At 43.8% G+C, this 72,089-nt stretch overlaps 2 long non-coding RNA genes across 3 annotated transcripts; one reads left to right on the plus strand and one right to left on the minus strand.

Annotated features, from left to right (window-relative positions):
- Positions 1-32,136: 32,136 nt before the first annotated feature.
- LOC118017892 lies at positions 32,137-37,218 on the minus strand. 2 transcript variants are annotated; one of them, XR_004681264.1, is made up of 4 exons: positions 36,134-37,218; positions 34,116-34,246; positions 33,829-33,885; positions 32,137-33,669 (listed from the first exon to the last, which is right to left on the minus strand). It is a non-coding gene; the product is annotated as an uncharacterized LOC118017892 (long non-coding RNA). The 2 variants fall into 2 exon arrangements; XR_004681263.1 differs by lacking the exon at positions 36,134-37,218 and having other exon boundaries at positions 34,116-34,991.
- Positions 37,219-43,384: 6,166 nt separating this feature from the next.
- Positions 43,385-59,568, plus strand: LOC118017894. Its single transcript, XR_004681265.1, has 3 exons — positions 43,385-49,833; positions 49,993-50,129; positions 59,429-59,568. It is a non-coding gene; the product is annotated as an uncharacterized LOC118017894 (long non-coding RNA).
- Positions 59,569-72,089: the final 12,521 nt, after the last annotated feature.

The following is a 72,089-nucleotide window of genomic DNA, read 5'->3' on the forward strand; positions in this document are numbered from 1 at the left end:
TTGTTGCCTGAGGACAACTAGCTTTAGCCTGGGGGTGATGTGGAAACCCCTCCCTGCAGATTCCAAGGGTAGAGTCTAGGAGTAAAGGAGATTTTACCCCTTATCTCTGTTCCCTATTTACTGTCTATCCTCGTCCTTGTCAGGAAGCTCTTTTTTTTTTTTAATTTGTAAATGAATTCCCTCTTGAAGCAATTTGAATCCTTCTCCTCTTGTTCTGCCCCAGGGGAGAGGAACCTGGTTTGTCACCAAACCTTCCCTTTCTGTTTCACCCAGGCTAGAACATAGTTGCGAAGTGTCTGGGTTTTAGCTTTCCTATTGACTGTGTCCTTGCCTTGAATAATTCACTAGAGGAAGCCCTCTCTTTTTTTAGCTTTTGAAAATCACAGTAGTTCATATGAAAGACATCTTTTTTTTTTTTTTAAAGATTTTATTTATTTATTTGAGACAGAGAGAATGAGAGACAGAGAGCATGAGAGGGAGGAGGGTCAGAGGGAGAAGCAGACTCCCTGCCGAGCAGAGAGCCCGATGCGGGACTCGATCCCGGGACTCCAGGATCATGACCTGAGCCGAAGGCAGTCGCTTAACCAACTGAGCCACCCAGGCGCCCTGAAAGACATCTTTTTGAAAAAAGAAACAAAAAAGTTATTAATTGCCACCCGGGTTCAGGTCGGAAGACCTTCCAGTTAGTGACAGAGGATAGAGGTAGGAGAGGATGCAAGGACCCAGAAACAGGACTGTAGGTCCTCTGCCTCCCAAAGCAAGGTCTTGGGCAAGGCTATGTGGTTGTGTCTCTGCCAGTGTGGAAGGTGAACTTGGACCTGGCTGAGTGCGCCTGTCTCAGGCCCCCATGGGGGGCTCGCTCCCTCTCCCTCCTCCTCCGCTAGGACTGTTCCTAAAGGGAGGTCCCCCAGCAACTCCTGATTTGGAATTTTCTCCCCTCCCTACATGTAATAATTTATGGCAAGCCCCAAAATAAGCTCCTTAAAATATCCAAACGTTGTTGTTGTTGGGTTTTTTCTTTTCGCCCCCCTCCCTAAGCGTTTTATATCCAGGCCTCCATCAGGCAAATTTCGGATAAAAGGTGATTAGTGTTTTGGCAGCATTTTCATGAGGCTTTCTCTTGTATTCCTGCCAAAGAGCTTGCCAGGCCCAGATTTGATTAAAATGGCAGTGGGCTCTGCTACTTGAATGTAATTAGAACCATTCATTAAAGCTTTTGCTGACAGTTTGGCAACCTGTGCATTTTTCAGAGTATGGCCAGCAGCCCATGGAAACGGCTCCTGGTAGGAGCGAGGGCCCAACAGCCCAGGCCGAGCTCGAGGAACGGGACATCCTCCACGGCCAGGAGCTCTCTGCCGGGCCAGACTGGCACTCACAGTGACGACAGCTCCTTTCATTGGATTAAGGGGGATGGGAGTACTGCTTTCTTACTGAAACCAAGGCTGGGCAGGAGGTTGTGCGGTGCCTTTTATAGAGAATACAGGGTGCTTACGTTCTAATGACATGCACTCTTGAACAAACCCATCTCACAAGCACATAGCAACACGGCGACGCCAGTGTCCTGTGCTTCCTACCTCTGGTGCCTAATATAGCGTCTGAACACTTAGTAGGTACTCAATAAATGCTAATGAATAAAGAACAGTCAGATGAGAACTAGAAAAAGAAAATCTTGCTTATTTTGACATCAGTTTTCAGAGGTGTGGGCTCCCTGCCTCCGATCCATTTGCCGTGATGATCTTCCTAAAATGCCAATCTGGTTGTCTTTCTGCTGAAAACATTTCAACAGCTCCCATCGTCTTTAGGATGAGGTCCATACTCCTTAGCACGGTGAGTAAGGTCCTGATGGCACTTGATTACCTCTCTGGTTTTAGATCTCACCACCTTTCCTGCCTCCCCACTTGCTCTGTCTGCTTTGGCCACTCTGAATTCCAAGCGACTCCTGACACAGTTTAAAAAGCTCTCACTCTTGCACAGGCTGTCCCCTCTAGCTAAGCTCCTTCATGCCACTCTATCTTCATTTGATTCATTTCTGCATATTTGGCATTCTTTGTTTGAATGCTATTTGTCTCTCCCATGAAGTCTTCCATGTGCTACTTAAAAGTACTCTAGAACAATTTTTCCAGCCCCGATCTTTGTGACCAACACAATCTACTGAAATAATCTGTGTATGTGTGTCTTAGTCCCACCAAAATGTCACCTCCCAGAGGGCAGGCACTATGTCTTACTCACCTCTGAATCCTCAGAGCCTGGCATAGGACTTAACTATGATAAGTGCTCAATAAGTATTTTTAAATGAATGAACCAATGTGGTTGTATCATATAATAAATATATGTATACCCCATGATTTGATTTCTAGGTGTTAGCCATTCTGAAAAGTAACTCTGATGTCATGGTTTGGCTCACAGATGATTAGCTGAACCCTTAGCAGGAGGTAGATGGTACTTTTAAGACAGTCCACAGAATAATCAGGGAGGTGGGCTTGGCTCCACAAAGGGGCCTCATGCCAGGAATCACAACTCAGAGGGGTGATTTTACTGGCTGTGCAAATCCCCCCGTGCCCGTTCTCTACCTCATCACTGCATTGATGTTGACTCCTATGCTTGACTTTTGCTCTTGGCATTGTCCATCCTGACTCCAGAAAACTGCTTTGGCTTGACTCTGCTACCCACCCTGATCTGGCTTCTTAGAATGCTATTTGTCCATTGTTAGTCTGGAACTGGAACCCCAAATTCTAGTCCCACTGTACCACACATTGAGTCCCATTTCCTAGGTTGCATAGCCAAATAACAGAGAGGTTGGATGACAGCATTGAGAAAGTCAGCCATACAGCCAAGCCTTTGGACATAGTGGGTATATTATGTCTACCATGTCAACAAAGAGAGAGGTGGAGGTTACACCCAGTCATCCTGAGGTGGAAAGAACAGAAACCTGAAAGATTTTAAAGAATGAGTCACAATAAAATTGCAGTGAACTACATGGTGTTTGAAGTCACCTGCCTTTGACAATCGTTTCAATTACCGTTTGCACCCCGGTGCTATTCCTGTTGGCAGTGGTTGGGTTGATATCCCTGCTTTGAAAGTATAATCCTATCCAGTTTCAGGAGGAAGATGGGAGTGTTGGTAGGACAATGTGACATGCACTGTTCACACGTATTCATAGGAGCACAACAGATCTATTGTTCTTGTGAAAACAAATTACCTAAATAGAGATTTGTATATTTGTATGTATATATACATATATCTATTGAATTATATAAATAGATGTATTTGTGTATTTAGACATATGTCCAGATAGATGTTAAATAGATATTTTAAAAGCTTGGAAAAAATGAAGCTTGGGGGACTCACATGGAGGGGATACTTTCACTTATTTTTATACTTCATTAAGAAGAGAATTTCAAATAATTTTTTTACTCTTTTATGTTATTCTACCTTTGTTTAGCAAGTTTACTTCTGGAGTCTATTCTAAGATGATAACTGGACAACGTATATAAATCGGGCACATGTATAAAGATGTTCATTGGAAATAATATTCCAATCTTATTTCCTTAGAATGAAATTCATTGGGCCACTAAAAATACTGTTGTAGAAAATAAATAATATTTATTGACATGAGAAGTGACGCATGATATATTGCTGAGCGGAAAAAAATGACAAAACGATTTACACATTGTGACATTACTTTTGTTTACTAAGTGGATACACAGAGAGAGACTAAGTTTGGAGTGGATACAACAAAATGTTATCTGTGATTTGTGTTTGAGAGATTCATTGAGAAGTATTTTAATTTTCTTTTTGTTATATGTATTTTCCAATTTTTCTACAATGGAAAGAAATCACATTTATAATAATTTTAAAAGTTATAAATCAGAATCGTGCCGCCTGGAGTGTAGCACAAACATGGGGCTCCAACTGGGGCTTTGCCATTGCCAAGGAAAGCGGAGAAACCAACTGTTTGGTTTCACACACGATGCTGGCGCAACTACAGCCAAGGGCAGCATTTGTGTATGAGCGTGACCATCGAGACCAATGCCGGGGACTTGATCATCACTCACGCCCACGTCCTTTCCATATTGTTCCCAGTCTGGTTAAGATGCTGCTTCGAAGATGCATATTTCACTCGGAGAGAGAAGTCTGCATCCAATTGGGTCCTTTGCTAGCTACACCATGCATTTGCACCAATATTTATCCCATCTGTTCTGAGAGTCTGCTCCCCATTACTTACCAAAACTGTCAGTGGCTCCCCATTATTTACAAATTCTTTGGCCTGGCAGGCTGGGTTTCATGAGGTCTGCCCCCAGCCTCCTTCCCCAGCCATCTTTCCCTCGAGTTACATTCAGGTACCTTCTGCTCTAACCAATTGGGGTGCTCACCATTCTTTAATGACCCAGATGCTTTCAGCCGCCATAATCAGAACCCCAAGCTGACTTCTAGAGAAAGGCAATGTGCTCTCCCACGTAACAGAGATTCTAGAGGTTGGGTGGGCAGCAGGGATGATTGACTCAGCAGCTCGGTGTTATAATCAAGGACCCCACCCCTCTGCTCTGCCATTCTCAAGCTCAGGCCAGAGGTTCCAAGAATCGGTTCCAAGCATCAGGTCAACATGGCAACATCTTGAAGAGAAAGGTGTGCTGTTTTATCGTGTGGTTTTTCTCCTGGGGCAAGAAGACTATTCCAAGAAGCCCTCCTAGGAAACCGCTCCTCCTATTTCATTGGTCAAAAATAGAACACACGCTGCTCCCAAACTGATCGCTGACATCACGAATGGCTTTACTCTTCCACCAGTCAGGGCTATGCTTAGAAAGAAGAGTCAGCCTTCATGCGAGTGGCTGCAGGAGGGGCGGGCGGATATCTAAACGAAATTTAGGGTTCCGTTAGGAAGAAGGAGATTGTTGGGTGGCAGTACCAACAAACCGACCCATTCTTTCCCACGACCTGTATTGCTCACACTGGTTCCCCTCCCTGGAATGCCTTTCTTTCTAATTCTTCTTGTTCAGACTTTACCATTTTGTTCATCTTTCGTAGCCTGACTCAAGCTATGTCTTCTCTGAAGCCGGCTCTGGTCTCCCCAGCTAGTTGTAATGTCTTTTCCTTTGGAATTAAAATTGCAGCATGTTATATTTTTTCCTAACCACCTTTCATATAGTCTGCCATATACCGTGGTTATTTGTGAGTGTGTCTGTTTTTTAAACATGACCAGGAATTACAAGATGAGTCAATGCATTTGTTAGAACGATTAATCGTCAAAGTCAGTGTGACCAATGTGTAGTTTCTGATGTAAGGCATGGCATATGTGCCTCTGTTCTCTTCTCCATGTGTGTGACAGACAGAAATGATCGTTGCACTCTTCCGAACAAAGCCTGCGCTCAGCCTCAGGATCGTTCTCAGATGGTGCTCCAGGAAGCCATCTTTAAGTGATTAGGACTGATGCTGCTAATGAAACCTATTTGCCATTTTTTGGCCTGGTGTGTGTAAGATACAGGTTCATCTTTAGGGGCTGAAGTTAGAGTCAGGGTGAAATAGACACAGAGATGAGCAGTACTTGGTTCCCTGGATTTGGGAACCTGGAGCCCAAGGGACAAACATACCCGTACACAAATCCTTCGACAGCGAGGCATGAGGGGATGTGGTCCATTGAGAGGTCGTCACAGAGCTGTGTGAGTATGGGGTGTGAGGGAAGGCTTCTTGGACAAGGGATCTCTCCAATTATTGTGTATTCAGTATAGACACTTAACCAGTCCCCTGTTGCCGAACATTTAGATTATTTCTGATTGTTCAATATGATTAATAATACTAGAATGAATACCCATGTTGTCAATTTTAATATATTTAAAATTATTCGCATGGGATAAATTCCTAGAAATAGAATGGCTAAGCAAAGAGTATGTGCATCTTAGGGATATACATATATATTACTAGCGATATATAGATGTATTTTTATACACACGCACATATATACATATATACATACACTGTATACACTACATACATATATGTATATGTTTGTTTATATGTACAGTGTATACAGTGTACGTATATATACATATATATACTTATATATATATTCATTCCTTTTTGGGTCTCAATTATGTAAATGTGTCATATAGTCCATCCAATCAATTATTGGCAAAGTAATATAAGAAATTATACTGCAATGAGTGGCCCTGTACATATATCTTCTATTTTTGCCAGTGTGTCTCTTTGGGTTAGATTCCTAGAATTGGGGTGGCTGGGTCAGAGGGTAAACACATATTCAATTTTTGTACATATTGACAAATTCTCCTCTATAGAGATACCATTTTACAAATCCTACCAGCAATGTATGACAATGTCTGTTTCCTAAATCTTGCCAATAGTCGAACTTCTGGAATAGTATCTCAATGTCCTTTTTATTTATTTTCCCCTTATTGAGAGTTATGTTGAGCATTTTTCATATGATAAGAGCCATTTGCATTTCATTTTCCATGCCAGTCATGCTCATATTTTTGTAGGTCATTGCTCTTTTTAGTCTCTGTTTTTAGTTTTTTATATATTAAGATATTAACCTGCTGTATGTGATATAAGTTAATATTTTCCAGCTTGTCGTTCGTCTTTTACTATCATTTGATGTGTTTTCACTGTGGAAAAGTTTATTTTTAAAATTTTTATATAGGCAAATCTATCAATCTTTTTCTTATGGTCTCTAAATTTTGAAACAATAGGTTAAACATTTTTCCCATTCCTATGTTATAGAATTGACCTGTGCTTTATTCTAGTACCTATGATTTCTCTTTCTTTCTTTTTCTTTCTTTCTTTCTTTCTGTCTTTCTTTCTTTCTTTCTTTCTTTCTTTCTTTCTTTCTTTCTTTCTTTCTTTCTTTCTTTCTTTCTTTCTGTCTTTCTGTCTTTCTTTCTGTCTTTCTTTCTGTCTTCCTTCCAACATTTAAATCTCTGATCCAATTAGAATGTATCCTGATTTATGATGTAAGGAATGGATCACATTTTATCTTTTCCCATCTGGATATCCACTTATCCCGAATCATCTTTTCTCTATAAATTTACTTCATCATACTTTAAATTTTCTTTCACATTAAGTCTATTTCTGGATTTTCTATTCTATTCTACTGTCCTATCTCTACTCCAATACCACACATTTAATTATAGAACCTTTAAACTATGCCTAATACCTGGTAGGGCTAAAACCACCCCCCAGTTTCTCTTATTTTCCAGAAATTTCCTAATTATTTTTCCTGCTTGGTTCTGAAATGAACTTTATAATCAAATTCTCAAGGTCCAGGGTGGTGGTGGGGGAGACCCCTAATGATATTTTTGTTAGGATCACAATACATTTGTAGTTTAACTTAGGGAGAACTGACTTTTCTAAATTGGGGTCTTTCTAATCAAGAAGATCTTTCTGTTTATTAAAATAATTTTGTGTCTTTAGGGAGTGTTTTTTTCTTTCATTTTTCTCATAAGGTTTTAGATATTTCTTATTAGGTCTATGCTGGGTATTTGTGTGAACAGGTTTTGTCTTCCATTTTATCTTCTAACTAGTTTATGGTTGTAAATATGAGGGTTCTTATTTTTTATATAACTGTTTAACTGTGATATAATTTCAGACTTACAGAAGAATTGAAAGAATAGTACAAGGAACTTCCATATACCCTTTCCCCAGATTGCCTCATTGTTTACATTCTGAAATATATATATTTCATTTGTTTGTTTTGTTTTTTGTTTTTGCTTTCCCCAGATTGCTTTGAGAGTAAGTTGGAGATATGATTCTCTTTTACCCCTAAATATTCAGTTTGTATTTCCTAAGAACAAGGACATTATCTTTCATAACTACAGTATGGTTACCAAGTTCAAAAAATGTAACATCATAATATGACTATTTAATCAACAACTGATATCTAACTTTGTAACCAATTGAAACAGTAAGTCCTTTTATATTTTCTGCCCCTCACTCTCCACCCTCTCCCTGCTCCAGGATCACACATGTATCCAATTGTTTTGTTTCTTTAATCTCTTTATTATGGAACAGTTTCTTGGCTTTTGTGTTTGTTTGTTTTATCTTTTTTTTTTTAAGATTTTATTTATTTGTTTATTTGAGAGAGAGAGAGTGTGTGCACATGAATGCAAGCCGGAGGAGGGTTAGAGGGAGAGGGAGAGAGGCTCAAGCAGACTCCGCACTGAGTATGGAGCTCATTGGGGGGGCTCGATCGCACGACCCTGAGATCATGACCTGAGCCGAAATCAAGAGTTGGACGCTTAACCGACTATGCCACCCATGTGCCCCTGTTTTGCCTTTCTTCACCTTGACATCTTTGAAGAGTACAAGCCAGTTATTTTATAACATGCTCCTCAATTTGGATTGATATGCAGTTTATACATAATTCGATTCAGGGAAAGCTATTGATTTTCATATGTTGATTTTTATTATGTGCTATTGCACTACATTGTCCTATTGTTTGAGGTAGTTTTGTTCTGAAATCCCTTGGATTTTCCAGACATAGAACCAGACCAGCTGCATATAGAGACAGTTTTACCCCTTCCTTTCCAGTTCTCGTGCCTCTGCTGTCAGAGACCCAGAGGGCATTTGGACATTGTCTCCTGTACAATGCTTACATCTTTTCTGACTGCCTCTGCTTGGCTGCAGATTCACTACTTGAGAAGGATTGAATATGTCCGAGAGGAATTTGCTTTTCCCAAAGTGTGTCTATGTGGGTAGGTAGTGGTGGTCGCTGATGGAATGGTGAATGCCATGCTCATCACATCCCCAAATAAAACACTGTTCAAATAGGGAAGAGAAGTATTATTTGCTACTGAGTACAGAGATGCATTCGTTGATTATGAAAACAGTTAGTGAGAACTTGTGCTAGGTGACAGGGATATAAAGAAGATTAACAGTTGGGAAAAGAATTCACTTAGACTCTATTTCATATCAGAGGCAAGTTATTTCAGGTGTAATAAATGGTCAAATATAAAAGAAAAACCAAATACAAACAAAAAACATAAGACCTCCAGAATTTAGGGGAAAGCAAGGAAGATTACAAATGTTTGAAGAAGTTGTAGGGAGCAAAGATGGGCAGTCTTGACTACATAATAATTAAAAACCCTTAAGCATGACCAAAATTACAGGGCAAACTATCGGATAGGATAGAAAGTTAACATTTACTTGGGAAACATATATGGATTAAAACAAAAAACATGAAGAATGATTTCAGTTCCTAAATGAACAAAGAGATGCAAATTAGAACCATAATGAGGTTTTTTGCTTATTAAAGTTAAGTGTATGTTTGTGAGTGTGTGTGTGTATGAGTTATGGTAGAGAAAAATATTACCATTATAGAGATGGTGGGTGAAATCTCATAAGTGGGAAAGTCATCTTTGTTGGAAAAATAAATCACTTGGGTAGGAAGGGAAGCCCCCAGGGCCTGGCCTGAACGGGCCGAGGTGGGAGAAAGAGAGGAACCGCTTGGCATAGCAAAGTGGGAAGGACTTTCAGTTTAGGGGTGCATGTATGCTGTGGTGACATCTGAAGAATGAGGGTCACTGGGGCAGGACAGGGAAGCCATTTGGCCTCTGTGGGAGGGGCTTATGAAATCTGGGAACAGGGATGTGGTGTCTTCTGTTAAATTTTAAGCTCTCTGCTGAGCCATTCTAGACTCCTCAGTAAACAACTATTCCACACAGCTACCTCATGGGGTGGGGGTTTTGGTGCTCTGAGGCAATCCAGGAAAAGGGGCTATTCCCCATTTGGGCTGAGACAGAACTAAAAGAAGGAAACAGCACCCAGAAATGCTCCACACAAAAAAAGATAACAGGTAAAATCAATTGTAAATTTAAAAAGACATGGCTATACTGAAAACCAAAAGAAAAGCTCTCGGGAGTAGGAAAGAGTGGTCAGGAAGGGGTGAAATCATTTGGCCATGGAGAGGAAGCTGGGATGTCAAAGCACACAGGGAGGCAAGAGTTAAATCTACCTCAGGCCTGGCGAGGACGTGCTCACTGTCAGAGCACGTCAGCACAACGTTCAAACTAGTGGTTCTCAAAGTGTGCTCCTCGAGCCAGCGGCATCTGCCTCCTCCTGGGAATGTGTCATGAATGCCAATTCTTGGGTCCCATCCCAGACCTACAGAATCAGAAAGTCTGGGGATGAGGCCCAAAATCTGTATCTTAACAAGGTGATTCTGTTGCATGCTAGAGTTTGAGAACTGCTGGTTTAAACTATAGCTCAGAGAGAAGATTCCAGTAGTTACGATTCCTTCGTTCATCAGTTTACTCAACAGGTATTTATCGAATGCCTGCTGTGTTCTGGACATTGGTCTAGACTCTAGGAATACAGAGAATAGGAAGGATAGAGTCATAATTCTGGTACTATCCTATAAGGATTTTAGCATTTGCTTTCAGTAATTCTCATGTGTCCCATATTATGTTAATTTTTTAAAAGATTTTATTTATTTATTTATTTATTTTAGAGAGTGTGTGTATGAGTGGGAGGAGAAGCAGAGGGAGAGAGAGAGTCTTTTTTTTTTTTTTAAAGATTTGATTTATTTATTTGAGAAAGAGAGAATGAGAGACAGAGAGCATGAGAGGGAGGAGGGTCAGAGGGAGAAGCAGACTCCCTGCCGAGCAGGGAGCCCGATGCGGGACTCGATCCCGGGACTCCAGGATCATGACCTGAGCCGAAGGCAGTCGCCCAACCAATTGAGCCACCCAGGTGCCCCTGAGAGAGAGAGTCTTAAGCAGACTCCCCACTGAGCTCAGAACCTGACGTGGGGCTTCATCTCAGGACCCTGAGATCACAACCTGAGCTGAAATCAATCAAGAGTCGGACGCTTAACCGACTAGCCACCCAGGTGCCCCCCATATCATGTTAATTATTAACTATCCTTCCAGTTGGTCAAGGATGAAATCTTTAGCATTATCCTTTTCTTTGCACACTGCACCTCAGGAAATAGTGTTGACTTTACCTTCAAAATATATATAGACTTTGGCCTCTTGTTCTTGCTTCCACTGCCCTTACTTTGGCTCATGCCACTGTTATCTGTGATAATTGAGGTGCTGGAGATTTGAGCCAGGGGAGAAGAGAAGGGCAATGAGCAAGCATTACCCTCAATACAGTTAGTGGAGTGATCTACTTAAGGTTCAAGTCACATCATGACACTCTTCTGCTAAGTATGAAAAGACTTCACATTTCACTCAGAGTAAAAGCCTGTGTTCTTAAAGTGGTAGACAAGGGTCTTCAAGGCTCTGCGTGATTATCCCCCATGTCCACTTCAGTGTTAATTCAAACAGCTGGGTAGGTCGCCTTGCCATGCTATTTCCTTAACCCAACAGAGAGGCCACCTCCTGGCCTTTGCACTGGCTGATTTCCCTGCCTTGAAAACTCTTCTCTCAAATATTTGCATGGCTAAGACCTTCTTCAGGTCTTACTCAGATGTTACCGTCTCAGTGGCCTTGACTATCTTATTTAAAAGTGTAACCCCATGCTCACTATCTGTAGTCCTGATTCCCTTGACCCTGCTCACTGGTGTTCCCATAGCACTTAGCTTCAAAGGCATGATACAACTTCTTTATGCTTTGTCGTCTCCTCCATGAGAACAAAAGATCCCTAAGGGCAGGGTCTTTGTCTATTTGTTCTCTGCTGTAACCCACGTGCCCAGAACACTGTTTGGTAATAAACATTTGTTTTAGTTAATAAATAAAATGTTTAATGTGGTGCATTGCTATCATAAGTCAACTTTCTTTTTTATGATAGTTTCTATTATCTCAGGTTTTCAGGACTTAGTTATTATGTATCTACTTGGTTTCTGCCACTTTGTTTATTTTATTTAGACTTTGGGTTGATTCCCTTGGATTTTTGAGAAGGTGGTATTTCTCTCTTTTCCTTTTCTATGTGAATCCCCTTTCATAAGCATCTCTAATTCTAGAACATCTCTAATCTATGGTAAAAGCTATAATAAAAAAAAACTATAATATCCTGTTCTTTCAGAGGGCATGCCTTTCTGTGGTTTCTCCATTGAGACTAATATTGACTTGCTTCTGTATGTATTTTATCTGTGTATATGTGTGTGTACCCATTCCCCTTCTTCAGAAATGCACAAAGATTTTTTACCAAGCACATGCCTCGTGTGTCTCTTGAGGAGTGCTGTGGTCTACTAGAAATACCTGAGCTTGGCGTGCCACTTCTCTCTCACTGGATGTTTGAGCAATTTCCCACCTCCACGCCAGATTTCCCTCTTCTGTAAAAGGTGAACCTGGACAAGCTTATCCAAAGAGAGGCATTTCTTACTGCCCTAATGTAGCCACAAAACCTAATTTTTGCTGCTTTATTTATTGAAATGATGGATTAGGATAATAATTTTCCTTGTGTTGAACCAATTTTGCACATTTGATGGAATCATTCCTTACTAGGTTTCTGGCACATAGCGTTCCATGAATGTGTGTCAAAGGAGGGAGGAAGAAAGAAATGACAAAAGATCATGAGATTTTTGAAGAGAAAGAAACTGGGTTGAAATCTAATTTCTCCCAGTAATATGCTGTGAGATTTAGAATCACAAATGTCAGCTTTTGAAAAAGAAGATACTTATTTAAAATATTTATTGTGACAGTTAAATGAGATTATAGATGTGAAAGAACTTTGCAAACTATAAGATGCCATGAAAATATTATTGTTATTATCATTATTATTATTACTATTGTAACAAAAATATGAGGGCTTGCTAATGTCAGCCTATTCTATCAGTATTACTAATTGGAAGAGAACACCAGATTTTTCTGCTCTTAGCCTATGATGTATAATTTGAATATATCTGGATTCCAAGGAATGCCCCCCTCCTCAGTATCCACTGTGAAATCTAGTTTACCCATTATTATCGCTATGCTTCTCAGGTTGCCACACTTCAGATCTCCTGATGACCCCATCACGAGAACCAAGGGCTTGCACATTTTGGCAGTTGTCCTGACATAATAGATGCACCTAATACTAATTAACCAGCGATGGACTGTTTGACATGGGTATTGGCATTTCTTGGGCCTTGGGTGAGGAGTTGACAAAATCACACCCACTGTAGTTATAAATCTTTTTTGTACAAGTTGGCCTGTGTATTTTCATCAAAGGTGGTGATGGAGCTCTTAGAGTCTAAGATACTGAGCGTAACAGGTGGGAATGCCTTCAAGATAAGTAGCTGTAATGGAAATACCTTTGACCAGATGGTGAGGAAACCTGAGTGTCCTCATTCCAGTTCCACCACTGGCTGTGAGATGCTGACAGGTGTCTTAACACCTTGGTCTCAGTTCCCTCACCTCTACGAGAAGAGATTTAGGAAAGATCTCCAGGGCCTTCCCAGCTCAGAACATCTATGATTCTAGGTAATGGAATGACATCTCAACACTAAGAAAACTCTTCAAACCACCCAAATAAAAGTCAAAAAAATTTTAAAAAACAAAATGGTAATATCACTCTAAGGCAGATTAAAGCAAAGAAAAGGAGTCTTAACACATTTAAAAAGTAATTTGTTGAAAAAAGACACCGCAGGCAAAAGGAAGACCCACCCTCAACCTGAGAGGCATGAAATCAATGAAAGTTGTTGACTTTCAATGAAAATTGTTGACTTACAAAGCCATAAAAGACTGAAAAGAAAAAAAAAGTAATTATATTCTTAGTTTTTTTAAACCCAGTAAACGAATTCAGTGAACCACATTTTAAACAGTACACAGACATTCGAATCATCTAGTGCAGCCCAGAGACTGCAGGCTGCCAGAGCTAACCCTGCCCTCGGACTCCCACAGGGCATCTTGGAGGACAGGGCACTGGGGTCCACGTGAGGCTGGGAACCGGGCGCTGCTTGGCGGAAGTGCCCAGGCTGAGTGTCTTCCACAGAAACTCCCCAGGTTAGCTGGAGCCCAGAGCTCCCACAGACTCCGGCTCGTCAGAGGAGAGGGGTGTCAGACGGCACAACTTCTCTGCAGCTGATGGAATCGGACATGTTGACAGCCCCACATACCTGTGGGGTGTGGAACTCACAGCTGCTCAGTGCCTGGCAGTTGATAAAAGCCTGAAGCAAATATGTCTGAGAAGAGCTTAGGCAAAGTGTGAAAACCCTTGATCTAAGCCCTCTGACAGGCTGGAGAATGCTGCGAATGCCTCACATGGCTTGTGATTGAGGAATCCGCTGGCCTTCCGTTTTGCATTTCGGTTTACTAAGTGCTTACCTACGAACAGGAAGTATGAAAACAGAGTGGGGCGAGTTGACAGAACAATTTGAATCAATGCCCTGATTTGTCTTGAGAAACTGTTCCCTCTTCCACCCCTACAAAACCTCCTAGCCTCTGAATTACCTTTTATTTGGATGTAGAGGAACAACGTGTTGGGAAGGGACTTAAACCTCAAAGATACACCAGTCATTCCTTTCTTCAGCTTTATGCTACAGATTCCAGAACACCCATTTTCATTACATACCTTCATTATACTAGACTTGCTCTAGAGTGAATATCTGTAACAGAAACACACAATACTTCATAATTAATTCACAATGAACAACAACAACAAAAGAAACAGACTCATAAATATAGAGAACAAACTGGTGGTTGACAAAGGGGAGGGAGATGGGGAGTGGGCGAAATGGGTGAAGGGGATTGAGAGGCACAAACTTCCAGTTATAAAATTGATAAGCCACAGAGATGAAAAGCCCAGCATAGGGAATAGGGTCAATAATATTTTTTAATTCACGATCACAGGGGGAAAAAGGAGGAAGACCAAGAAACAGACTCTTAACTATAGAGAACAAACTGATAGTCACCAGAGGGGAGGGGGTGGGGGGATGGGTGAAATAGGTGATGGGGATTAAGGAATGCACTTGTCGTGATAAGCCCTGGGTGTTCTAAGTGTTGAATCACCAAATTGTACACCTGAACCTAATATTACACTGTATGTAACTAGCTGGAATTTAAATAAAAACTGTAAAAAGATAATGTATTTTGGGGGCACCTGGGTGGCTCAGTCGGTTAAGTGCTAGACTCTTGATTTCGGCTCAGGTCATGAGCTCAAGGTTGTGAGATCAAGCCCCGTGTAGGACTCCACACTGGGTGTGGAGCCTGCTTAAGATTCTCTCTCTCCCTCTCTGCCCCTCCCCCCTAAAAAATGTTTTTTAATTCAAGTATAGTTAACACACAGTGTTATATTAGTTTCAGGTGTGCAATATAATGATTCGACAGTTTTATAGATTATACAGTGCTCATCATGATAAATGTACTCTTAATCCCTCTTATCTATTTAACCTATTCCCCCCACCTCCACCTCCCCTCTAGCAACCACCAGTGTGTTCCCTATATTTATGAGTCTGTTTTGGGGCACCTGGGTGGCTCAGTCGGTTAAGCTTCTGACTTTGGCTCAGATCCTGATCTCAGGGTACTGGAATTGAGCCTCACATCTGGCTCTGTGCTCAGCAGGGAGTCTGTTTGTCCCTCTCCCTCTCCTTCTGCCCCTCCCCCTTCTCATTCTCTCTCTCGCAAATAATTTTTTTAAAAAAAAAGAGTCTGTTTTTGTGTTTATCTTTTTCCTTTGCTTGTTTTATTCCTTAAATTCCACACATGAGTGAAATCAAAAACAAGAAATAACAAGCGTTGGTGAGGATGTGGAGAAAAAGGAACACTTGTGCTCTGTTGGTGGAATGCAAACTGGTGCAGCCATTGGGGAAAATAGTATGGAAGTTCCACAAAACATTAAAAATAGAATTATGGTATGATTCAGTAATTCCATTACTGGGTATTTACCCAAAAAAATGAAAACACTAATTCGAAAGGATCTATGCACCCCTATGTTTATTGCAGCATTATTTACAATAGCCATTATATGAAAGCAACCCAAGTGTCCATCCATAGATGAATGAATAAAGAAGACATGAGGTGTGTGTGTGCACACACACTGGAATATTGCTCAGCCATAAAAAGAATGAAATCTTGCCATTTGCAACATCATGAATGGATCTAGAGTGTATAATGCTAAGTGAAATATGTCAGAGAAAGACAAATAATATTTTAATACACTTAAATGGTAAGCATTTTGTAATGTATATAATTGTTGAATCACTATGTTCTATGCCTCAAGCTAACTTAATATTATATGTCAAATATACTTCAATTAAAAATAAAAAAGTAGTGGGCGCCTGGGTGGCTCAGTTGGTTAAGCGACTGCCTTCGGCTCAGATCATGATCCTGGAGTCCCGGGATCGAGTCCCTGGATCGAGTCCCGCATCGGGCTCCCTGCTCGGCAGGGAGCCTGCTTCTCCCTCTGACCCTCCCCCCTCTCATGTGCTCTCTGTCTCTCTCATTCTCTCTGTCTCAGATAAATAAATAAAATCTTTAAAAAAAAATAAAAATAAAAATAAAAAAATAAAAAAGTAGTTTTAAGAACCAAAACCAAAATCAATTCACAATGTTTTTACTTTCCTACTAACGTCCAGTCTAGATTAGAGAATATTCACTTGAAAACTGCAGTTTAAAATTTGAATTCATTATTTACTCTCCAAACCACATAACAACCATGAAGAGAAGTCAAGATATCACTGTGGGAGCTGCTAACCAGGTGTGAAGGGACATTTGACATAGCAAGTGCAGACTCATGGTATGACTATAAACTTAGTGATCAGAGAAAGCATCCTTGGACAGGTGGTGTTTACGCTGAGCCCTGAATGTAAGGAGTTGGACAAGCAAGGGGATTGGGGGAGGGAGAGCATTCCAGGTAGAGGGAACAAAAGTCATAAGAGTTCGAAGGGAGAGAGCAAACAACATCATATGAAGCAGAAGAGTGAAGGACAAAAATGTGCTGGAGCTGGGCCACAGATCACAGCAGGGCAGCAGAATGAGGAAACGTCATCAGATTTTCATTTTAAAAAGTCTACATTGGACTTCTGGTGACAAGCTGGTTAATTGTAGTCCCCAGTTTGTAACCTATTAAAATAATCCAAAGAACATACATAGGGAAGAAAGCTGCAACTCCAACAAATATAGTTAAAGCTACAACTGCCAACCCATAGGGCAAAGAGAATGTCTGCCAAATCCGTGAATTTGGGATAGATTTGGAGAAGGATGCTGAGAGATGATATATAACCCTCCAGACCTCAGCATGGTCCAGATTTTGCTAAGAGTAAATGAGATGGACATCAGTTGGGAGTCAGGGATTTACTGTGAGCCAGACCTACCTCCTGTCCGGGTGATCTGCTCAGCTGATATGGGCAAACAATGAAAATTAAGAAAAAAATCTCTCTGAATATCTTCAGAAACCATGTGTCGGGACCAAAGCTGTAAGCTGCTCCAGATCATTTCTCTGCCTTAACCACACACAGCATTCTTGAGCAAATAGCTGACTCTAGTAGAATGGCCCCCTTCTTACAAGGGAGGTGAATAAAAAAAGACCCACCCCCTTGGTCCTATGTATAGATACTAACCAAAGGAAAAGAATGAGATGAGTTAAGAAGTGGAAACCAGATGAAGAATTCACGTCTGGAATGATTCCAAGCTTGCAGAGAAAATACTCCAGAGTATAGAAAACAAGTCCAGATAAATACTTTTTCAACCCTCAGAGAAGTTAAGAAGAACATGGCTCCTTTGAAAAGGAAGCACAACAGAGAGATAAAGAAGGGGAAGAGATTCTAAGATAGTCAAAGGAGAAAAAACAAGCTGTCGATGTTTAGGAAAGAAACAGAACATAATAATAACTCTAGTACAGAAAGAGGAGTCACCTTAGAAGCTGCAACAACCAGAATCCGGAGCATTAAGGAAAATGGAAAGAAGATGTGTATAGATCGTTAGGATGACAAGGGATGGACATAGCAGATAAAGGCCAACTAACACAAGCACATCAGCGTTTCTGGGAAGAAGAACAGATACATGAGATATAAATGCATTGCAAGATATCATGGGAAAAACTTTCCTGTAACAAACCCAGAGCTGAACCTGCAGGTCAACAGAGCACTCCTTCCAGAAAGAATTAAAAAAAGACTGAGAACAACAACAACAACAAAAAATCTTGAGGCATATCTTGAGTTACTGAACTGCAAGGAGAGCGTTGTAGCTGTAATTTTTATTCTATGTAATGTATTTCATATAAAAAAAATATCAAGCTGGCCTCTGATTTCTCCATTGCAACATTCAATGTCAGAAGACTGAAGCTCTGTGCGCAGAATTACGGGGAAAGTTTTATGCGAGTATTTCATATCCATCAAATTATAATTTATTTATGCATAATTTGTGTGTGAAGCCACGTATCCTTAAAAAATGGATTCAGGGAATTTAGCAGCTCTGAGTTCTTCTTGGGAAAAATATTTATTTATAGACAAAATCCAGCCGAAAGTCCTGGGACATAGACGACAGTCAATGGTACTGGCTTTTTCTGCCTGTGTCCCTGTGTTCAATTATCCAACAATAATAATGGAAATAGTAGCAGTAGCAGTAGTAAGAGCAACTACTGTTTATCTGATGCTTTGTAAATGCTGGGCACTTTACAATCACTATCTCACTCAATCCTTTTAGTGCCCTGTAGACTAGTATTCCTATCAGCCCATTTTATACTTAGAGAAACACCTATAACTCAGGAGAAACAGAGTTTTAGAGCAATAAGCAGCAGACCTACATGTGGACTCTTCATTTTCTGACTCTTCCATTTATGTCCCTTTTATCACTTTCATGTCTTTTTCATGTCTTTTTCCTCTGCATCACGAGAGACTGCCTCCAGTTTTTATCCTCCACATTACGGATCTGATTTTCTGCAGTGAGTTCTGTCACTGACTGCCTTTTACAGTTACTGGATTATTCTGTAGCATTGTCTTTATATATATCCCTTAATGAACTACCTCATTACATAGGAATATATTATCTTACCATCTCGTCTTTTATCTCTTGCTTCTTCGAATCTTTGCTCTTATTTCCTCCAGGATGTAAAGCAGACTCTGAAATTTATTTGTATGGTCTGAATGAAACATATATTTTAAGAATGTCTTTGTCTATCTCTCAATGCTACATTTATCTTGTATGTTGTAGAAAGTTTTTTAATAGCCCCTCTGTAGTGTAAGTGTGTGTGTGTGTGTGTGTCTGAATATTTGATCCTGTATTTGTCCAAAATTTAGGTGGGTGAATTCTTCTTAGGTCTTACTTGAATAGACTTACAATCTTTAAGTCTTCAGCTGAAGGGCTGGTTGACCATGTCATCCTAGTTCAGGGACACAGAGGTCTATCAGAAGAGGTCTTATATCAGGGGAAATTTATGTTAACAAAAGTTTCTGCACCCAAATCATTGTTTGGCTTAGCCTCCATTCTGCAACTGACAGCCTTCCTGTACTTCTGTCTTGCCCATCAGGGAAAGCCCGGCCATATCACAGAAGAGTAAAGCCACTTCAGAGAGACTCCTGCTCAGAGAGAACCCCTGCTCTCTTGGGCTTCCTGTTGAATGTGGCAGGTTTCCCCTGGGCTGCCCGCACAGCTGATTCTCAAAGATTTTTCTATGGTAACAAATGCATTTTCAAGTGAAGAGTTCCCTGCTTCCTCATGGCCCAGTCTGGCCTCCAGGCTGTACGCCGCAGGAATTGGGGGTGTCCCTTGCCTTGGATATTTCCTTCAACTGGATGCCCAATCGTTCCACTGATCAGAAACTCCTCAAAATTTGTGATGCATGTTGAGATCATTCTCTAGTATCACAAGTGATGTTATCTGTTCCTCATTTAAAATTTCCATTAAATAATTTCAGTTTGTTTCTTATGGGAGACTCATGTCTATAGGCACAGCACATCTTTCCATCCAAACCCCTCCCAACGTTTTAGCTTTTGGCATCTGCTCCTGGTCTCTCAGTTGGGGCAATCTCATCAGATGATCCTCTCTGGCTTATTGGCTTCAAATCCACACATGACTCCTGGCTCCAGTCCAGCATGCTGCACTTGAGGGCAGAGTCCTCTACAAGCCACAGTTCAGGGGCACCTCCTAACCGGATATTTCTGTCCTTGCTTCCGTTCAGGGTTGGAAAGTTTGGACAGATCTCAGTTATTTATTGGGATTTTAATCTCTCTTACATTTTTGAGTAAGGTCTTTATTTGATGTACATCTTCATGCTTTGTCGTATTTGCCTCAATAATTTCTCCTTCATGTTTTTTTCCCTTCTTTCTTTTCTTTTAAATGAAAATGTTCAGATCAGTTTTAAGTTGCTTTGTGACCTAAAAGGGACCAGGGTCTGGAGGGAATCAAAGTTAATTTAGAAGCTGAAGGCCCATGTCTATATTTCCTTGGCAGAATTGAAAGTGACTAGAAGATTCTGTCAGTGGGCTACAACCCAGCTGTTTCGTGAAGCCCCAGGCAGGCGTAAGGATGGCAGAGGATACCCAGAAATGGCAGGCCTCATCGATCATGGCTGCAACGCATCAAGGCCACAGTCAATTGAACAACCTGTTCTACTTATGCCTTCTTGTGCTAGGGTCGAGACATGCCGTGGATAAGGAGAGAAGAATTTTCTCGGTAAATAATCAGGGGGAAACAACCTCCACCAGAGGAAGAGCCGATTCCCAAGAAGGGGAAAAAATAGGCTCTGATTTTATGAAAAGGCAAAACTGGAATTTGCTGGGCCCTCTGTAGCTGCTTCTCTGTTAGAACTGCTCCAGACTTACTCTTGGATTCCAAGGAAGTGCGATTCGGACCATTCTGGTAGCTTTAGGGCTCTGAACCAATGGTCAAGGCAGGAATATGAGTAATCAAGCACTCCGTATCTCCCTTCTTCTCTCCCAGGGCTTTGTCTGGGCTCCCAATGGAGGAATGTCTTTTAGGGGTCTTGTGAGCACGAAAGGGCGGGCACTGTCCAGTGAGCGGAGAGAGGCAGCTATGGGGGCCGCTGATCTGAGACAGGGCAGCTGACGGGACATCAGCTTTGGCAGCGGAGGTGCTGACAACAGTGGCTGGGCTAGGAAGTTGTGTTGGCAGAAGTTGAATCAGCAGACAGCAGAGCGTAGGCAGTGGCCAGCATGAATTTTCCCAGATACAGAGCTCTTCTCCCATGAACTTGCTCCATGCACACCATCTAGCTAGCACTCGAGCCAAAAAGCACTGGTGCTGTCCACCACCAGTGGAGTGAACAACAGTCGACCCTCTTGCTTTGCTACTTGCAAACAGCCTTTCAAGAACCCAGCCATCCATAAGTAGTAAAATTTCTGCCCTGAGGCCAAACACCGAGTAACTACAGGCTTTTTGTTACATTCATGTAGCAACCACCGGATTTCTTCAAATGGAAGATCATATCAGTTGGATGACACACAATTATTTGTCTTACACTAGGAAATAAAAATGCTGCCAAATAAACCATGACGTACTAATGATGGAAAGTTATATCCTGATTTCAGAGATGTTAACGGGGGAGAAATAAACCATGCATCTTTGAACTGGTGGAATACAATGCTGGGCCTTGAACCAGGGCTGCAGACAAGATAGACCCGCACATCTGGCTTCAATGAGCTCCTAGGCTGGTGGGGAAACGGATGCTGAACAAGACATCGTGAGTGTTGCGCGGTGGTCTTCTCCAAGAAAATGACTCCACCCCTGAGATGTGACAGGGGATGCGCTAGGTGAGGGCAAAGTGGCGCTTTCTAGGAAGAGGGATTAGCATATGCGGAGGCTCTGAGATGGGGAGGGTCCCCTGTGAGCAAGGGTGAGTAACTGGAGAGAGAGTTGGGCAAAGCCAAGTCCCGTGAGGTCCCTAGCCCACATTAAGGAATTAGGTTTATCTAAGAACAGTGGGAGGCCACAGACAGGGTGAAACAAGATCACATTGTGTTTTTGAAAAATCACTTTACCTGTGGTGTTGATGTGAGAGAAGCATAAGAACAGGTGCAGGGAGATCAGCTAGGAGATTTTTGCAGCAATTTAGATAAGAACGGATAATGATTTATAATAGGGTGCTGACGATGGGAATGGAAAGAAATGAGGACCCAAGCATATTTCAAAGGGACCCACGACTTCTCTGTTTGGTTTGTTTGATTTCTTTTTCAGGGGGTCGGGGTTTCTGTTGGCATTCAAAGAAACAAGAATATTGACTAAAGAAAATTCCAGACGCAGACTGGAACCAGTTTCTGATGTTCCAGTGTTCATTCGTGCCTGGCTTGGAAAACAAAAGCTCCATATATTTGGATCTTTCCTAAACCAAGATATACTACCCTATTAGGGCAAAAATTCTTCTACCATTTCAATAATAAATCCTCCTTCTCAGATTTATCTCTAGATATTATCGCCATGACCTTAGATGACTTCATGCTTATGAGCATGAAATGAGAAGTTTTATAGATTGAATCATGTTTAAAAAAAATTTTTAGAGCATCCTAACAAGAAACAGTTACTTAAAGAAGCTTTTAGCCAGGAGGTATTTCTAATTTATATGGGAGTATTAAGTACCCATCTATAAAATGAGAGACAATTCTGGTATCCTCAAAAACCGCATTGCCCTAGAAATAAAAAGGCCTGAGTCCCAACTTTCTTAACTTACTACCTGTGTGACACTGGGCAAGCCATCCAAATACATTTAAGGAAATGTGATTTGGACCATTCTGGTAGCTTTAGGGCTCTGAACCTTGCAGGGTTATATGAACATCAAATGAAATTCATAGCAAATGAGGGTGTTTGAGGGGCCACATAGGCCCACATTAGGGAGGGAAGGAAGAGGAGTTAGCCTGGGGTCATCTTGGATTCTCCTGGGGTAGATTGCCTGGAAGGATAATAGGAAGGGCCTCCAGATACTCAGGAGCTGAAATGGGCTTCATTCCCATCAAGGGGGCCACAGTCAGAGGCCCCAGAGGGGATGTCCCTGCATCTTTCATGAAAGCTTCACTGAGGAGACAGAATTAGCAATGGGACTTCACCCTGCCCAAAGAGCACCACAGCCGGATTGCACCAAACCAGTCAGCGAACACCTTTCCTCCCCCTTACTTCTCTCCACATTCCTCCACCGTATTTCCAACCCCATGGAAGCCAGAGACCACCCAGTGAGGGGGTAAGAAGGAGAAGAGCAAGATGGGGGAAGAATAGGAAAGAAGCTGACTCACCACCGGTCTCCAAGCCCAAGGCAGGTCAGGACTGAGGGGAGTGGAGAGCTTTAACTCTGAATGAAGTAATGTTTTGACAATTATGTTTTGACTGGTTGTTTTATTTACTAAAAAGGAGTACATCCTTGTGATTGAAAATGTCAGGACTTTTGTTACCTGAGGATGCCTAGAAAGGTTTGAGAGATTTGACATGGACCCTCACACTGGCCAACTCCTTGGCCCTGAGTGCTTGGGATGAGGTGGAGGGAGGCTGGATGTGCTTCAGACGCCACCTTCCCTCCAATCTGGGTGCTGGGCTTTCGGTATGGGCCAGGGAGGTGGGGGAAGGAAAGGGCAGATGTCTCTTTATTCAACTGCATACGATCGTGGCCTTCTGGGTTAGCTGGCTGCTATTCTATCTCATTTTCTATGATTTTGATGAGGACAGTGGTAGCCCCAACATGTCAGTTGATAAGGGGCTCATGCTCAAGCTATAATCTTGCCCATTAAAGATCCCTCAAAAGATCTGACAGAAAATTCCAACTCAACCCCAGTTGGTGGCTCTCCTACCATGTTCCTCAGATGCAGATGCCTCCTTGCTTTTTCTGTGGGGACAGGCAGGGCTGTAACACCCAACTACACCTACACAAATGGGGAGACTTTTTCTTTCTCTCATTCAGCTTGCACAGCCTGAGCAGTGATGACGGAACCAAATGCCAGCTCCTCTCCTCACAGACCCTACCTATCTTTGCAAATGATTAGAGAGGGGGAAGCACACAACTTTAAGATGACCCAAGGGTTGGAAGAACCTCCTTAGTCTTGGAAGGGAATAATCTTCAGCAAATGCAGCACTACCAAAATGGCTGACCCTTTCTCACCTCTAGGTCCTCTTCTCCTATGAGGTTCGGGTAGGGGTGGTGAATGGGGGAGGGTGGAAGCGTCGATTCTGGAATTAGTCCTCTCGATAGCCCGTGTTATTGTGGCTGGGCCCAACCACCCAAAGCCTCCTTGGAGAGATTACGACTCAGAAAGTGGGACACTAAGTGCCTTTTGCTCACCACACCGAGGCTTGGTTTCAATTCTGGGGCAGCAGGAAAACCCCCAGTGGTCAATCATGTTCTAGTTGCTAGGGAAGAGCCGCAGAGACACCTACAAAAGAGCCCTACCCTACCAGCTGGGTGTATAGCCCCCAGTCACCAGCCGTGGAGCTCTTCATCCATAAAACTATGTCAACACTTTGAAAGTCCATCCATATTACTTGTCAGTAGCCACTCTTGAGTTAGCGTGCACCATAATTTGTCATCTACTGGGTGAAATAGGGCTACTGAGAAATAAGGCTGGAATATAACTAAAAAGTGGAGTGACAGAGAGAATTCATGCTCTGGACAGTTCTTTTCTACGAAGGTCAGTTGACGATCGAGCATGCCCTCCCTTTGCAGGGAGGAACTGCTTATTTTAAGAGGGTGACCATTTTTATGTTTGCATGTAAGCAACTCAAACAATAATGATTTCTTGGATTAGTTTAAATGTGCCTATTTCTCCTCTGTGACTAATTAAGCTGAATTCTGTGCATACAGGAAGCTGTTTGGCATTTGCCAGTATCTGTGCAGACCTGCTGTGTTTGATTACCCACCACTAGTTCATAGCGGTTGGACAGACCAGCCGGCTTCCAGGATTGTCTCAATTATCAAGATACCTTGTCACCTTTCTGGCCAATTTTTAACATCTTCACATAATCCCTGTAGAGAGTGTATGTTTTATACTTGGCCTCATCTGGAGGATTAGTGAAAACGTCGGGCGCTTCCTCCTTAGGTGGCTAATGAAGACCCCAGCAATGACAAAAGTACAAATTACTTTAAAATAGTTCCCATTTTTGTCAGTGCTAAAAATACTCTTTCATTTATATTTTCTTCCAGATTTACTATGTCTCGCCCCAAAGTGAAGGACTGAAAGAGAAAGGTTCTGAATACCAACCTTATTAGACTCACAATAAAAAATTTCAGAAGATGGGTTAAAAATGCATCTGTGAATTATAAATAATGTATAATATGGCTGTATAATATAGCACATACTGCAAAAATGCTGCTCTTTTCTCAGGGGGTAATTTTTATCCACTTGTGGATTTATATTAAAGTCCTTAGTCCTGGCAGTGAGATCGATGGTCGAGCTTTAATTGGGGCTCTCTGGTGATTATCTAGATTGGCAGCTGCAGTCAATCAGCTTCTAAAGAAATTTCTGAGCCAATGATTAGCCTGCTCCTGGAGATGTTAGGTCCCTAGGGGCCAATGATAAGGCTCCCGATCCCAGCAGAACCCTTAAGGACAGCAGAGCAGTAATTTTCCAAGTTGCTAGCCTACCTGGGAATACACGTCTCAGCTTTCAGGCTGAGTCAACTCGGAAGCATGGTATCATGGCGTTCACAGGACCCACTTGATGTTATAAGCAAAACAGTACACGACTGGTCCCCTGACAGCTTCCAGGAAAGTCACACAATAATACCCTATGCAGGGGCGCCTGGGTGGCTCAGTTGGTTAGGCGACTGCCTTCGGCTCAGGTCATGATCCTGGAGTCCCTGGATCGAGTCCCGCATCGGGCTCCCTGCTCGGCAGGGAGTCTGCTTCTCCCTCTGACCCTCCCCCCTCTCATGTGCTTGCTCTCTCTCATTCTCTCTCTCTCAAATAAATAAAATCTTTAAAAAAAAAATCATTGCTAAAAAATAATAATAATAATAATAATACCCTATGCATGTTTATGGATAGAGCACTTCACAGTTTTATATGGTATTATATAACTGATCAAATAACAATACATTGCTGTTCTTTTCTGGGAGGAAATATACAAAGTTCACAGAATTTTTCCTTTCTGGTACATATAATATTCTTTTAGAAATATTATTTTCATATGAGTTAAAAAATCCAAACCATCTTTGGATTAATTTAACGTTTTATAATGGCTTAATCTCATTAATTCCGATTCCTCTAATTTAAATTTTATGATAATTCAAGTAGGATTGGGCTAAATTTGTTTTTTCCCCAACCTTGAATTATGGTGAATAATGGTAAGAAGTGTTCTATTGGTTAAAAAATGAGCTGCCAGTTTCTCATAGAGTTAAATGTACATGTTCTTCCCATATGACAATTCTCCTCGTAGGTATTTTTCCAAGAAAATGGAAATATAGGTGCCCCACCCCAGGACTTGCCTATAAATATTCACAGCAGCTTTATTTGTAATAACTAAAACTCCAAAACAACCCAAACATTCATCCACAGGTGAATGGATAAATGAATGTGGTATATCCAAACAATGACATATGTATTCAGCAATAATGGGGATGAATCTCAGAAACATAATGCCGAATGAAAGAAGGCTATACACAAAAGATTGTATGCTATTTGGTTCCATTTATTCTAAAACATGCACAATTAATTTATAGTGACAGAAAGCCAATCAGCGGTGGTCTAGAGATGGAGGGGTAGATATTAAGTGGGCAAGGGCATAACGGAATTTTGTGAGGTAAGAGAAATGTTCTATATATTAATTGTGATGGTAGTTATATGGGTATATGTGTTTGTCAAAATTCAATGAAACATACACTTAAAACGTGGATACTTTATTGTATGTAAATTATATTTTCATAAACTAGATTTTTTAAAAAGTGACATGTCATTACATGTATCTTCATTAATAACAGAAATCCTGTCTTACCCTTTGTGTCTGTCTATGCTTTCCCTTTCCAGTGTTTTTTTTTAGCATTATTATTTCCAACATGCAAATGATGCAAGGAATTCCATCTCGAGTTCAACAGATTATAAAACAAGAAAAAGAAAATTCAAGCCTTCCATCTCATATCTAACAGGACCCCAAATTCTACCTATTCTGGCTCCTAAATATTTCTAGCATCTTTACATTGCTGCCTAGCTTCACCTCCGATGCCTTCATTTAGCTTTCACTTATGTCCTAACAGGTCTCTTTCGTGCTATGTTTTGATTTGAACAAAAGGATTCTCCACATCATCGTCTAGGTGCTAGCAAACAAAATGGTACCTAGAGGTCTTATGGTTGAGAGAAGGGCAGGAAACTTGTAGGGGAAGAAGCAAGACAAGGGGTAGACCTGGATAGGGCACCTGGGGATGTTTGATGAATCTCTCATACTCGCTTCTGGGGTTCATATGATTGAGATGATGATCCTGAGTGAACTGGATTTTTTTCCATGGGGGTGGTGTTTTCTATGTACATTTTCTTTAGCACGTTAGTAAAGCCGCCTTCGGAAAGTATTAGCCCATTTCAGTTATGTTCAAAAGAAATAGGAAAAGGGTTGGTGTTCCCAGGGGGCTGGGAAAGGACAGGTGTGGTGGTGGCTACAGGAATCAAAGGCGGAGAACCCCAAGAAAGACAGGCCACTTGGAGGGGCTGAGCCAAAGCCCAAAGGTACAGCCTGCCCCAGCCCCTAGCCTCCACCCACCCTTTGCAGTTTTCTCCCAAGTCACTGCTTTTCTGTCTGCCCCTAAGAGAATCCTGTCCTGTATGTATGAAAGGAGTGATTTCCTTTCTGTCTGTATCCTCACATTCTTCTCTGATTGTCGGAGAGTGTGGTGATGGTGAATGGTCACCCAGGAGAAAAAAGGGGGTGGTGTGAGGCCTGCTTAGTCCATTGTCAAAGGTCTCTAAGAGCCTTTCCCAGCTTCTGAAAGTGCCTTTTAGCAAGACTTGGGTCCCGAGGATAGCCTCCCGTGAGGGTTTCCCATCGACCACACACTTGTCGGCAGCATAGGCCCAGCTCAGAGATTTCCACCTTAAACTTTCAAAAGAAACCACTTGCTGAAAGTTCTGAAGCTGGGGATGCCAGAGGAGCCGCTGGGAATCAAACAAGTGAGCAAAAACCGAATGTGACTTTTGGCCCCAGGGGTGAGAGAGATGGAGATGAATGCTGACAGGCTCCTGCTCGACAAGGGCCTCTGTGGAGTGGAAATGGGTGACTCACAAATCAGAGTGGCATTCCCCCTCCACGGGCCGTCCCGTGAGCAAGGCCCGAGCAGCCCCACCCAAGCCCGTCAACGCACCCGCTCCCCGACTGGGGTGTCGCCAGGCAGGCCCTGCCACCCCTAATGCAGGACACGTGCTTGGGGGTACAGCTTTCACCTCAAAGACAAACACGGATTTAGCCCAGCAGGTACTTCTCCAGCACCAAAAAAAGCAGCACACATTTTATCCTAGAGCTAACGCGGCCATGAGCGTTTTCGGGAATATCTTCTAGTCCTGGCTCTGCTACTGGTAAACTGAGTGAACTTGAACTCAAGTACGTCACTTCGTTTTTAGGGGCCAGAGTCTCCCTGGCTATCAAGTAAAAAGTGCTCCTTGTCTTGTGGAAGAGGTAGACATGTAAGCAGCAATGACGTCGGAAGTTGGTGATGATGTGTGTGGGGTCCAGGTGAAGGATAGATTCATTCCACAGAGGGGAGGCGACATTTGGAGTGGGTCCTGGGAAACCCATAAGTTTTCCAAGTCAGGCAAGAGAGAAGGATGTTCCAGGCCAGGCAACATATTCCTTAAGGGCCGGAGGCAGGAGAGGACAGGGAGATCTGATGAGGCCTGTGTGTGGGAGAAGCCGTCAGTCTGAGTGCGTGAGAGGGGGAATATGGCTTCCTGCCTTCAGCAGAGGGTGGCCCTCCTGGCTCCTGCTTTGGGTGGCTGGGCAGGTGATGACTTAATTAAATAAAACACCCAAAGCAGGAGATGCTGGAAAAAGTGATGAATCTCATTTCTGACATGTTGAGATGAAAGTATCCATAGTTCAACCAACGGACATGTCGGGCAGACAGCTGGATAAACATGGCCAAAGCTCAGAGGGGTGGTTGAAGCCAGAGATGCAGACCTGGGTGTCATCGGCTTACGTGCATCTACATCGTTTCAAAGTTCCTCTCTAAATCCAAAGTCATCGGATCTGCGATTGTAAATTTTGTAAAAGGAAAAGTTCAAAAATAAACCTCTCTTCTCTCCCTGGACTAATGAGGCACCTCAGTATGTTCTTCCCTGACTCCTGTTGGCTGTTGTTTATGGGCCACTGCAGGATATTCACAGGATTCCTGCTACTAAATTTTGTTTGCGTTTCCGTCAGCAACTAGTTGCAGTATTTTAGACAACGTAGCATGGCCTCAGGCCAGATAATTAAATTGTAACTGGACACCCAGTTGATGATGAATCCCAAAAAGGCTTCAGCGATTCTCATCACTTATCAGTGGCTCCCCCTGTTACACGAAATACAGTTCAGGCTCTTTGGTTTGACATTCAGGTCTCTGTTTCCGTCTCTCTGATCGGTAGCCACATCACGAGCAGCCTTACGGAGAGGCCCATGCGGTGGGAAACGGAGGCCACCAGCGCCCAGCCACAAGAGGGAGTCTGGGTGCAGGTTCTCCTGCCCAGTCAAGTCTTCAGGGGACTGAGGCCCCCGCTGACATCTTACCTGCAGTCTCTTGAGAGACCCCTGAGCCAAAAGCCCCCAGCCAAGCCACTCCTGGGTTCCTGACCCTCAGAAACTGTGAGATACATGTTTGTTGCTTTCAACCCCCAAGTTTTGGGGTAATTTGTTAAGATAGGATCAGGAGAAGGAGACCTGAGTTCTTCTGACAATACATGGAGAATGGTCAGGGAGGGTTGAGGCTGATTTCCGCCGTTTGGAAGGAGAGGTCTGCAGAGAGCCGCAGGTCTGGGTCTCGTGCTGACGCTTCTGTCCATGCAATGAGTGGCCTTGAAAATGTCTAATCTCCTGTTTGGGCCTCAGTTTCCTCAATTGTAAATGGAGAGGGAGCACCAGTTCCAGGCTTTATTCTAAAACCCTTACATATGTCCTGCACTCGATAGTTTGAAAAATGTTTTTCTATATTATGGTCAAGACTTGGGGATGACAAAGACTAGTCCCCACAACTTGAAAGCAAGGGAAATGAGAATGGTTTTGGGGCATTAAACATCAAAATCAGCACATGTGGATTATGACAGAGACATACAAAATTGCCATGTTTAGGAATAAACTGGCTGTATATGATGAAACTATACAATTACCTTCTTATCAATGAGCGATGGGAAATACCATGAATGCTCATTTTTTTAATGCATTAAAAGCTCTTAGAGGAGTTTCTGGAATATAGTAAGAACTTAAAAGGTGTTACTTATTATTTTTTAAATATATACCCAAGGGAAACATTGTAAACTAATAAGTGGGTTATTAAGAGAGATCAAGATTTGCTATATCATAAAGAAAGGAGCACATTACCAGAGTTTATTAAGAATTCTCACTTGGGGGGCGCCTGGGTGGCTCAGTCAGTTAAGCGTCTGCACTTGGCTCAGATCCTGATCTCAGGGTCCTGGGATCGAGTCCCACATAGGCCTCCCTGCTCAGCAGGGAGTCTGCTTTTCCCCTCTGCCTCCCCCCCGCCCAGGTTGTGCTCTCTCTCTTGCTCTCTCCCTCTCTCTCAAATAAATCTTTAAAAAAAAAAAAAGAATTCTCACTTGGTGTCCCAATAAGAAGCCAGGCTGCTCTGCACAAGGCTGGGCAACGGAGCCAATTGACAACCACATGCAGACACCAGAGGCGGATGCCTGAGATGCTCAGGCAGGATGCTTGGTCATTACCTGCCATCAGCGCTTCCGTAAGTTGGGTGTGACTTCCAATCACTGTTGTTCTTGAATTCATCAAAGCACTTTGTAAAACTCTCTATAGTTCTTATCCTTCTTGGTACTTCTTGCGGGGGGGGGGGGGGGGGCGTAATTGCTGCATTGTTATAATTTGAATATCATTTTGTTCCTCTCTGATGTTCATCACAATGTTCTTTATCTCCCAGGAAATAGGAAGGGGTAGGGTGGGTGATTGCTTGGGACTTTGCTCTATTTAATAAGCTAGAGTGAAAAGTTTGAAAATCTTTGACTTCATGGCCATCTTGGGCCCGGCTTGGTCACTACGTGATTGAATGTATGAACCTAGTTAGAGCAAAACTGTGCCAATCGGCCGTGGGCTGGCAATGGAAGCCAGTGGCAGGAGGGGAATGGCCGGGACTCAGGCTGTCAGTGCCCATCCACAGCTCTCCAGTGACGAGAGCACCTCGGTCAGTAGTCCCGGTGGAAAGAGTATATCTAATATGAAGATGCACACAGGGGACTGCATCCAATAGACTTAGAACATCCCTGCTCTCTTGGCAAAGTCATCCTTGATATTGAAGGGATAAATCAGACCCTATCAGCACTGGGACATTAAATATTTGATTCTTCTTGCCAACCCCTTTTTCCCAACACCACCATTGTGAAATTCTAATTATGCTATGACTTTCCCTACAGGTCTCTAAGATGTTGGTCATATAGAGTTTAAATATTTTGACCAGTATCTCCAGATAATGAACTTTCTGTGTTTATACCCTGTCCAAAGTCAATATTGCCATTCCCTTTGACATGATCTCAGCCTTCTAATTGATCTCCCAGATTCCATTCTTGCCATTGTTGCACTGGCCTGAAAAACGATGATTTCTCTAATGTCCATTTATTAAAACATTATCTCATAGGAACTTTTCAGTGAAGGCAAATGGTTTTATTATCCCTATAAACAGATGAAGAAATTGAGAATCATAAGTAGTGAGTGACTGTAACAGTAAGTTGTAGGACTGGGACTCAAACCCAGAGTTGGTACATTGTTACTATTGGTTTTGGGTACTTCACAATCGCTGATTACATAAGAGTAGTTTGTCATAAGGAACTAGTACGAGGACAGGCACATATTGCATCTTAATCTATACTTCCTAGAGCTCTGTAAGGTGGATAGTTTGCAGATGAGAACACTGAGGCCCAGAGAAGTTAGATAAATTGCCCAAAACATGCAGCAAGCAACAGAGTCTGGATTCAGACAGTACATTTTGAAAGTGTATTATTCTTTTACTTTATGCTTCATATATTTTTACTTTTAAGAACTATCCTAAACATTCCATTTTAATTTACATCCATGTTTACAGTTTTTAAAAATTCCATGTCGAACCTTTTAAAATCGGAATTCTATTTTCCTTAAAATTCACGTGGATGTGAATGTGTGTGTATGTTTTCTATTGTTGCCATAACAGAGTACCACAAAGTGAGTGACTTGAACAACTCGAATTTATTGTTTTAGATTTCTGTAGATGAGAAATCTAATGCTAGTCTCACTGGGCTAAAATCACGGCGTGGGCAAACCTGTATTCCTTTCTGGAGGCTCGAGAGGGAAATTTGTGTCTTTGTCTTTTCCAGTTTCTAAACATCACTCGCATCCCTTGGCCTGTGGCATCTTCTTCCATCTGCAAAGCCAGTGAAACAGGCTGAGTTCTTCCTATGCGGCCGTCTCTAGCTTTCTGCAGCTGGGAGCGATTGCCTGCTTTTAAGGACTCAGGTGAATAGATTAGAACCACTTGAATAATCCAGTGTAATCTTCCCATCTCAAGGTTCTTAACCTTAATCCCATTTGCAAAGTCCCATTTGCCATGTAGGGATTAGGATATGGACGTATTGGGGGCCATTATTCTACCTATCAGTATATATATATATATGATATTAATATATAATACATTGTATATATACATATGAATTTTACATGTATTGTATATTTCTATTATACATTATATAAATATTATATAATCCATGCATCTTAAATTTTCTGCATATATACTGAATGTGCATATATATGTACATGTATGTATGTATATACATATGATATCGTGAAATAACTATGACTCTTTTTCCCAGTTGCTATAAGGGCTTAACTTCCCCCATATTGCATGTCAGTCGTGGGGTGACTGAGGGGCTCTGCTTCATGCTGTCCTTACTCGGGGGCCCCAGTGGAGGGAAAATCCAGCTCCATGATCCACACGAGCTGAGATAGGGAAGGGAATGCATTGGTTTGTGCTCTCATTTCTGAAGCTTCATTCCCAAGTTCCACAGTGCCCTGGATATTTATGGACAGTCCCAGTGATTCCCTTTAAAATACATGAGCATCCTTTAAATAAAGTCCACATCCTTTAAAATAGAACCACAGGCTTCAACATGAAAAATCCCAGTCCCCTGCTTCACTCCAAAGGGCTACTCCCCAGCGGCAACCACGTTAAATTATTTTAGTGGTTTCTTCTAGAATTTACTTCCAAGTTTCTGAATACCATGAGTATAATTCCTTTTCCTGATTTTTCCATTTTAGCTACCATCTTTTAATTCCTACTAGGGAAGATTCGACTTACCTCTCTTCCTCACACATAGTGTTTATAACCTCATGACCCTATAAACAGCACATACAGCTGAGCTATGTAGGTACTGTGGTTTCATGTTCTTTCTTGTGCGTTTTTTTTTACAGATTGAGTAAATGCCTCTTTTTTTTTATTCCATTACCTTAGGTTTCTGTATAACTCTTATTAATTTTTCCCCAAGGTCTCCTGATGGAGCTATAAAACTCCCCTCAAAATGTCCACACACACCGAGTTCTTCTGTAGTTCCATTCTGTTCCTCTGCCCTCAGTCCTCTCGTTCCAGCTTGGACAAATCACCTTCTAGGTCTGTTGACATCTAGGGGTTCTATTCCTTGAAAGCTTCAGGTTACCAATCAAGAAGAGAAGGAAAGACAGGAGGACTTCTGAGGTCTTTAACTCCTGTTCTAGAATTTTGATACAGGGATGAAGCATCATGAGAAATCCAAATAAGTTCCAAGGATGGGCTCTGCACCATGCCCTTTGGCCAAGGCTGCCTGTTCACCCCAGCTTGCCACCCCCTGGGTTCTGGTCCTCCCAGTTCAGCTCAGGTTCAGAGCACTTACTTTGACTTCTCATCTGTGCTGCTTTCATGATCTTGGCCATCCTCTGATCGCCACTGTCTTGGAACCAAGAGAAAGAAAGAAGAGAGGAAAAGTTCAGCATTTTGGGGGCGGGGGGGGGGGGGAGGAGGATTCCTAAATTCCTGAGCTCCAGCCCTAGAAACACCTCCATACCTCTTGCCACTCCTTGGTCCCATTAGAAGCAAAATTATTAGAATTTACTCAAACAGTGGAAAATCCAAGTCATAGAGGAAAACAGTGTGGAAGTTAAGATCTTGTTATGCTCTTACCTAGGAACTGATTGAATTTCTGAAAGCCCTCGAGGTGCTCCTGCTGGCAGCTGGGACTGAGGGTTCAAAGCAGAGAAACAGAGCATGTGGGGAAATGCTTTTACTTCATGATTTTCTTCTCACACCTGGCACTGAAATGAAATACGCAAGGGGGAGTGGGATGGGAATATAAATATTGCAATAATGATGGTAATGCTTTCCTACCTGGTGTGGGGATGTGATTCAGTTTGGACGTAGAAGGATGAAGCAGGGCGGGTGGTGAGATGCTGGTGAAACCCAGAGTTGGTTCAGAAACCTGAGCAATTTCTGCCTGCTTAGTCTGCCATCAAGGAAATTATCTTTTTTTTCCCTCCTCATTTTCTGTTATGTGGAGCACAACTGGAGATTAGAATAGAAAGGATGTTCCTGGGGCTTTCTCTGAAAACAACAGCCCCACCCCAATGACAGGGAAAGGATTGATGCTACAAATTACCAACTTGTAAATGGAAATTAATACTGTAATTAGCAAGATAGGAAAATCCATCTTATTGTAAATAGTGATACTTATAGATTGTGATATTCCCCCTGGGATCGCAGGGTTATTTAAGAGGAATAAATCAAGAACCGCATTCAGACCCGTGAAAAATACCAGAAATATTCAGAGCAGACATACATCTACAACTGACAATATTTTCACCGGGTTGTAAAACAGTGGATAAAGTCAATTTAAAAAAAAAAAATACACATTTGTGATTTTTGACACTTCTTAGATGGAAAGTGTTCTCAGATTGGCTTTTGAATATCAACATTGTCACCTAGACAGCTTTCTAGCAAACAGACTGAAGTCATTGGATAAAAAGATTAGTTTCACAAAAAACGAGGAGATGAATACTGCATTTCAAATAAAAGCACGGGTCTCCAAGGATGCAATATAAACATTCGATAAACCTGCGGCTCTGATAAAAATCTATATAATGGCCTTACGTTTCTATAGCTATTTAAAACGTGGAACCTGCTTTCACATCCATTAACTCATTTGATTCCCGAGAGAGAGAGAGAGAGAGAGAGAGAGAGAGAGAGTGTAGTGTGGGAGGAGGTAAATGAGAGGGAATGTAAAACAAAATGATCCTCATTTTACAGATGAGGAAGTGGAGCCCAGAAAGATTGAAGCTCGCGCTGCCTCCCAGGCATTAACAGACTGTGTGCGTTTCATGTTAGCTGCCCCTGCCTCGGAGTTAAAATGCAGCCATACCTCTCTAGGCAGCCAAAACAGGGATGGTATTCTAACCACAGGAGGGCTGTGACTTCAAGTTTATGAGTCCAAGAATGAATTGATGCCAGGCAGTTAGGAAAACTGCCCTAACGTCCCTCCCCACCAGGAATATGAGAATTTCCTCCTATTGGTCCCCATTATTACACCTATATTTGACAGACTGCTTAGGGCTCGGCTAGGTACAGTGCATCAAGCCTGCCTCGAAGCAGGGCTCTGCCTGTATGTATGTTTTCCCTTCTGGACCATGGGAGCCCACAGATCAGCAATCAGGTCTTTAATATGTGCCCATCCCAGGTCTGGTACTTCATAAACTTGTGTGGGGTTGAAATAAATCATGGGAACAGACACTTTGTAACGCCACCATTGGGTCATAACGTAGGCATGCAGACCGGAAGACACAGTTGCATCCACTTGGAGGGGTAGATGTGTCAGATGCTTCCCTTTTAAAACATGTGACCCAGTTCTTACCCTTTTACATAGTTTTGTCCCATTTCTTGGGATGAAGTCAATTATAGGTGACCCCCTCCTTTCATACAGATTGAAAATATGTCTGGAAGTCAAGTAACAAACTCATATGCTAAAGAGGGACAGTTTCCATGCTTCCATTTCCCAAAACTCTAAATCCCCAATCAGGAACACTAGCCTCGTGGCAGGTTTAGAGGAACCCTGCACATCTCCATTGGTGATGGTCCATATGATGTCATAGCCCCCACCCACCCACCTCCTGGCCCACACCTCAGACCCCCACCCCCAACCCAGCTCTCACAGAAGGGCAGGACAAAATTCAAGGTAGCTGGAATACGAGGGGTCAGTGCACAAGCTTCAGGAGCATCCATGGAGAAAACCTTTGCAAAAGAGAAAATGTGACATGTGATAATTCTTATTTTGTGTAAAAAGGGTGAGGGGGATTAAAATAAATAAATAAATATATATATACACACACATATATATGAATACACAACAGACAGGAAGGAAATTGATCAAAAATTTTTAAATAGATTTTTCTAACTGGTTGGATTATGATTTGGGCTTTTTTCTTTTCTGTTTTTGTATTGTTTTACTATACTCACTTTTAAACATCTGTAAGTTCTTTTACATTTATTTTTTTTTTATCTACTTGTAAGACATTAAAACATTACCAGTAAGGCAAAAGTCCTCCTTGACCATCATCCTCAAATTCCCAGAGGTAATCAGGTCATTTGGGCATGCATCTTTCTAGATTTTTTTCAATGTATTTACATATATACATATATACATAAAAATACACAATATTGTTTCATTGCTAAATAGATGGCATCAGACAATATACGTTCTGCCCGTGTCCATTACATGTAAATCTACCTCAGTAAAGAAGGAAAAAACATAATATTCCATCAAATGGAGAGACTTGCAGCTTGTTTAGTCCAATGGTCCTGCACCGGAACAGGTGAGGAGCTTTAAAGAAACCAGTGCCCAGGCCCAGCCTTAGAAATTCTGATGAAATTGTTCTTGTTTTCCCTCCCCCACCTCCGGGTGATTTTCACGTTTTGCTCTTACACTAGCACCGCATTGTACAACCTTGCACATATGTGTGGGTGGTACTCTAGGAAGACCCCCCAAAAACGTGCTTATGCTACAATACCAATTTACAGTCCCACCAAAAGTATGTGAAAATACCCCATACTCTTCTCTAACTTAGATGTCACCTGATTTAAATATTTTTAAATTTGTGCTGCTTTGATGGACTCAAACGAATGGTGTTCTGTTTATTTTCACCTCGCTGATTATGTGTAAGATTTAGATCTTTTTGGGCGCCTGGGTGGCTCAGATGGTTAAGCGTCTGCCTTCGGCTCAGGTCGTGATCTCAGGGTCCTGGGATCGAGGTCCGCATCGGGCTCCCTGCTGGGTGCAGAGCCTGCTTCTCCCTCTCCCTCTGCCACTCCCTCTGCTTGTGCTCTTCTGTCTATCTCTCTGTCAAATAAATAAACAAAATCTTTAAAAAAAAAAAAAAGATTTAGATCTTTTTGTATGTACAGCAAGAGATAAAGAAAACAAGGTACCCAGATTTGTGTCCAGTTTGGCCACTTACGAGCTGTGTGACTTTGGGCCAGTTATTTCACCTCTCTGTGCCTCAGTTCCCTCATTTGTAAAATGAAGAGATTAACAGTGCCCGCTCATCAGCTTGTGGTAGGAATTAAACATTTTAATAGAGATAAGGTTTTAGACCAGTGTCTGGTATAGAGTAAGCATGCAGTCGATGCTAATTATTCTCTTTGGCCATTTGTACTTCTTTAGTATTACTGCTTCGTCAGAAACTAATTTTTACCTGTGGGCTCAATTCGGAGAAAGCTATTCAGGCAGGCCTCAAATAGCTCACGGTTGGAGACCGTACGTACTTTGTTCCTACTCTCAGTAGTGAAATGGAGATGGCAACTCTCACCTGTTTGAAGACAAAGGAGGTGGATCTTTCTTTTGGGGTCCTTATCAGGTCAGAGATGATGGAAGGCCATCACTTCAAATCAGGAGGCAGAGTCCTTTCATTGCTATCACGAGTCTGCGATGCTTCATTAAGAGCCTGGAATCTTAGACCTGGAAGGACTGACAGAAAGGCTCTAGAGAGCATCCTACAGACAGTATTTCATGGATGAGAACAGAGCCCCAGAAATGAAAGTAATCATATAAGCTCCCACAATCATTCAGGGACAGACTCAGACTAGGGTCTAATGTTCTTGGGCCTCAGGAAGCTTTGTGCTGGCCTCCTTATTGCTCCTGGGGCCTGGGTGATAGTACTTTTGGAGGGCAGGTTCTGATATTAATATGTTCATGAGAAATAAGCTGAAAAACTTTAATTTTACAAAATTAGAATTCGCTGTTGTAGATAAAATAAGAATACAATAATATTTTTAAACTGTAAAGCTGCCGGTTTCTTAGCCTTAGGACACGTTCCTAAGTAATGCATCACCTAGAAAATGTTTTCATGCCACAAGATAATTCTTTTAAGTAAAAGGCCCAACAGAGCCACCCATTCAATTCAACATATTTGTATAAAAACGTACTACAAATATGCAGAAATATTATGATTTAAATAACTGGCAAATTTTTGCAGTCCCAATGTGATTTTTAAAATCTCATTCTGACCCAAAGATGAGGGGGATTGAGAAGCTTTTTTTTTTTTTTTTTTTGCTTTAACCTTTTAAAAAAATAATTCAAAAAAACATTTCCAAATGACTATGAAACCAATTGGTTTTACAAAATGTTGCTCTTTAACAAAGAATTATATATCTATCTGGTTTTCAGGGAAAGGAAAGATAAGAAACTAACAAGAAATTGGAGACATTATTTCATTTAATATGACTAATTATGTGAAATATTGATGAACTTTGACCTGGAATGTTTTTTTGGTAATACCTGAAGCAGGTAAAAAGATGTTTATCTATTATTTTCTCTCCTAAAGCCTTTAATTAATGTATGCAAAAGTCATCAAGGGATTCAGCAGGCTTAGGAGAAATGTTAACAAGAAGCTGACCAGTCTGGATGCTAATATAAAGCAATGAGGTCTCAGGGGCATCATCTCTGAGTATATGATCCCAAGTCCTAATCTACATTTACCAGGGCTGGGGGAAACTGTGCTGGCTTCAGTCCTTTGCATTTCATTTCTGGGACTTGCGATTTCACATCTTCGGTGAGTAATGATTTACAGCACCAGGTTAGCTCTGCTACTCCTCATTTGCAGGAGAAACCGAGGGAGAAAGGTCAACTGGCTTAGACGAAATACAGTAGAAATGCAGTGACCTGAAATTCAAATTTTCAGATGATTTCAAAATCATCCCTTAAGATAGATAAAGAGAGAGCACTTTATGGTTACTATCTTATTTATCTCTATCTTAGTTCTCTAGTGCTGTGTAACCAAATTACCCCCAAACTTAGCGGCTTAAAACAATAAACATTAGTTATCTCACATTGCCTATGGATCAGGAATTCAGGAGAAGCTTAGCTGGGTGGTTCTGAATTCGTGTCTCTCTTGGGGTTGCTGTCAGGATTGGTTGGAGCTGCTGTCACCCTAAGTGTGACTTGGGCTGCAAGATCTGCTTTCAAGGTGGCTTACTCATCTGGATGGCCAACTGGTGCTGGCAGGAGGCCTCAGCTCCGGGCTATGGAGCCCACTCCATAACACTGCTTGAATGTTTCACAGTGTGGCCCTGGCTTCCCCGGAGCAAGTGATACAAGAGAGAACGAGGCCAAGTCCCAGTGCCTTTTATGACCCAGCCTCAGAAGACATAGACCATAATCACCACAGTTGTAGTACGTTAGCACAGGGATACTGGTCTCTGAGGATTGGCTGCCCACCATAACTCCTTTGGGGACCTATGAGTACAGAGAAGAAGCACAAATACTCTGTTGTGAAGATGAAGAAACTTTTTCATCCCAGGGAACATAGGCTACATTCCCAAAGAGGCAAGAATGGGGACATGAGCCCAAGTCCCCTGAGGCGGCTTGACTGTCCACACCTCACAAAATGGAGGCCCACGGGGCTCAGGGCAGCACAAATTCACTCCCCTCTGTGGCGTCTCTTAACTTCATAAGAAGGTTTCAACAGAGAAGGTGGGTATGTGTAGGCTAGCATGCAAGCTTAGACATACTTCGGAGCCCCCAAATATTTGTGGGGAGCCCACATCTGGTTCCTACTCCCCCCTGGCCCCACTCCAACTCCTATAGGTAAGGTAGGTTTTCCCTTCTTCCTGCTCTATGAAGATATTCCCCTTTATTTCCAGTGTATTTTAAGCATTTTAAATATTTTGTTGACATTCCTATGTATTCAAGGAAGAGAAGGATTTTATGCATGCTTACTCCACCAGCCTGATGAGAAGAGCAGGATTTGACCTCTCTGATTCCTCGTTTTTCAAATAGAAACAAAAATTGTGTCTATAGGATTGTTGCAAGGTGAAGTGAGATGACTCACATAAGGTGCTTAGTTAGCACAGTGCCAGGCATATAGGTCATGCACATAAATATGTTAAGTATTTACCAAGCATTTGATTTATAAAACAAAGCATTATAATCAATATTACTGGTCACTTTACTCTCCTTGGGCCTCAGTTTCTTCATCTATAAAATGAATGAGCTGACAAGATCAGGGATGGGAAACAGGCTTCCATATAGCCACTCCGTCATGAGGAAACTGCTCGGGCATCTCGAGAATTCTGAGACTAACCCTCAGGCAACAGGAATGATGCCATGATTGGTTAGTGATATCTGCCGAGGTCTGGGAACAGCAGATGTATGGTGACACTCCTACATTTCTTTGCTATCCCTGGACTAGATAATCAGTTAGGTCTCTTCAACCTTAGGCGTATAAGATGCCATAACCCACCGTCGCCTTCTCACACACAGGAGAAATGTTCTGAAACCAATCTTTGGATTATCCAGAGTGTGCTATGACCAGCTCAGTCATAATCAGTGTGCCTTTACAAGGTTTTCTTCTCTTTTGTAAATAGGCAGCTGGTTACTTAATTGAATTCACCCAGTTGTTTTCAAAACAACCAGGAGTATGACCAAATTCAGCCTTCTCTTCAAACTAGTTTTGTATGTCTCTGTGAGTCGCTACATGACGATATATGTTATTTTAAACTCTCCTTATTTTTAATGATATAAACAATGAAAGCCCAAGTAAGAGAAAGGAGCTAACACATTTATTCCCATTCTGCCATCTGTTTAAAGCTGCTGATGTAATTCCAGCTTGAAATTGCATTAGCGCTTGCCTCCTGGACTTCTTCCTTATTTCCTTTTGTGTCTCAGGCCTTCTGTACTTAAGAGAAAGCACTGCCTCTAGGATGTTCGTCAATTAATGCGAAGCTACAGTCTAGCCCTGGCCATTTTCAAACTGGTCTCTGATTTGAATTTCCTTCACGATCAGCTAGAATGACTGTTACTGGAGTGTTATTTGCTTAAATGTATTTGGTATTTAAGGTTTGATTAGTGATGTTTTCAGCAATATCATCAACAATCAGCAGATTTGTTTACACTGCAGAGGATGGCAGAGATTAAGGGTTGTGGTCGTGCATACTCAATCACCACATATTGGCTTTTTTTTACTTCTATCTCTTGGATTATGCCTCAGAATTCAATTTCAGTTTTGTTTTTGTTTTTTTTTTTTAATGCAGCTCTTTATACTGCTTTGAATAATATTGCAGTAGTGGGTTTTGTTAAATTGTATGATGGGGTGTGTGTGTGTGTGTCTTTTAGGAGGCTAGATCCCATTTAAAATATTTTGGCTGGGTGACCAGAGTGTAGTTTATTTGCTTGGATATAGAGTGGGGGCATGGGTTGAGACCATATTCTTTTCACTTTCAAATATCCACCTAAGGGGTCTTGGCCTTGGGCGAGGTTGACAAGGGATGTGAGAGCATGAGTGGGATGGGGTCAGGAAAACAGGGAATTTGGGCAGCTTCCTTCACTTTTCTGGACTCCAGTTTCCCCACCTGGGATGATGCTAACTAGTTCTAAAGTCTTTCTCCTCTAAACAATTTCTATTGATCTCTGAAACGGGCACCTTTCCCTTTTCCTGATATCGCTGTAGTAGGGGGCACTGGTTTGGGTGCATGAAATTGAATCTTATGTCAGAAAAACGTCATCATAATGATATAAGGTTGGGTTGGAAAGGACTTGTAGGACTCTCCTTAAAACTTTTCCAGACTCTCAGTCACAGCCCCAGAACCTAAAGGCATGGCCAACGAAGAGGAGTGTGTTCACTGAGTACCAAGAACACAGCTGGGCTGCAGCAAGCTGATCTAGAGTATCACCTGCTACTCAGAACCATGGCTCTGAACATGGCTCATCACTGTGGGTTACAATTTTTTTAAAAATATTGACATCGGAGTCCCACATTCAACCTGCCAAATCAGAATTTTGGGGAGCAGGACACTAGATATTTGTATATTACAAAGCTTCCTGGCTGATTCTGAGCTGCAATCGAAGTGGGGAACCTCTGTCCCAGGGAAGCGTATCATTGAGTTGGAGTTGACAGAGCAGAAAAATATCTGATTAGGGAATCCAGACATCAGGGTTTGAGCCATCACCCAGGTACGGAGGGAACACAGAAGAAGTGGGGAGGACTAACATGGCCAGGAAAAATCAGGGGAACTTTCCCAGAGGAGGTGACATTTGAGTTAGAGCTTGAAGAATGGGAAGGAGAAGAAAGAATGGTAGAGAAAAGGAAGTCATTGAAATGTGTCACCAAGAGTGTGTGCCAAAAAAGGAGGCATGAAAGGCACACTTTTAGAGCGTCTACTCGTCTCTTCCAGAGACCCTTGCAAGACACTAGAGTCAGATCGACATGGCTTCTGCTCCCATGGGGAGGTTGACTGGAACACACAGAGAAGGGAGACATCAGGAGTTGGGTCTGTAAAGGTAATCTGCATCAGCTTATGAGAGGTCATGACTCCCAGGTAATAAATCTGGAATTAACTCTGTAGGCCATTGTTGACAAGTGTAAGGTCATAGCACACTGGTACGTTGTAATCAGTTGTGAGGGGCTGTGAGTAATGTATGAGCAATGGCCACTAAACACGCAGTAGAGAGGAATGGTTGAGAAGGCAGACTTTGGAGCCAGGCTTTTGGGATGCAATCCCAGCTTGGCCACTTACCAACCACAGCCACCTACTGTCACCTTGGCAAATTACTAAATGCCCTTTGCCCTAGTTTCTTCAGTTGTATAATACCAAAATGATGGCACCTACCTCATTAGATTGTTAGGAGGGTTAAGTGTTAGTATTTGTAAAACACTTGGAAGAGTGCCTGGGAATATAATTATCTTTATTACTATTACTATTATTATTTTGGTTATTTTTTAAAGATTTACTTATTTATTTATTTGAGAGTGAGAGAGAGCGAGCTGGGTGAGGGGCAGAGGGAGAGGGAGAGAGAGAATACACAAGCAGATTCCCCTCTGAGCACGGAGCCCGACACAAGGTTTGATCCCAGGACTCTGAGACCATGACCAGAGCAGAAACCAAGAGTCAGTCACTCAACCCACCAAGCCACGCAGGCACCCCTATTTTGGTCATTTTTACATGAGTTTGAAAAGTCATACACACACATGTTTGAAGAGACTCGAGTTTATGGATAGCGCATACTTAAGTGCTTTATTTAATAGCAGACATCAGTGTAGGGCGTGAGCCATCATCCTGCCAGTTGCACTTAGCTCTGGTTATGCCCTGGGCAGTAAGCAGAGCCTGCAAATGTCCTACAACACGAACTACTGTCATAGGCTTGCCATGCCACCTGGGCAGGGTTGCCAAATAAAATACAGGACACTCAGTTAAATCTGAATTTCAGATAAACAATAAATAATTTCTTAGAATAAGTATGTCCCATGCAATATACTTATACTAGCAAAAAGTGTAAGTATGAGGGGAGGGCTCATGTGACTCTCTGGTCACACTCCAGGAGCCAGAGTCCCTTCCAGAGAGGTTGGATCTCCATGCCTCTCTGAAGAGTGATTCCCACAGATCAGGTTAGGATGCTCATCCCTGAGGAATCTTCAGGGAAGTTGTTATTAGGTCCTGAAGGTTTAGAAGGACTTTGATGGGTGGGAAAACAGCACGTGGGGTTACAGTCCAGAGCGTTGCACACTCTTAAGTGAGGCACAGGGGCATTTGAAGGTTTCCCACGTTTGAAGGTCACTGAGAAGACAATGGCACCTAGGGCATTGGGTGTATGCGGGTGCGTGTGTTTATCTGTGTGTATCCGTGTGTGTGTCTGTGTGTGTATCTGTGCCTGTGTTTGTATCCATGTGTGTCTGTGTGTGTATCTGTGTTTGTATCTGTGTGTGTGTGTTTGTGTGGGGGGTGGTACTCAGGAAGACATATGGTCAGGGAAGTATTTGGGGGCCGGGAGTTCAGGAGTTTAAGAAATTAGATTGAATGAGTTACTACCTAGTTCCTGAATTAGTCATTTTGCTTCCTTTGTTAATGGATTTCATTATAGACATTCAAGTTTCCCTAAGCATTGCCATTTTTTCTTGTTATAATTAGTTTGTTTATTGTTTGTTTGTTTATATTACGTTCTTCTGTGTTCAGTTACAAAAAGGTTATAAGATGGATAGGAACAGCAAGTCAATGATTATTTAACAAGTAATAAACTGACTGCAGTCAAATGAGCTTGTCATTGGAAGCCTTATTCTGCTATCTGAAGCGAACATGGCAGAGCTCGTTTATTTAATTAGAAGCTGTTTTTACTGGAATCCTTCCAAGAGGACAGTGGGTGTATTCTGTGGTGTTTCAGGGCTCCTTAGATTCCAGAGATCTCACAGATAGAAATTAAATAAAAGGGAACAGTTTAAAATCAAACCCTGTGAACGGTTACTTTCTCCAGTAGTGTCTATTGACTTCTTTCTTCCGTGTCAGCTGCTTGGGGATGGAGACCTTTCTCCTCAGAACTGGGCAGATATAAATTACATAAAAATGTACCAAGTTCTTTTGGTGTTTTTCCCAGATTTAGAAGACACACATCTTGCCATTTCTTGATTAATTACTACATGGAAGTTGCTGAGAGGCAAGCTTGGCTCAACATAACGAAGGACTCGCATATGATTGTGGGACACTGCCAGGCTGGGTGACGAAGATTTGGGTCCCAGTCTCAAGTGCAGCCATAATTCTTTGTGGGACCTTCAGCAAGTTGTTTCCCTTCTCTGGGCTTTAATCTCCAGGTGTGGAATGAGGAAGGGATCATTATGTTTCCTTTTAGCTGCCCCACTCTGAAATCATGGGACGCACTGGCAAGAGGGCTGTCCAAAGAGGAGTACTCAGGTAAGCCAAAGCAGCAAGGGAAGGCCGGCTGAGTGGGGAGACCCAGTGGAGCCTTAAAGGAAGGACAAGTACAAATGAAAGGAGAGAACTTTATAAATTTATTCTAAACAAATAATCATAGACACATACAAAGACTTGATGAAAGACATAATGCTAGGAGGATCTGGGGTATTATTATTTTGAGAGTATTAAAGAGTTCATGAGTGCTTGGCATAGACCTTCTTGTTTCTAGGAACAGCCGAGTAGGTTATTTAACAAATCCTCCCACTGAAAGCTACTAAAAATATAGATTAAAAAAATTTTAGAAGCACCAAAGAGATGACAAGAAAATAAGGAATTACTGGATTAAAAATAAAGGGGAAATGAAAACCTCGTGAGATAAGCAAGCAGAGAAACTGCTTTTGATCTAAACACACTTGCTGATCCCTCAAAATTAAAGCTTTGTTCTGGCAGTCTAAGAGGTGAGAGGGACAAAAGTCAAAGCTCAGGCCACATACAGTAAGGCATCTCCTAGGAGACCCTTCCCACCACAAGCTGGGACCCAAAGGCTTCACTGCCAGGATGAGACTGAACAAGTGACATAGCTCCCATAGAATTACAGCCTGGCTCCAATCCTCTGGGTCCCTCGTTAGTCTCTTTCTACTCAAAATGTGATCCATGGGGTCACAACATCAGCAGTACCGGGGAGCTTATTAGAAATGCAAATTCTTGGGCCTCATCCAAGACCAACTGTATCAGAATCTATACTTTAACAAGATCCTTGGTAGAAGCCAACCCAAATCCTCTCAGAGGAAATGTACTTTCGTCATAGACCTCAAATTATTCCTGAAAATAGTTTTTCTAACACAGCATCCAGTAAATAGTCAAAGATAATACGTCACAAAAGAAAATTAGGCTGAATAAGAGAGAACCAGCAGAAACAACAGGTAATAGAAACAGAACTACAGAGACTTCACATGGTGGAATTATCAGATGCAGTCTACAAAACAATAATTTATATTCACAACAGCTACATGTAAAAGGGATCATAAAATTTTTTTAAAAAACTTGAAGATGTCTTCAGTGAATAGGAAACTATAAAAAGTTTGTAGCATATTTGAAAAAGAACTATAGCACTTCTAGACATAAGTGTTTGGCATGTTTCCTGGAGCTCATCCATTTGTGGATGACTGGCATAGGGTAGTATAGATGACCAGATATTGAAGGTGTGTGGGAAAGGCTAGACAACTGGTTATCAAGATCATTGAAAAGGGGAGGCCATTACTGTCTAAGGATTAGCCTGGTCATCCTCATTTCCTTCTAGTATAGATGCCATAGGATGTTTTCCTAAGGATGGGATACCCTCTAACTGGCTAGGGCCCATGGAATCCTAGCTTGATTTCTCCTCGTGTAGGCTTGAGAATCCTGTGGGAGGTTGCTAGATCATTCATTGGAGTAAATAACATCACAACTGCATAATATTTGCAGACAGTTAAGGATCATCCACAGAAACCCCAGATGAAACAGAAGGAGGCTCTCTGGGAGACACATGGATCAGGTGCCATGGATCCAGGAGAAGTTTGTGAACTATGATCCAGACACTATTTGCACATTTCTGCATGAGTCTGCACAAGACCACTCCACTTTCAAACATTCTCAGAACTTCGTAATCTTCAGATTGTAAAGAGAAAACACTACGGTCCTTCTTTGGACGCTCCAGCCTTCTTGGTTCTGTTTATCCCTTCCCCTTGTTGTACTCCATCAAACTCTCCAAATGGGAGGTTTGTGTCCATATTTTCTGTCTGCTCTCACCCTTCAGAACCCCTGCACCCTAATTTCTGTGCATGTCATGAGCATATTCAAGTTCCACTTTTCCTTTGGTTCATCCTCCCCAAATTCTCTGATCATCTTCTTAGGGCTCTCTCTTTGGAAATCATAGTTATCATTCACCTAAACCATTTTTCGTTATACTACTTAATCCTCACACTACTTGTGCAGAATAAGCATTTTTGTTATTCCTATTTTATAACAATGTGCATTCATTATAGGAAAATTAGAAAAGACCTCTAAACAAAAGAAGCAAATTGAAATACTCTTGAATTTTACTACACAGAGATAACTTTACCACTGTTAATATTTAGTATATTTCCTCAAACTTTTTTATATGAAGGTTTTTTTGCAAAAAAATGAGATTTTGCATGCTGAGCTTATGGTTTTATAACCTTTTTTATTTACTAACAATATACAGTGAAACTTTTTTCCATTTTAGTAAATATATACCCTACAACATAATTTTTAATGTTTGCAAAGTATGGATGTATGATAACTTATTTAACAAACCTTTCATTGTTGGGCATTCCAATCTTTACTATTAAAATAGCATCTTGTAGCTACATCTTTGTGCATATTCTTAATTATTTCTCCAAAACAGATTCCTTAATCTAGAAATGGATTCATGCTTCTGATTTTGATAAATTTCCCTTCCAGAAAGTTTGTACTAATTTAGACTCCAAACAACAATGTGTGAAAATGAACATTTCCCTGAACCCTAGCATTTGGGGATTATTGTTTTTATCATCTGGTTAATGTCATAAGTAGCCTATTATTGCTGTTTTAATCTGATTATAAATAAGAATATTTTCTCTTATGTTTCTTTACTATTTGATTCTTTTGTGAATTAAACTTTTAGGATTCTGTATATTTTAACACACTGGCACATAGAAATAAATATTAGCAGCATCATTATCCTCCTTATAGGTAGCATCATTGTACACTGCAAATGGTTTCCCCAAATTTGTCATTTTCTTTTCATTTAATTCAACTGTACTTTGTTAATTTAGGCTACACAGAGGTTTATTTTGATGTGAAAAAACTCATGAACCTTGATCTTTACGGTTTCTGCCTCTAGTTGCATGCTTAGAAAGACCTTTCCCACTCTAAGATTATAGATTCACCTTAGAGTATTTTTGTATTTTCGTATTTTACATGTAAATCATTAATACATTTAGAATTTATTTTCATATAAGGATGGGATAGAGATCAGTGACTTCTCACAAAAGGCCAAATGGTTTTCCAACTCAACATTTTGAGTGTTTTTCAAAAGGAACAGAGCAAAGACATTTTTGAATTGAGACCTGTGAATGGCTGTATCTCTGAGTGGAAAGGAATTAATTACCACATGTCAGAAATCAGCATGGGGCCAGAGCTATTAAACATACTAATGGCTTGGATGGAAGAAGAGCTGCAAAGCAGGCTGTGAGCTTCTCCCTGTCCAGTGGTGATTTAAATGGGTTAGTTACAGCCCAGGATGACAGTGAGGAAAGCCAGACAGTCTCCCATTTTTTATCAGGGAAGGGAGCAGCTATGGTGTCCGCAGACAGGATTGGATCTGCTTGTAATCTGGTTGCCTGCAAGGCTCCCCTGCCTCCTTGGCCCTCATTTTGAAGACTGGAAAGGGAGTAGAAGGCCTGAGAAGGGCCAGGGCCTTCAAAAGCAGCCTCCCTCTGTGGCCAGGCCCGGAAAGATGACATCCAGGGTATGCTCACTTATGCCCCGGATTCCCTTCCAGCATGGCCGCGCTCTCTGGTTTTGCTCCACTGACTTCTGGCTTCTGCTTCTGCTCTCCTATATCCCCTATTCTGTAATTTTCTTCAAAGCACATATTTCATATTAAAATCATTCTTCTCTAGACTTTTCTTTTTCTGTTTGGCAGTCGTATCATTGCATGCTTTTTCCACCTTTGAACTGTTTTTCATAATGTCATATTTTCTGAAATAGGACCTTGGTTTTTCTACAGGCAAGAAGCATAATGATACTACTTGACAATTACAAGTTGCTCCCACTTGTTCTAACACAAACATCTGAGTCATCCTAATAGGTAGGTAGGCAGGGTCATGTGGACAAAGTATAGATTTGAGAAGGGGGTTTGTCTGAGGGGCACAGTGAATCAGGAGCAGATCTGTTCTGGGGTCAGCTTCAGAACTGAGCCCAGCTTCAGAATTCTGCCTCTCCTCCTCCCAGGCCCATTTTCTACCCAACTTGATGGCTCCTAGGAGTCCTGTGATTCAACAGAACTTACTGATTTCTCTGCCACAGCCCAGTGCTAGGGTGCCAAGATAACTGATTCATACCCAGTCTCTTAGCAGGTTCCCAACCAGAGTGGTGTTTAAGTATTTCCTGTGTACCAAATGAGAGATGGACAAGGAGGAGTGTTAACCATGGTCAGGCTGTTGGTCAGGGGAGGTTTCACAGAATATCGTATTTGGGCAGGGGGGTTGGAGCCTGTCAGACTGGATGAGCCCTGGAGTCTTTAAAGGATATCTGTTGTCCTGTTCTGCCTGTCACTCATTCCCACCCCCACCTTCCCTGCCCTCAGTGTGTGTGAGTTCATCCTCTGACCACAGATATAGGTTCAGGTCTGGGACCTACATTATTCTAATAATACTCAATCCTGCAGTTTTTGTTTATTCTATTGGGGAAAAAAGATGCTGGTCTTTCCACAGGGTAACTGAGAAGCTGATGGCCATCTTGCCTCTGTGAGGAGAGAAACTGCCTGAGGAGAACCCAGACAGGAAAGCAGAGCTGAGAGAGGGAGAGGGTGAGACTGTCTTCAGGACACTGTCTGGGTTCTGAATCCAGCCACCCATGAAAGCAAATACCTTGAGTTTTTCAGCCATGTGAGCCAAGAGATTCCTTTCCTCAGGTGGGTAAATCAGTTTGAGTTGGGTTTCTATCACTTGCAACCCAAAGATTCTTAACTAACCTAGAGTCCTGTCCAAATCCAAGGCTGTGAGTCTTTGGCAGACTGGGGGGCAGGAGTGGTGTCTACACGGCCTCAGTACCTATCTCTTCTACCTTGCAGGTCCTGCTGCTCAGCGTTCATGGAATGATTAGATCCAGATTGTCCTGCTTTCAAAGCTGCCGATTTTTATTCCTTGGTGATGTCAGATTCCAGACCAGCAGGACTTTCTGAGCAACTACTGGAGGATTTCTTTGCAAGTGAGTGCTCCTCCTGCAGGACTCCTACGTGAAGGTCACAGATGATGGCTAGGAAACCTCTGTTGTATGTCTTTATAGAACACTACCCCCTCCTTCTTATGGAAAATAACCCCTGCCTCACTCTAGCCATGTGGTTTGAAAGAAAGTTGCCAGAATCTTAGTGGCACAACCATGTGACCAAAGTGACTGGCCTGGAGTGGGCACCTGCCCAAGAATGGGATGAAGAAAGAAGTCTCAGATCTCCAACAGTGGAGATGTGTAGAGGCATCAGTGACCAGGTCCCTTAGACTGTGGCACAAACAGTCTGAGGAGGGAGGGAATAAAATGGCCTTACAGAGAGATCATGGCATGAAGGATGTGGAGATGGGTCAGGTGAGATCAGGTGACTCTCTACTCCCACATACGATTTGTCTTTGGGATCCTATTATATCCCCTACATACCTCTTGATTACATAAGGCTTCTAATGAATCCCCCTGCAAATAACCAAGCCAAGTTAGCTGCATTAGGGTGTCTGTCCTTTGCAACCCAAAGGGCCCTATACAGCTGCAGAACTCCCTCAGGCCAGGCCAGGCTCCATTTAGCTAACTAGCTACCCATTAGATCTGTGGTTCATAGCCCTGATTCATATTAGAATTACCTCAGGGACTTTTAAAACATAATGGTACTGTAGCCCAGTACCACAGACTCTCACTTAACAGATCTAGAGGACGGCCCCAAAACAGGTATTTTCTTAATCTCCCCAAGTGATTTTAACATTTATCTAGGCTTGTACATCACTGAAGAAATGATCAACTCACCCTACTTGCCTATGGAATGGGACATGAGGCAATAAAGGTTGTAAGGGAAAGACCATTTGGCAGTCTTGGCATCTGAAGGGCTTGGTCTAAGCCCTGTCTTGGTCACAAATCCTGTGACTGTAGGCATGTCTGTTGGCCAAGCCTCAGGAACCCCACTTATAAAATGGAATTAATAAACTACCGCTCTGTCCTCCTGACAGAGGTCTTTAGGGATCAGATGTGAAGGAACCTAGAACTCTAAGCATCCCAAACCTGCATCTCCCAGAACAGAAACTGCATGTCCACTTAACACACTCCTTACCACCATGGAGCCTTTGCAGGTTTCCTAGAGTCAGGATTGAGAAGCCTCTGGAGGGAGAGAGAGCAACTCCACCTCAGCAGAGGAAGATGGGTCTCAACCTGTGGCTTAAACGGAGTGTCTGTGTCCTCTCTTCATTCCCACCCCATGCCTACCTCACCCTACTCTACCCTACCCCCATCAAAGTTCCTGTAGGAACACCTCAAAGATTCCTTGTCAACAGCCAGGCACCCATCAAGGCTACTTAATGATCAAATCAGCCTTTCTAGGCCTTTCCCTAAAGGATTTTAATATCTGTCCTTGTTCTCCCCTGGATTTTTTTCCACCACTCTTTGGCTTAATAAATGCCTTTCCAGAAGGCTTCAACCCGGCTGGAAGTATACTTGAACAGCAATTCTAAGTCCTTATTAGCTCTATAGTGATCAGGTGAAGGAATAATTGATCTCAATCAGGAACACCTGGTTTCATAATTGCACAAATGATTATAATTCAATAATAAAAGTCAATTTAACAAACTTAATTCAGATTGCTTTAACCTCTCGCAGACAGTTAAGAAATGAAGAAGCAAACAGGGAGAAAAGGAAAAAGGGGGGAAAAGAAAGGAAAAAGAAAAGCAAAGGTCTGCCTCAATCACCTGACCAGATAGGGCCCAAACATAGCTGATGGATTTTACCCCCACCATAGCATGTATTGTTGCTTCCAGGCCTTTGTCCATTATGTTCTTTCTGTGTCGACCCTCCTTCCCCCATCTCTATACTTCCAAACTGTATCCATTTTTTCCAGATCAAGCTCGAATACCACCTCCTTCCCCTCTGTAAGGTTGGGGGCTTGAGGGAGACGGTGACCAAGGGAAGGAAAGTAATGTCCCTTGAGGAGCTATTGCAAGTCAGCCAGACATTTACTTCTGGATTTCATTTAGTTCTCATAGAGAGGTGGGAAACTGAGGCTCAGAAAGCTTCACACTTGGCTCACAGTTGAATGGCTGGAGAGAAAGCAGAGACAGGATTTGAACTCAGGTCTTCCTGATTTCAGAGCCTGTGCCCTTTGCTCTGCACAATGCCAACCCCCCAGGGGACCCTGGACCTTCCTCCTTGGTCTCGACACTACTGCAGCCGACTTGGTTCAGAACCATGAAGAATTTGGCCGAGAGTTTGCCCGGCCGATAAGGCTTTCTCTGCCGGCTTCCACCTGGTAGAAGTAGCTGTCCCCTTCATCTCTCCCCAGGCAGATACCAGCTCCCAGGGGTCAGAGGTGGGCTTTGAAGCACTCGTTTGTGAATCACTTCAACCTTGTGAATACCAGAGGCTGAGTTTCAAGGAGTTTTGGCTTGGGATCAAGGAGAATGTGTCAGGCTGAGGCCCAGAGATGGAGGAATGCCCAAAGGCTAGTCTGCTTCTGTCTGCTCTCCGAGAGGACTAGGGAGAGAGCGTGTGGTGCTTTGCTGACCTATGCCGGTGGGAAGGGGGAGAGGAAGCATGTGAGAAGCCTCAGGACCCACCTCTCTATTCAGTAAGCATTCATGGCATGCCTACCAGACCCACACTGGGCACAGGGATTCTGAGCTTACTACTGCTATTACTGTTGTTATTATTAATGAAAATAATACCACCCACTGTTTATTCAATATCAATCAGATACCTTGCTAAGGATATAGATGCATTATCCCATTTTTCTTCATAGCCCTATAATGTAGGTATTAGTATATCCCCCTTTTACAGAGGGGTAAATTGAGATCAAGAGGATTTAAGTAATGTTTCCAGGGTCGCAGAACTCATTAGGAGTAGACAGGGCTTAGATTTAAACCCAGGTATCTGGCTTTAAAGCCTAGGTCTCATGGTCCTGCTACAAGCCCTGGGGAATGTGGGAATGCACGTGAATAACAACAGTCCAGTAGGAAAGTGCCAGTGGGAAAAGGTGGCAGCCAGAGCTGCCTCAGGCGGGGGGGACACTGTGCGGCTGACTATGGCAGCAGAGGGCCTTCTTCATCCCTGGGCAGCTGGCCCTTCTCTGTCTGGGCTGGCCCCTCTAAAGGCTGAGTTCTCAGAGACACCCTGTGTAGACTCTTTGATCCACTCCTCCTTGGGCTTCCTCTCCAGTTTCTGGACAAAATTTCCATTTTAGAAATGGATAGTGTTGCTTTAGGGAACCTGTCACCGTTAGCTATGAAATCTCCCCCTGTCCCCGACCCTTGACTGGCAAGCTTTAAAGAAGTAATTTATATTGATTGTAGGAAAATGAGAAAATGCTGATAAGCAAGAACTCTTTAAAATTTCCTAGAAATTCTATCATCCAGAGACAACTGCTGCCAGAATTTTGCTGTTTGTTCATCCAGACGTCATCCAATGGTCACATAAAGGATGTGTGTCAACATACTTTTCTTTTACAAATGTATAATCATACTGAAATTCTGTTTTGTCACATGCCTTTTTCACGGAGGGATGTGTAGTGACTGCCGTCCCATGGGATCCTACTTGAAACAAATAGTTTCTAAACTTTTGCAAGCTTTGGAATCTGGAGCATGGCAGCTCATAGGTAACAATGTACAGGAGAGGCAAGGATTGAGACAGACAAGCCGTAGTAGTTTGGGCCCTGTTCTCCCTCCCATAGCTGGGTGGCCCCTTGGAATGTCACTGTTCTTATCCATCACGTGGGGATAGTACCCTTCCCTCCGCTGGCCTCCCAGGGTTGGGGCGAGCTATCTATGCAGTGACCGCCATGAAGTGCTGGTGTAGACTCTTCTTGTATTATCCGAATATGAGGTCTGACTCAGCCAAGAATCCCTTTTCTTTTGCACTTGTGAGTTCCGAAGTGAGAGCCCAAGGATCCCAAGTTTTCAGGCACATCCCTATGGTACCCATCAGCCCATCATCCCTGTTGGTGATGAGGTTCTAACACTTCATTCCTCAGGGAGGAATTACACCCTGCTGGTTGACTTACCTGGGTGGTTTACTGCCCTATTTTCTAGGCTTTTGGCTACTACTGGGCTCATGTTCTAGATAGGTGGGGCATCCTTCCCAGGTTCCTCTTCATAGTGGGTCTAGCCGCAGCACCCTGAAAAGGCTCCCCGAGCTTCCTGCTGCCTTTCACAGTCTCCCTGAGGCCTACCCACTTCCTCTTCTCTCTTCTCCGGGGCCTCTTTGAGTTAGGATGCTGTCTTTACTTTGCAGCCAACACTTAGTACTTCCTCACTTTTCTGCCCCACCTTCCAGGACCAGGTCGACACTTTACACTGACAGAAGAAGTTCTGTGGTTTTCCAGGGATTCTGATGAGGACTTTCCAGGTGGGCCGCCCCTGGGCTCCATAGCAACCCCAGGTTCGACTTGCCTCTTGCTACAGCTGAGTTTTGTCTAGGCCAAGGTGGCCGCTGGACATGCCCCCTGTGGCAGTAAGATCCCGAGTGGTACCTACCCCTCCCCCTTTCCCAGGAGCCCACCACAGCTGAGGAAACTGAGACCTGAATTCCCAACCCTTCCCTCTCCCCTCCATCCGATTCACCTGCAATCCCCTCGTCCTGAAGTTTTCTTCTGTGTTCCTATCCCCCACTTGCCCATTCTTCAGACTTATGCTTCCTCGTTCTCCAGAACTCAGCTCAGACCTCAGGGCCTTCCTCACACCACAAGGCTAGTTTAGGTGCTTTTAGCCTCAAAGCACCTAGTACTTCTAATAACCACAATAAATTCCAATTTTCTGCTAATCTGTCTGAAAGGTGTGCGTTCCTGAAGGAAGGGATTTTGTCTTCTGTTCCATTATTCCCCCAGAGTCATAATAGGGGTTCAATAGATTTTCATGAATAACTGAACAAACTTAGTATATCTTAGTCCCGCTGGGACCACTTCAACCACCATTTATGCTTCTGGAGAAACTTCTTGGTAACTCAGAAATCCATCCTTCCTTTCTCCTGGAGCTGAGCTGTGGAAAGATTCGACAAAATCAAGGTTGGCAGTCTACCTTTCTGGTGGGCCTCCCTCGTAACCCAGGTGGGGCCATTAGAATCCTGCCTTTGGCAGGCTCTGCTTTCTCTTGGGAGAGAAAGCCAGACCTGGGACTGACAAGGCCTTTGAGCTTCTGCACCTTCCTGCCCTGTGGACTTCCTGGCCTATCTTCCCCAAAAGCTGCCTGGCACTGGTTCATTTCCCAAATGAAGGTGAATTTTGCTAATGTCCTGAGAACACTGTGATATCCCTAAAAGAAATGGGAGATGTCATGCCCAGGTTCTACTTGAGTATCATCAAAGCTGAATTAGAAATAATCAAGCTTACCTCATTCATGCATGCATTTCCTGATTCGGGGAGCATTTACTGAGTTCCTATTATGTCCCAGGTACTGGGCTCAGTGCCAAAAATCTACATTCCACTGGAGGCAAACTCTCTTCTTTAACAGTCCCCACTGGCTGAAACAACTGCATCTAAAGCTACTCCTTCTGTTGACCGATTTATGTAATGACCATTTGCCTAAAATTCAGCCCAGTTAGGTGTTTTTTAATTTGTTCAGATATCCTGAACAAATTATTCAGATTATCCTTTTTGCTATCTTTTTTTTTTTTACATTGTAAGATTTGTTTTTGTAATGAATTACTCTTAGGATTCTTCCTGTATCAATCAAGATGTAAAATATTTTTTAGAAAAATTAAGTATATAAGCCAAACTGAGGTTTGAAGACAGGGGTTTGTGGAACTGGTGGGCTCTTGATTCTTTTTGCCATTCATTTTCCCGATTCTGTTGGCATGGGGACATGTATTTTTGGTCGCCAGGGAGGGAGTATAGTTTGGGAGGGAGTATGGAAAGAAGAGAAACCCCAGGATAGGACCTAAGGGATGGATCCCAGGGGCAGGGTGCAGGCTAGATGATGAAGGATCGCGTGCACAAAAGACTGAAAGGCTCTGCACACGTGGAGCCTGGCCCAGAGCTGGGAGGAGGCCACTAGCCTCCTGTCTCCGAACCAGAGGCAGAGTATGGCTTTAGGGCCGCTGTAGTGCCCTGAGCAGCAAGGCTGCGTGAGCGAGGATTTGAGTTGAAGAGCACCAAATACACATGCTGTGGGGCCCCCATGAGGTGGCCCCGGGGACCAGCTGGGGGAGGGGGCTGCTGACGTCCCCTGGTCATCCCGGTCAGGGCCCGTGGTGGCAAGACTTCAGCATTAATGTCATTGAACTTCATTTGCATCCCCCGCTTGCTGAGGCCTGGGAATGTGTGGGTTCTAGGACACCCTCAGGAACAGAAAACAGCCTCACGCTTCAAAGAATGGTGCCACTGAGTGAAGATCATCGGAAATACAAAATAAGTTGAAAGTGCCCCATTTTAAAAGTAAGGAAAAGGTCATCTTTATAAATTAAAAAAAAAAAAAAAGCAGGGGATGGATTCATTATCGGGCCAATTGACCACGGAGCCGCCGCTCCCCCTCAACCACGCATGGCAGCCCCTCTGTTGAGAATCCCGAAACAGGCAGAGCAGGGGACCCAGGAAACAGTCCTGGCACTCCCATCTAGTCTCCCCATTGCCAAGGAATCCGTAGCGATGCTGGGGGCTGGGAGAGCTGCGGCTGGGGCAGGGCAGCCTCCCGGTGAGGGCAGAGAACAAACACAGGTCTCCAGGCTGCATGGGGGTGGCAGGGGTGGGAGGAATGCGGTGCACAGGGCTCTGCTCCACTTGCAACCCTGGACTGCAGCCAAGCCTCCGTGTGCACTAGGACCCAAGACAGAGCCCTCGCATGCAAGCTGCAAGAGAATTCCTGTGCTTCTAGGAACCTCAGCCTGGGGTTTGGTCGTCAAAACCTCTAGCTACAAAGACCCTTAGGGATTATCTGGTCCAACCCCCTCATTTCCCAGAGCACATTGCTGGGGCCCCCGAGAGGGGAAGGAATTTGTTCTCTGTCACCAGGAATGTCAGTGACGCAGGATCCTCCTGCTGGGTTCAGCCTAGGACGATGAACTCTGACAAGGGACCCTGGATTTCTAATGGGTTCACCATGAAAATCAAAACAATCACAGCAGTCAGTATTTTCCAGTCACTGGAAAAGTCTAACTTTGTTAAATCCGCAAAGCAAAAACATTTGCTAATCAAAGCATTTTACCCAAGTGATATTCAATTAAAGCAATATTAAGGGAAAGAAAATGTGCACATGCTACAGACCACCTACGCAGGATTTATATCACATTCTCTTAGATGAGTGGTAAACTGATGGCAGTTCTCACTGGCTCTGATTTGGACAGCAGGGAATTAGCAGGAGCCTTTAGGAGGATTTGACAGGCAGCTGGAAAGGCTCAGAACCAGGAGCCAGGAGACCACCTCTTCCCTTTTCTCTGCCTCTCAGGGGCACACTGACCTTGGGCAAGGCCTCCAGCCTCTCTGAACCTCAGTATCTTCATCCCTGAAATGGGGATGATGCTCCCTGCCCAGCCTAACCACCCGCCCCTGGGTTTGTTACAAGAATAATATGAGATGGCCCTTAGAACATGTAAAGCAAATGCTAGTGTTGGTTAGCCGCTTTCACTCTGAGCTGATGGCTGACTGCAGAAAGGAGAGAGGCTGAGCAGAGCAGGTGAGAGAAGGCAGGTAAGGGACCTGGAGACCAAGTTACTTGTCACGACAGTTGCAATCATTCGAACTGCTGAGCCTGGAAGCTGTGAGATCTTGCAAAAGGTAAAAGGCATGTGAAGCCAGATGGACCTGTGGGCTCTGGCTCTTCTTGGCCATGTGGTCTTGGACAACTTATGTGAGTTCTCTGAGCATGTGAATGAAAATAAAAATACCCACCTTGCAGAGCTATCACGAATGCTCATGAGAGCTGGCATCTCCTGAGCGCTTATTATAATACTTCAGATATTGTTCTAGGTGCTGAGCCTATATTAACTCATGTGAGCCTCACAACCACCCTCTGAGTCAGATGTTATTACTATCTCCATTTTACCAATGAGAAAATGCAGGCAAAGAGAGGTTGAATGACTTGCTCAGGGTCACACAGCTACTAAGTAATAGAGTCGGGCTTTGAACTTGGGCATGCCAGCTTCAAAATCGATATACTTAACGTCTGTATAGAGTGTATTAGGTTCTGGTGGCTGCTATAACATATTACCACAAACTTACTAGCTTCACACGACACAGATTTATTATCTGACGATTCTAGAGGTCAGAAATCCTAAAATCAAGGTCTTGGCAGGGCTGTTTTCCTTCTGGGGGCTCTAAGGGAGAATCCTTTCCTTGCTTTTTCCAGTTTCTAGAGGCCAGCTGCATTCTTTAGTTCATGGTTCCCTTCCTCATCTTATTCTGACCTCTGCTTCCATTGTCACATTTTTTTCCCTCTCTATTCTGACTTTCCTGCCTCCCTCTTATAAGCGCCCCTGTGGTTACCTTGGGCGCTCCCAGATAACCCAGGATGACTTTTCCATCACAAGATCCTTAACTTAACCCCATCTGCAAAGCCCCTTTTGCCATGTAAAGTAATATAGCCACAGGTTTTGGATATTAGGATGTGGACATTTTGGGGGACCATTATTCAGCCTACCATACTAACTGTGACCTCCCCCAAGAAGGCTACTTTACCTCTCTGAGATTCTGGTCCCTCATCTGTGGAATGGTAGGTGATATTCACCACCCCACAGGGATGTAGTGAGTAGCAAAAGAGAGAAGGTATCTAAAGCACCTGATCGTAGCAGATGTTCAATAAGTATCTACCATCAGAAACTGAGCAGACGTTGCCTGAATGTGGTTGGAAACCAAGATGTTCCTGAGTGGTCTCCACCACTTCCTCAGGGCTGCTGGAAGTAGATCTTTCCACATGGCCCTGCTTCCTCCTCCCAGTTCTCATCAGTGCCGGCCAGGACTGGAGCAGGATGTGGCCATCCTCCCTCTGACTTCCAAGTTTCAGGCATCTTCCCAAGAATTTGAGCTGCTATTTGTCATAGGCAAGTGGTTCCATGTTGGCCAGAATCCACTGGCACCACTCTGCCCCCCAGCCCTGGGCTTGGGGCAACTTGCCTGCTGACTTGGGGCAGAGGTAGAGGAAGAATAAACATGGTCTTTAAAAAATGTATTTCAACTCTTATTTTGAAAATACTAAGGGAATCTGCTACTTCAGAGATACCTACCATGTGGTTGTTATTTTATAATATGGTACTCCCTTGGAACAGAAAAAGAGGGAGAGCCAAGTCACATCTGTGATACAGAGGAAAGAGCAAAATTCAAATGCCAATTCTGCCTTTTACAGACTAACGTGGACACAACCCACACAGTCATATGCCTCAACTGAAGTTGACCCTTTCCTGTTCCCAAGCCATGCCCGAGTTGTCTGAGCATAACTTCCTTTTCCATCCAAGTAAGTGGTTCAGAAATGACTTGTGAGATGCAAGACATCACTGGGGGGCAAGGGCTAGGGGGCTTACTCCTGATGAAATTTTCCAACCATCCAGAGAGGCCCAGCACATGATGGTCTCTCTTTTCTCCTGCCACAGTGATGTCTGGATGACAGGTCTGGCACTCTGTGGCTGTCTTGTCACCAGCCTGAGGACAAAGCCAGCCCGGGGATGGCAGAGAGGTGGAAAGAGTACACTTCCTTAATGATGGACTTGAGCTGCTAAGTCAACCAAACTTGAAGCCTGCTTTACCCTAGACTTCTGATTATATTAGGGAATAAATCCCCCTTTAATTGTTTAAGCCAGTTTTCCAGTATTTGCTACCCAAAACTTCTGAAGTGATCTATTATCTGTGTGATCTTGGGTAAACCACCTAACCTCTCTGAGCTTTATACTAGTCCACCCCTGCATACTCTTGATGAGGATCAAGTGAGAAAGTACATGTGAAAGTACTTTTCAAACAAACTACATAGTGTGGACAATTTTGTCCATTATTATTATTATTATTATTATTATTATTATTATTATTATTATTTTAAGCTTTGGTAAATGTGCATCGGTCAAATTGGGTCTGTTTAATAAAACTCTTTATATCATTGATTTATTCAAATCTGGGCTCTACTTTGACCAAGTAGGTTCGGTTTCATTTTCTGGAGCCGTGGTAGCATTGGAACAGGGCCCAAGTACTCCTTTCTGCCTCTGTCCTGTTGAACTTCAAATGGACCCCCAACGAGACAGAAGTGGTGCAAAGTTCGTGTCGTGAGAAAAGTGCCCAGGGAAGGAGAAACAGTTCTCCCAGTCTCCATTAGGAGATAAGAGTGCAGGAACCCCAGAGAAGTCTCAGTGGTCCAAAGCCCACAGACTCCCAGGTACCTGAGGCTTACTCTGCTGCCTCCTCTCATCTGTGCCTCCCAGTGGATACATTTCTCAGGGGGGAAATTGTAGTTCTGGGGTTTCTAAATAGTGCTGGGCCACCTGTTCCCTCTAGTGTCTGGCCCAGGTCCTTCAGCATAAGGAAACTCTGAGTGATGAACCTTTGCCCTTATCCTGCCCGCTGTGTCTGTGAACGAGTATGGATGGGAACAGCATCTCCGTTCATCTGTAATTGGAATCCCTCAAAACGATGTACAAGCAAGACAGAAAGGGCTCTGAGCCCCAAGGGGTGTGGGCACAGGGATGCTGGAGGGACACAGCCTGCTTGGGGATGGCCCCAGCAGGATGGCTTGCAGCTGGTCCTTGAAAGATGGAGAGATTGGGACACAGAGAGAGCGAGGGGTGGATGAGTTTGCAGGTAAGGGCAAGGAGGTGGGAACTCCTCCAGTGGATCAGGCCACTGATTAACCAGCGCTGGCCTGGGGACCAGCACCAATCTACGACTGCTTTCCTCCGGTCCACGGTGAAGGTGAGAAAGAGAAGGACAAAGAGCAAGGTTGGAATAAGGCTAATTCACTCAACCTGCAGTTTTGTTTTTATTCTGATGTGATGTCCTTCTTCCATTTCAGGCACTAATGGGCCATTACTTCTATAAAACGATGGTCAGCGTCCATGGTAGCTGGAGGAGTCCTCAGTGTTGGTCAGAACTACTCTGACCCCCTCACCTTCCAGGCACACGGGAGGATTCATCTTCCTGGCCCCCATCTCACTGAGGTCTCAACAAGTGACTTGTTTTTACCAATGAAATGTGAGTGAAAAGAACTTGTTACTTCCGGGCAGAATCTCTGAGAGTTGGGTAATCCCACTTCCCCGCCTATGGAAACAAGAGTCGAGGGGCAGCCTCTGTCCGCCTGCCGCCCCCCCCACACGCCCGGCACCAGGACCCTGCCAGCGTCCGGGGGCCCAGAGTGTCGGGAGGTAATATCACTTGGGAGGCCTCAAGCTGCGAGGCTTGGGAAGATACTTGCTCCAGCAGGCCCGGGGATGTCGTGACGAACAAGGCAGAGGCAGACTTCCCGCCTTTTCTTTTTTTCTTCCTTTTGACATTTAACTGCCCCCAGGAAATACAACCCCTTGGACATTCTGACGCTCTGATAGCTGGAGCGTGGGCGGTATCCTGTGCGACAAGGACGACGGTTCTCAGGTCAGGGGCCACAATACGGGCCCCCCTGTGCCGACCCAACTGGAGGCACACCTGTTTTTTAATCTGTGCGATGAGGAAATGAATGCGTGGCCTGCACTTCTGCACAGGATTTCAGCGGGAGGAAACGGTTTCGTGGCTGAAAAAGAGAAAGTTGAACGTTACCTGGCAGAGACTCCGCTAGGCCCGGGGATGTCCTGACGAACAAGGCAGAGGCAGACTTCTCGCGTATTTACGTATTGTCTATGGTTTTCTGTTTCGTAGGGCGTGGGAAAGACCAGGGGCCTGTCACAAGAAAAGTGAACAAACAGGTAAATAAAATAATTAAAACATGGACAAGCAGTCCACCGGGATTCCACGGGGGCTGAGGTAGAGCATGACAAGGGGAGGCCTACTTGAGGTAGGGTGGCTGACAAGACCTTTTCTCAGGAGGTCACATTGAAGTGACAAGCTGCAGGATGCCATGCAGCCGATGGGAAAGGAGTGGGGAGACGGCGTCCCAGGGAGCCCCGCCGGGGAGGACCATCAGGAGGAAAAGCGTGTGGCCTGCTCTAGAGGTGGAGGCCTGCACTGCCCGAGCACAGGCGAGAAGCGGGCAGGAGCGCGCAGGGCCCGTGGGCCCCGAGGAGGTGAGCGGAAGAGAGCTGGTGGAAAGTGGCTGGGGCTGCCTGTTCCACGTTGTCCTTAATAAACACTCAACATAACGCATTCAAAGCAGAAATCCTGATGGCCAGTCACTCCCTACCCCCAGCCTGGTCTCCCTCGACCTTTCCCATCTCGTAACTTCCACTCTGCGGGCTGCTCAGCCCCCAAATTGTGGCGTCTCTCTTACCCTGCATCGAATCCATCAGGGAAGACTACTGGCTCGCCTTCGAACTGCACCCTAAATATGACTACCCTGACCTCCTCATGCTCCCCACCCCCCCATCTCCCCCACCGCCATGGACCTGATCCAAGACACCAGTATCTCCGACCTGGGCTTATAGAAGCCTCTTCACTGGCCTCTCCGCTTCCACCCTTGACCTGAAATCCTGTCCCCTTTTCTGTGACACAGCAGTCAAAGAGATCCTTCAAAACTCAAACCCATTTTCTGCCCCCATCTTACAATGGCTTCACACCTCTCAGAATAAAACCGACATCCATCATTGCGATCTGGCCCTTCACCATCCCTCGGATCCTACACCCGTTTCTCACTCGGCTTCAACCCCACAGCCGTCCTGATGTTTGGAGTGTGCCCAACACGCATCCGTGGCGTGACCTTTGCACTCGTGTTTCCACTCTGAGCCCTTGCCTCAGTTGGTTACCCGTTTCTGTGGCTTGCTCCCTACCTTCATTCAGGTCTTTCCTCAATGGCCTCATTACCAGAGTGTGCATCCGAGGACACTCCTTTCTAACATTCCTATCTTCACACCTGTTCATTTTCCTTCATGATATGAATTGTCACCTGACATATTATATACTTATTTTTCTAGGCCATAGGTTGGCAAACTTTTCTATAAAGGCCAGATGGTAAATATTTTAGGCTTTGCAGGCCATACGGTCTCCATCACAACTGCTCAGCTCCGCCGTTGTAGTGCAAAAGCAGCCATAGACAGTACATAAATAAATGAGCATGGCTGTGTTCCAATAAAACTTTATTTACGGAAAACCAGCGGCAAGCTGGAACTGACCTACGGGCCATAGTCTGCTGACCTCTGGCTTCGGCATTTGTTGTCTACTTCCCTACCAAAACGCAAAGCTCCAGGGGAGTGAGGATTTTGTCCTTTTGTGCGGTACTGAGGCACCTATCAAAGTGCGTGGCATGTGGTAGACAGTCCATAAATATTTATTGAATTAATCGATTCATTGATTGATTAATGAGCTCTTGGGAAACTGATTTTAGAAGGCTGGCTAAGGAATTTGGACTTCCTTCTTTAAAAAAAAGTTCGAAAAGTGTCATTGCCAGTTTTAACAATATTCATGCCTGTTGATTGACAGGTCTTATCTGCAGTCTGCAATTCTCAGAATGGAGACATTTTGAGACAAATGACAGCCACTTGCTCGTCTCACTGCTTACTCCTCTGGTAAGAGCCCTGTTTGATGCACATCGCACACTGAGTTGGACGTGTGATGCCTCACGCTGCTGTCAACAGAAACACACCGAAATAAAATAATCATCTCTGCAAGCAAAGGCCTAGGAATGACACTCTAGACGCCCTTCTGGAAATAAAGGGGCCTGCTGCAGCTCTGCAGGGAGCAAAAGCTGGGATCCACCACGAGGCCGGGGGTGGAAAAGCAGAGAGGCCAGCAGAGGCTGAAAGTGTTGTGAGGCGGGGAGATTGGGTTGGGTGGGGTCAAAGGGAATGGGTACAGCCTGATCAAAGAATGACTCATTTTCTGAGATGTGACAGGCCAAGGCATGGGGTTGGCCAAGAGCAGGATGTGCTCCTGGATTCTGAAAACCCCAGTTAGAGCGGGTTGTTTCTTTCTGGAGAGGTGGGTGGATTCATATGAGGGTCTGGACTGTGGACAGCCCTGAGAGCCAGTCTGGAGAACTGGTACCATTTGGCAATGGGAAACCACTGAGGTTTTTGAGCAGTCGGTTGTTATGGTGATGGAATTTCCTCTGCCATAAGGTTGAGAAATGGAATGAATGAGCAAGCAGATGTGAATAAATGAGGGAGGGGCAAATCTCAGGTGAAGGAGTCCGAACCGAATCCTGAGGGCACTGGGGAATCACTGAAATGTTTTAGGTAGAGAGTGACATGATCATCCCTTTTTTCAGATGAAATGGGTAAGGGGATTGGAAGGAGTGGGAGAGTCTTTGGGATAAGGAGACCAGTTGGATCACTGCTTCTTTTTTTTCCCTTTTTCTTTTAGAGAGAGAAGGTGTGGCTTTGGCGGGGGAGGGGACAGAGGAAGAGGGAGAGAGAGAATTTTTTTTTAAGATTTTATTTATTTATTTGAGAGAGGGAGAGCATAAGCGGGGAAGAGGGGCAGAGGGAAAGGGAGAAGCAGACTCCCCCTGAGCAGGGAGCCCGATGCAGGGCTCCATCCTAGAACCCCGAGATCATGACCTGAGCCGAAGGCAGATGCTTAACTGACTGAGCCAGCCAGGCACCCCTGGACCACTGCTTCTAGAATGTCCTTCTCTTGCAAGTCCTCACATTGCCCTGATGCAGTTACCTCCTGTGTCCACCTACCTCCGCACCAAGTTGGCACATAATGTTGATTTGCTAAATCTGGCAATCCACTCAAGTGCCACTTCCTCCCTCCACGAAGCCTTCCGCCTCTCCCCACCTGGAAAGGACCTTTCCTCTTGGGGCTTTCATGCTTCCTCAGATGTTCCTCTCTAATTGCAGTGATTGTTTTTCATCTTAGAATCAGCTTGTCTGGATTCAAATAGCAGCTCTACCACTTGCTCTGTGGCCTCAGGCAAGTTCTCTTCCTTCCTTCCTGGGCCTCGATTTCCTCATTGATAAAAATGGGGATAATAATAATAATATCTTTCTCCTAAGGTCACTGTAAGGATTTAATGAGTTAATATTTGTGATAGGCTAAGAACAGTGCCTGAAGTATAATGAGCTTTGGATAAGCAATGGCTATTATTATTATTATTGCTATTATATTAAAGTTATTTGTGTCCATGTCTTATCACCCATAATAGATTTGAGCCTTTGAGGGTAAAGACTGTGTCTTATTCATTTTTGGGTCTTCCTCAGTGAGTAGCAAAATGCATCCACATAGTATGTGCTCAATAACTATTTATAGAATGAATCAATAATGATCGAATGAGTGAGTGAATATAACCTGTAGAATGTAATTTAACTATTTGTGATGCTGGAAAAAAGTATTATTTTATATTCAAAGATACTTTGATCTTTAAAGGGAAAAACAAACGATGTGGGTAATGACAAGAAGCTAAGAATCTGAGTACGGAAGGAGCACAGGGCAAACCCTGCCATATGTGTTCTCCAAACCCCACTCTGTGCCTTGATTTTCCCATCCACAAAATGAAGAGAATTGATTACATGATCTTGAAGGTCCTACCTAGCCCTCCAGTTCTATTATTGGGATCATTAGATTCTCAAGAGTTTTGCTTTTTAGTGACTACACCATTAGGAATTTCCTAGAAAAATGAGTGGAAGAATTTTTTTTTAACTGAAAAAATGCTTCCAAAAGACACTGAGCGCTAGGGCATAGAGAAAGATCTTACCAGGGCTGTGTGAGAGGTGGGTCCTCTGTTCCCTCACTTTAATTAGGACTAACATATCAAGGAAAGAAATTCTGCCAGAAGTATGTACAACAGTCACATTTACCCTGAAGACAGAGGAAGCTTGAAAACATGAATCAAACCTGCTCAGAATTCTCCTGAGAAAAAGAACAATGAGAAGCACCAACAAAATGAATCTAAGTTCAATGGGATGTCATTGGCCCTGCGGAATCTGTGGTTTGGCATGTTGGGCTATGCCACCCTGAGTCTTTTGGGGGCTCAGCATGAGAGGTGAGGACTCTGTGGTTTTTAAAGACACCTTGGGGTGATGGCAAAGGGGGAACCCTGGACCGGGTGGCCCCTTCTTCTAAGTCTCTCTCAGCATCATCTTCCTGTGTGGCGATCATTTGCATCACTAAATGTTAAATTCTCGGAAGACTGTGCTTATTTATCTCAGGGCCCCTAGTGTCTAATAGGTGCCCAACAAGTATTTGTTGAATGAATGAATGAATAAATGAATGTTGGCCAGGACTTAAAATCTGGCTTTGAGGAACGCTGACACAAGAGAGGAAGAGTTGTAGATACATCAGTTTCCAGGTCACACGATGGTTAGCCAAGGTAAACTCATTTCTGGGCTAAAATAAAGCAAACACGTTAATTATTAGACAAAGGTGAAGCAATCCACACATGTGCCTCTGCCTTCCCCGTTGACTTCTCAACGGCCTGGGCTGGGAGTACGGAGACCTGGGAGCAGGGAGCCTGCGGCTCTCTCAGCTCCCTCTGCAGGTCTGCCCATCCCTGAGACGCTGCTGGGGGTAGGGAGGGGCTCGGTGGTAGGGACAGCACAAGTCATGTGGCAGCCACGGCTGATTCCTGTTGGGGTTCTGCCTCTCCCCCACAAACCCTGAAGCATCTGATCTCCCCCAAAAAGAGCCCTGTACTGGATGCTGAGCAGGGAGAGGGAAGCTAGATTCCTCCTCAACAGATGTCACCATAATTAGATAACTCATTATATCAAGGAATAAGGGAAGGAGATTGACATGGATACAAATGCGAACATATTGATAGCTGTTCCGCATGTGAGTTTGTGCAATCTTGGAGACTGATTTCCTGGACAAGGCTCAAGGGATGAGTCAGCGGTTGGAGCCTGGGGAGATTTTCCACAATGATATTCTAGTCCTAGTAAAGTATCCTAAGAGCTTTCCACCCTGTAAGACCATTCCCAGGGGCAGCCGGGGCTGGAAGCCAGCGTGGGTGTGTGCCTACACGTGTGGGAGGGGCCCAGCAAAGAGCCAGGGCCTGGGGGTGAAGGGGGGAGCCTCCTGGGGACTTCGCCCCCAGCCAGAGCGGGATTAAGTGTCCTTCACTAGTGTTCCCATATGACCCGCTCGTTCTGTTGGAGCACCTACCATTCCACTTTGTACTTGCCTCTTTCCCCTGTGGCAAATGGGAGGATTGAACCACGTGATCCTTTCTAGCTTGAACATTGTAAAGTTGGAAATGCCTTTAAAAATGAGGGAAAGGAAGGAAACAGTGAACTGACACTGAGCACATGCCTGCTTCTTCACTGGGCATTTCACATCGATCACTTTCCAACAACCTCCTGAGGCCAACTGGCCAGCTTTCAGAGGGCCGTTGATCACTTCAATTGGCTGTGCCTCCTGAGACCCCAGGGCAAGCAGGCTCCTCCCCTGTGGTCCAGTTGGTAATCGTACTTAGCACTTGTCTCCTGTGGGGAGTCCTGGGGAGTGGAGGGTGTGAAGAGGGAGAGCCACTCTCACTGGAGTTCGGAATGCCCCCTCCTGCCCCTGTGGCCTCTCTCTGTCCGCCCTGCCCATGCCTCTCAGACACCTCTCCCCACCTCCAGTCCAGCATCCTACCTCCAGAGAATGAGCTCTCCTCTTGCACAGAGAAAAGACAATGCACTGGAAGGGAACTCCCTTACCTCACTGACATGGAAGAGGTAACCCACCTCCTCCCTTACCTGTGGCTGGTACCTGTCTCACTTCTTTAGAGTCACTGTCTGCCCTTGACTTTATTTCTTGAGTCTATCCTCTCCTCTGCCTTGTGCCTGGTCCAGCCCCTTGCCTTTCTTCTGAGTCATTATGATATGCCCCAGGCCTCTCCCCAGTGCTCTTTCTGCCACTGCTGTCCTCTTCCTGGGCCTTCTAGTTCCCATGCTACATCTCACAGACCTTCTCTTGAACCAACAGAAAGACCTTTGTCTGCCTGAACCTGGCATTCAAACATCTTGCTAAGAGCCCTAGGGAAAACTCTTTTGGGGGGACCTGGAGTCCATAAACAGATCACACTGTCCCGAAGTGGTTGAAACAGGTAGCTTTAAATACAAAGATGCCAGATGTCATCAGCAGTTTATATGCAGAAGCCAGCACTATGCTTGAAATGGTAAAAGCGTGACAGGTTATAGTTACACATTGTTAAAGAACTCATGTTGCTCTTGATGAAACAGTCCAGGCAAGGACTCTGAACAAAAGTTAGAGCTATGCCCAGCCAGCCTCAGAAATGAGAAGAGCTGATGACCATCCATCCAAGAGGCCTGGGGTGCTGAGACCCACACCTGCTCCTGCTTCGGGGCAAGCGAGGGGACTCAGAGGGACTTTGTCTCCTTGGGGACCCCAGGCCGTCAGAATGTCTCCGTCTTCCATTGGAGTCATTGGCACCAAACCTGCCGGGAGCAGTGAGAAACAGTGACCCCTTCTGCCTTGCAATCCTTCCCTCTCTCCCCACTTGGTGTTGGGAGAGTGGAAGACAGCATTAAAGCTCTCTGGACTGGCTTTTGCTTGTGAGCCTGTGCAAAAGTTCATTTGGAGGGCCTGTTTGCAGTTCTAGCTCAGACACAAGAAAGCTAGTCCTTACTCAGACAGCTAGCCAGCTTCCATCCGCTGTCTAGCCCTCCCGCCTACGCATTCAGTGCTCCACTTGTCTCTCCCAGTCCAGGCACCACACCTTCCTTTCCTCTGTTTGCCTTTATGGCCAGACCTGACCATCCAGCCATAACCCATTCACACTCCACCTTTCCAGGGGCCCTTCTGGGCTCTGCCTGCCTCCTCTCTCACACGGCCCTACACGGGCCCCTCGGCAGGCTCTATTTTCTCTTACTGGGATTACTGTCCTGTCTTTTCTCCCCTACTACCCCACGAATTTTTCCAGGAAACAGACTCAGTCTCGGACGTGTGAGCACCTCCCCTAGACCCCAGCACAGTGTTGCTGACTAGATGTGACGTGCTATGGAAAAGGTATATTGTTTCCAGGCCCATTCTAGATGCCTTACATTTAATCTTTCCAAAGCCGTAGTAGGTATGTCATCCCGTTTTGCAGATGATGAAACTGAGGTTCAAGGGAGGTTAAATGACTTGCCCAAGATCACATCGGCAGCAAATGGCGGAGATGAATTTGAACCCAGGCTTGGTTGTGTCTGTCCCCCACCCCGCACCCCCTCCCCGCCCCAAGCCCCTACAGTCTCCTGCAGTGAATTGAGAAGTAGGAGGAGACAAAAGTGCTAACTTTCTTAGAGGAGTGAACACTGCTCTCCCAGCCCAGGCTCTTCCCACTGAAACATGTATCTTATATGCCTTTGAAAACTTTTTTAAAAACTCTTGGAAGAATGGAGTAAATGTGAACAACTCAGTTAAAGGTGGGAGCAAGAAAGGATACAGGGAATCAAGAGTTTGGCTTTCTTCTGCTGCCCATCCTCTTCATCAGAGAATTTGGTTTACAGGTTTGGGAAGAGAGAAAAGGAAGAAAGGAGCTTCCAGATGGGAAAAAGTGTACAGTTATCAAAGCATGGCCAACTTTGGGGAAATGCGCAAGTGAAGAAGAATTTTGCTGTGATTCACTCAATGATACTTCTCCATTTTGCCATTTAAAGAGACCCCAGTAAAAATATAAGTAGGGGGTAATGGCTTTCTGAATGTTAGGCTGGTGTTTCTTGGTCACCGGCACATTTAGGCTATGTGCCACTTTGACCTTGCCACGTCTCCCCCCTGTGAGCAGAGGTGTAGGCACCTCTACTTCATGATAAGTAGAATGTTGTGCTTCAACCCCAAATCTCCTCACTCTGGGCCAATGTCCTTTTTCAAGGCCTTCTCCAATGGCCTTTTCTCCTGGTTCTGCTTCTCGCCGTGTGAATCCGATCTGTGCATCAGGAGATGTGTAAGGAGAAAGAGGCTTGCCTCTCTCGTGTCCCTACTCATGGCAGTTCTCCACTGATGCTTACTTATTGTGCAGAACTGGCCATATGTCTTGACATCTATAGCAAGAGACTGTCTTGAGGCAAAGGAAGCTGATGGCGCTTCTCATGGTCCTGGGCTGGTGAGGCAGGACAAGTGGGAGAAAGCTCGAGGCAGGCAGCTTTCACTCAGTAAAAGGACCCTTCCTGGGGCTTAGAACTTCCCAAAGATGGAATGAATGGTGCTGATCTCCCTTCCCCTGAGTGACAGGAGGAGCAGAGCATCGGGGGAGGGGTCAGATTGGCGCAGAGGGAGCTATTACAGACGAAATGTAGCGTGTGGGGTTTTCATTGCAAGGATAAGATCTGTCTTCTAATCTTGCATTTTCAATTCATGACTCAGGGAAACAGCGCAGCCAGGAGCTTTTTAGAATGTACAAGAGTCCAAGGTAGCCAGTTGTAAGTGACCCAGAAACCAAAGGAACCCACATCTAGCAAATTTGCCTGCAACAAACCTCATTCTTATTTTGAGCATTCTTACATCCTTAAACAGAGACTGTCATTTCTGGCTCCAACTTCAGAAACAATAACATACCCTTAGGGCTTGTAATCCACACTAGAGAAATCATTAGCCATCTGAAAGAGTCATTATATCTCATTCAAATCCAACTAAACCAGCAAATATTTACCGAGCACCTCACTGGTGCAAGGCGAACCAAGATGGGTAAGATCTGGTCCGTGCCACCCAGGCACCAACAAGTGAGTGGAGGGGCGAGGACAGGTTTGGGAAGAGCTGGTTTACTATGCCACCTCTCCCGGCACTTTTCCAGCCTCCTGCGATTATTTGTTTCAAACTGCTAGCTGCCCCCGGAGCCTGTGAGCTCCGCAAGGACAGTATGGCTTATTGGCTAAGGCATAGCATTTGCACTTATAAAACCTGAGTTACCTCCTCACCTGGCCCGTGTCAGCTGTACCTTGGGGCACACTGCTTCACTGCTCTATAGTTTCCTCACCTGAAAATGGGAACAATAATGGTACTGACTATTGTGTGAATTACATTAAAGAACATAGGCAAAACACTTAGCACCGTGGCCTGATACATATTGGCTCAGTAAATACTTACTGCTGCTACCACCACCACCACTACTGATATGCTGGGCTTAAGTAGGCGTTAATTTCTCAGGTAAGTCCATAAGGTGAAGTCCACACCCAATCAATATGATACTTCAAATCCCACCTTGCATCGGACGCATCTGCACTTTGAAAGAAATGGCTTATATAGTTCCTGGCACAGCTCTCCTCTCTCTCTCTCTCTCTCACTCATAGGGCTGGTCACTTAAATTAATAACAGCTAATATTTAATGAGGGCTTATTACATGGTAGGTACTGGTCCAAAATTTTACATGTATTAACCTATTTAGGTTCATATCAACTCATGAGGTAAGTACTAGGATTTTTCCATGTCACACAAGAGGAAATTGAGGAACAGAATACATATTCTCAACCACTGGGCCTGGTTATCTCTCCTTAGGTAAATATGATATCCACACCCTAATACTAATGTCAATACACCCCACCATTTATACAAGTCTTGGAATACAGTAGCTGTTGGGTAAATATTTGTGGAATGAATGAGTTCCTTAGGCTAGTAGTTGCAGGAAATATTGCCTTTGTTCAGGGCACCCATATCCTCATAAACGTGCAGGCAGCAGAGGGAAAATGGGCTGGGGTGAGGCCATCAGGGAGTGTCCCCACCGCAGGAGCCTCTTCAGTATTCTCTGTGGATGCATCGTCACTGGGGTGACAATGTGAAGGAGGCAGAAAAAGGGGCTTACAGCCTTTAGCACAATTCAGAGGGGTGCAGAGATGTATTCTGAAATGTCCATGAGTTCTCTCCAGGAATTTTTAGGTGATGTGCTTTTGTTTTGATGATAATGTGACTGAATTTGTTACTAGTAAATTCTAGAGGTTGAGGCTGCTAACTCTGGAGTCAGAGACCTGGATGCAAATCCTGACTTTGGCACTTGGCTATGTGTGCCCTTGCATCTAAGTTCCTGGACA

Source organism: Mirounga leonina, unplaced genomic scaffold, assembly GCF_011800145.1.
Source record: "Mirounga leonina isolate KUSES-001 unplaced genomic scaffold, KU_Mleo_1.0 Mir_170, whole genome shotgun sequence".
Taxonomy (NCBI): domain Eukaryota; kingdom Metazoa; phylum Chordata; class Mammalia; order Carnivora; family Phocidae; genus Mirounga; species Mirounga leonina.